The sequence below is a fragment of the Humulus lupulus genome, chromosome 3, assembly GCF_963169125.1.
Source record: "Humulus lupulus chromosome 3, drHumLupu1.1, whole genome shotgun sequence".
NCBI lineage: Eukaryota > Viridiplantae > Streptophyta > Magnoliopsida > Rosales > Cannabaceae > Humulus > Humulus lupulus.
In genome coordinates this window covers 62,200,587-62,272,675 of record NC_084795.1, presented here as the reverse complement: position 1 = coordinate 62,272,675, position 72,089 = coordinate 62,200,587, and the positions used below count along the sequence as shown (strand labels likewise).

General features: G+C 38.1%; 1 long non-coding RNA gene and 1 pseudogene across 1 annotated transcript; one reads left to right on the top strand and one right to left on the bottom strand.

Moving 5' to 3' along the window:
• Positions 1-36,285: 36,285 nt before the first annotated feature.
• LOC133824236 (casein kinase 1-like protein 11) lies at positions 36,286-40,089 on the bottom strand (annotated as a pseudogene).
• Positions 40,090-41,155: 1,066 nt separating this feature from the next.
• On the top strand, positions 41,156-43,917 carry LOC133821160 (uncharacterized). Its single transcript, XR_009887348.1, has 3 exons — positions 41,156-41,228; positions 42,984-43,024; positions 43,737-43,917. It is a non-coding gene; the product is annotated as an uncharacterized LOC133821160 (long non-coding RNA).
• Positions 43,918-72,089: the final 28,172 nt, after the last annotated feature.

Here is a 72,089-nt window from a genome sequence, read left to right as displayed (position 1 = left end):
ACTTTCTTTAACGCCTTCTTGAACTAGATGTTTTTCCTCTTTTCCACTTCATGATCTTCATCAACAACCTTCTTGAACCATTAGATTCATCCATCTACATAGAAGAATAAACATCGTTAGTGGACCCTGAGTTAAGAGCTTAGAATGACAAATCTCTTTCCACTTAGTTATAAGAACAAATAAATCATATTTACCTTTCTTATTCTTCATAAATTCAGTGATTATTTCACGCTTGTCCGATAGGATTTCATTCTCATGAAACTACTTATTATATATGTATCCATACGTAGCATGGATGGCCTCCCATATATCATATGCATATTTAAGGCTTTGTAGAGTATTTTTGGTCTCTATATTTACAGATTGGAGTAAATAATACCTAGCCATGTGATTTATTCTTAACCACTTGGCATACTCGAACTGATCAATCACTGAAGCATCTATTTGTGGTTCATCTATTGATGGTGTTTTAACAGTCTCCATCAAATTCTCTCTTAACGATAATATATCCATATCATGTCTCCAAAATACTATATTTTCATCATTAAGCTCAACCACTACATTGCAGTTGTTTTGAGACATTTTAAGTTTTAACTGAAATAAAATAAAATAATATTATCATTTGAAAAAATATCAATGTTTTTTAAAGTAAACAAGATGCATGAATGCAACAATTAAAACACATAAATTAACATTTAATTTTCCACGATAAAACTACCCAACAAATAAAGCGTCCCCTTAGGTCAGTCAAGTTAAATTTAGATAGCTTATAAGACAATCCTATCTTTATAATTTAAAATTTAAAATAACTCTTTATTTTATCTTTTAAATATAAAGTACCACTGGTTTGGTTAAGATGAAATATTCCACCGCAAAAGCTTAATTACATCTTTGTAAGTGTAACCCATTATTTCAGAATTCATGACTTAACTTAGATAGTGTCGCCTTAGGGTCGGTCAAGCCTAAAATACATCACTTCCTCCTATCTTCGTAAGAAGCCAACCTTGGTATTAATATGTATAGAAACCTTCCTTAGGGGGACGGAAACAAAGATGTCTCGAGGCCCTATTCATATCTCACGGTGTTGTACTAATAATGGAGACCATAGGTCACATTGAGATGTTCACTTGCTCCCACTTACTATTTTAGATTAAATGTGTTTTTATTAAACTAATCAATTAATTCCAAATTAATTACTAGTTTATTAATAACCCTATGAATGTAATTAATTACAAAATTCATAATTATAAAAGAGTCTGTTTCTATAATTAATGTGATCTAAATAATTACCCATTACATTCATCTAACTTTACTAAAACGATTTTTTACATAAAGTTGATTATCTTAAAGGCCTATAAAATCTATTGCCTTTATTATGGTGTGAGTTACCAAGTTTTAACTAATTTAATACTTAGTAGTTTACATGCAATTGGTTTTCTCCAAAAAAATTCATATAAACAAATAGGACAATCCTAGATAATCATGTTTCTAAGAGATGCATAATTAATGAGAAACTTTGTGGGGTTTCATGAATGGCATGTAATTGACTAATGCATTATCATGTTATCAATCAAACATCAATGAACATTTATTTAAATAAAGACAATAAATAAATAAATAATAAATGATGAACCGATTACTAATGTGTATTTCTAAGATTTACAACCCTTTGAAAAAATTAGAAATTAAATAGCAATCTAAGCCTATGTAGCTTTCAAGACTCTCCAAGAATGCTCATCCTCTTCTTTAGGCTTTCTTGCTAATCTTTAGGAACATTGTTTTACCCAACTTATTAATTAGAAACAAATTTTATAATTAATTAATTTATTTAAAACTAACTTTGAATTAAATAGTAATTTTATCATATTTTTAATTTAGTTGAATTAAAATAATTAAAGAATCAAATTCAAATAATTATTTGAACTTAAGATATTAAAATATCTTAAACAACTAAAAGATATTTTATTTTCTAATAAAATAAAATAAGATAATTAAACTTTTAAATTCAAATAATTTAAAAATTAATTAAATAAAGATATTTTTAAACAACTTAGGAATTAGGGTTTTGGGCACCAAGATGGTGCCCTAGGCTGGCGACACAAGGAGCCAAGGGCTCGGTGGGGTGACTGGTTGCTGTGCATGGGCTCAGCCAGGGGACTGGCGCACAGGCCTGGCAAGCGGGTGCGCGCATGCATGGGTGCGGGTGCACGATGGGAGCCACGGGGTTGCATGTAGGGAGCCACGGGGCTAGGGCTGCGTCTAGCGTGCGCGAGGGTGAGCAGAGGCTCGGGTCGTGTGCCTCTTAGGTCAATGGATCAGGTTTATCCTCATCTCTTGTGTATAGATTTTTTACAAAATATATTTCTCAAATAAGTTTACAAAAATCCTATGTCCTTTATGGCTTACACAAGATCTAGAAAAACAATAAAATCCCTAACCCAATAGCATCATATAATTAACGATCCATCATTCAACCATACATTAAAAAAAAAACATATCCATCCATTAAATATACATATCAACATATATATAACAAATGCAAGAAACCCACACAGTACTTAATATATATATATATGTGTATGTATAGACTACTCTGATACCAATTGTTGGTATTAAATGATCAAATCAAAGGTACGTAGTAAAATAAATGGACCCATTTTAAAAAATATTAATACCAGCCACGATCATACACATATATAAATATTAAATCACATGCAAATAGATCAGGGAGTACCTCTTGTAACCTATCAAGTGTCCTTGAGTCTTTTTGTATGAATTAACGATCTTCCTATCCAGTGTTTTGAGATCTCACACCCTGATCTTCCAAACCAATCCTCAAATAGACAAGGACGTGTGTGGACACGTAGGATTCAAAATGTTGATTTATGTGACTCCCTAGATGTACTCAACACATAAGATCTAGAGAGTTTTGACAGAGAAAATGTTTAGAATAGTTTTCAGGTTTAGGGAAAACTATCGCTTTAGAGAGAGAGTCTGTATTTTTATTATTCAAAATTATAATAAAGTATTTTTCTGAAAGTCACATACTATCAGATTTATAAAGATATTTAATCTAATTAAATAATATTTATTTAATTAAAATATAATTCAAATTAAAAACGGTTACACCCAGATTTCGAACACAAGAAGTTATGATCCTGAAAGCTAGGCTCGTTAGGTGTAAGCTCGAAATAAGCACGATCATCATATGATCCTTCAGCCAGACCGCTTTGTTGTAAATAACGACCTCAAAAAGCTCGAGGGTGTGCAGCCTCGAGTATGCTCTGAGCTCGCCATTGCCATGGTTTGACACATATATTTCCCTGATACATCTCTTGCCTTCAGATGAGATGGTTCGAGCTCAGGAAGTGTAAGCTCGAATGTGATGACTTCGTCAATGGTTACTTGTTCTAAGCATAGGCGAAGTTAGATGACGAGCTCGTGATTGATGGATAGCCTTGCAGATGTAATGAACTTTGTATCTGAGCTAATCAGTTACATATGAGTGTATTTATTGATGTAACATCCCAATATTTAAGGGATATTATTTAATTTGTTATCCAATCCCACATTTTATTGGATGTTTTTGTGTACGTAGGAAATAATGCAGTAAATAGCATTATATTATTTGATTTACATAATATTTTCTCGAATTATGTGGGAACGAATTATGAAACCTTCTCTATAAATAGAGAAGGAAACTCCATTTGTAAAGGACCAAAATTATGAGAACTTGAGGGAAAATTCTGGGCAACTATTCTCTTAAGAGTTTTCCAGAAAACTCCCAAGTGCTAATAACACAGACTCGTGGACTAGGCAGATTTAACTGCTGAACTACGTAAAAACCTCATGTTTTCATCTTCTTTGATTTCCTCTTATATATTCTAGTTTAATTGCTATCCTTTTCAAGTTGACGAAAAACGGCGTCAATAAAAACTGATTAGATATTTTTCATTTAATTATTTATTTAAATCATATTTAAAAAAACAATTAAATAATTGATTAAACAAACTTATTTAAAATTCAAAATTCAAATCCCAAGGATAAAAATCCCTGATGCTAGGCGCCACACACTGTACTGTACATCGTGTGTCGCCCAACCTTATTAGGGTTTCCCTATTTTTCTCATTTGTTTATTTAATCAACTTTTAAGACAATATATTTATCCCAACATAAATATCAGTTAATTCAAAATTAAATTTATCTTAAGATATTTATTATTCTCTCTTTATATTAATCTAAGCAATATTAATATTAATTTTAACCTATAGTTTTTCAAAATAAAAACTATATAGTTAAATAATTAATTAATTCTTAATTAATCAATCATCCATAATTATCACATTATTATTTCCTTGGCCTGGAAAATTAATTCCTTTGCAATTTAGTCCTTTCTCTTTACAAATCTTTCTTTTGACATCCTTACCCTTGCAGTGTAGGGTAGAGGTGATTTGGGGACCATGGACCCGGTGATCTCTCCCTGAAAAAGATAAAGAACCAATCTTAGGTCTATTATGTTGATCTCATGTGTTGAGTACATCAAGTAGAATAAGAAATTAACTATCCTTTATTCTCTAAGTGCCCACACACTTCTTGAGGTGTAGAGAGCGTTGTGGAAGATCTTGGTGTGAGTACCTGGGAGCATCTTGGATAGGAAGTTCGTTCAAATTAGGAAAAGATAGCAAGAGGTATATTTTATATTCTTTTCTTGCTTATGATTAATGTATGTATATTAATGGATCCGCATATTTAAAGGTAGTTTAAATATGTTACAAAATTTTTGTTGTACACTGGGCCAACCCACCACTATTCTGATGTGTATTAGGAAACTCGTTCCTAACAGTTCTGTCCTTAATTATTGGTTCGTTAATTAGAGCTGGTCAAAATTACCATTTTACCCTTCTAATTACCTTTTGATCCTTAAGTACCATTAAATCACTAGCGAATAATTAATCTATAATCCAATTATAGATTTTAGCTCAATAACTATAAAGTTCCAAAATACCCTTAAGGGAACCAATATTCGATCCGTTAGGAAAGCATGAATTCCAATATTGTAATGCATGTTCTCAGCCATCTATGATATTGAATCTCCAAAAAAAAAGTCATTAGCCTCATTATACTAAGAGAACTTAATGAGTAAATCAAAAGATCCAATAAACATTGTTATCCCCAAAAATGGAGATTGATGACGTGGTAATAGAGGTGACAAATGGCAGTACATGGTCCGTAAAAGACACATTAAATAGTCAATAAATACATTGACTCCTCAGAGTTGTGATAAAGTGACCCGGTAGACTGATGAAGAGTTTTGATTGCTTGAGAGTGTCACGTCCAAGCCAAGTACATCCGAGGAGCAGTCCAAGTGCCTGGTCGGACCTTGGTCCGATGAAAGGCCAAGGTGAGGTCGGACCACCTTGGTCCAAGGAGAACCCAAGGAGGGTGTGTTGAGACCTTAGTCCGAGGAGAGCTAAGGAGAGTGCATCCTAGGAGAGCTAAGGAGAGTGCATCCTAGGAGATCCCAAGGGTGTGGTCCGAGGAGACCCCAAGGGGGTGGTCCGAGGAGAGCTAAGGAAAGTGCATCCTAGGAGAGCTAAGGAGAGTGGTCCTAGGAGACCCCAAGGATGTGGTCCGAGGAGAGCCCAAGGGACTTTGGTCCGAGGAGAACCCAAGAGAGTGGTCCTAAGAGACCCCAAGAGAGTGGTCCTAGGAGACCCCAAGAGAGTGGTCCTAGGAGAGCCCAAGAATTTGGTCTTTATGCATATGTCCAACCAGTGCATGGTTGTCCAAATAAAGAAATGGCATGCTAGAGGAGAGTATCATGTTAGAGGAGAGAAGTGCATGTTCAGCACTTGCATGTCCTACCAGCAAGTGTATGTCTGACCAGCATGTGTATGATCGACCAGAGTGGAGGTGAGGTGGATTAACTAGCTAGAGGAGGACTAAGTCAAGATTCCCAGAAACGGCTTCAACAAGATACGCGGGAATCTCTCATCCTTCCCACAAATGGGGGGTTTTGTTACATTTTGAATGTTTTTTTTTGTAATTTAAATGTAATAAATATAAGAAAATATCCTGATTCTAGGGGATACCAGATGTATGACCCTAAGCCTATAAATAGAGGGCTTATGGGATTAGAGAAGGGCTTCTTCTTCTTCTTTCTAGACTTTTGGGAAAATTTGGGTCTGAGTATTCTAGAGAGAGAAAATTTGGGTCTGAGTATTCTAGAGAGAGAAAGTGCTGGTATTTGAAAGGATTCTTGTATTTTTGCAATCTGTACTGAAGAAACTCAGTTGGCTCAGTCCATCTGATCTTGAGTACAGATCTATAATCACAACTCTAAGTGGATTAGGCTATTACCGACTGATCGAGGCTGAACCACTATAAAAATCTTGTGTGTTATTTACTTTTCTTGATTAAACTGTCTGTGTTATTTAAATTCTCTTGAAAGTTTGTCGTATTTGACGTTCTCACGTCGTTGGCTAAAAACACAGTCAACAAACATAAATAGGAGTTCATGAATACTCAGGATTTAGACTGACCTACAAATGGTCATCTATTATGATAAGAATTAAATCTTTACGTCAAACGACAAGTTTATAAAGATAATTAATTCTCATTGTTCCTGTCATATATAATCTTTATTATATACATTACCTTTATTAAGATGTCTATCCACATCAGTAATTTGAATCTAGATTACTTGCATCTCGTATGCTTAGTGTTGACTGTGTTTTTAGGCAACGACGTGAGAACGTCAAATACGACAAACCTTCAAGAGAATTTAAATAACACAGACAGTTTAATCAAGAAAAGTAAATAACACACAAGATTTTTATAGTGGTTCAGCCCCGATCAGTCGGTAATAGCCTAATCCACTTAGAGTTGTAATTATAGATCTGTACTCAAGATCAGATGGACTGAGCCAACTGAGTTTCTTCAGTACAGATTGCAAAAATACAAGAATCCTTTCAAATACCAGCACTTTCTCTCTCTAGAATACTTAGACCCAAATTTTCTCTCTCTAGAATACTTAGACCCAAATTTTCCCAAAAGTCTAGAAAGAAGAAGCAGAATCCTCTCTCTAATCCCATAAGCCCTCTATTTATAGGCTTAGGGTCATACATCTGATATCCCCTAGAATCGGGATATTTTATTATATTTATTACATTTAAATTACAAAAAACATTCAAAATGTAACAAAACCCCCCATTTGCGGGAAGAATGAGAGATTCCTGCGTATCCTGTTGAAGCTGTTTCTGGGAATCTTGACTTAGTCCTCCTCTAGCTAGTTGATCCACCTCACCTCTACTCTGGTCGATCATACACATGCTGGTCAGACATACACTTGCTGGTAGGACATGCAAGTGTTGGACATGAACTTCTCTCCTCTAGCATGCCATTTCTTTATTTGGACAACCATGCACTGGTTGGACATATGCATATAGACCAAATTCTTGGGCTCTCCTCGAACCACATCCTTGGGGTCTCCTAGGACCACTCTCTTGGGGTCTCCTAGGACCACTCTCTTGGGTTCTCCTCGGACCAAAATCCCTTGGGGTCTCCTAGGACCACTCTCTTGGGGTCTCCTAGGACCACTCTCTTGGGTTCTCCTCTGACCAAAGTCCCTTGGGCTCTCCTCAGACCACATCCTTGGGATCTCCTAGGACGCACTCTCCTTAGTTCTCCTAGGATGCACTCTCCTTAGCTCTCCTCGGACCACACCCTTGGGGTCTCCTTGGACCACACCCTTGGGATCTTCTAGGATGCACTCTCCTTAGCTCTCCTAGGATGCACTTGGCTTGGTTATGACATCTTTAAAGCAGTCCAAACTCTTCACCAGTCTACCGGGTCACTTTATCACAACTCTGAGGAGTCAATGTATTTATTGACTATTAATATGTCTTTTACTGACCATGCACTGCCACTTGTCACCTTTATTGCCGCGTCATTGATCTCCAATTTTTGGGGATAACACTTAGCAAACCATACTAGTAACCATTCATTAAAGATTCCTTACTTTAATATGTTAGTGACTATTTTATTCATTATTTATGATCTTAATATCTCGTATAATACAATATCATATTCTCATGAATGAATAGGGAATTTTCTTGATATTAATATATAATTAATTCAAACAATAATTATAACATTCAAATATAATAAAATTGTACTTTTCTTTAAAACCAATAAAATTTCTTTACATGTTTTTAGGGCATTAATCCTAACAGAACAATTAATAATCCTTACTACCTTTTAGTAATTCCAATGAACATCCACTCCAAAGCAGCCTTTTGAATACTCATACCAAGATCTTCCAAGATGTGTCTCTACACCCCAAGACATGTGTGGGCATGTAGAGTAATTGTGAGAAAATTTCAGATTCACAAGATGTACTCAACTCATGAGATCTCGCAATATTAGGTATGAGAAAGTTTTCATGGATAGGAAAAATATTATGTTATATTTTTCTCTCTCTGTAAAGCTTAGAATTTTCTCTCTAGAATATTCTCTCTCTTAAGCGTATTTTGAAACAATTTCTTTCTGATAGATTTATAAAATAATTAATTAAATTCAAAAATCAAATTATAAACCAATTATTAGATAAATAAAATAAATACAAGAAATATCAAGATCCATTCTTTGACCTTGTTACACGCTGTTTACCCAAAAATAGACTACCTGATGACGTGGCAGGATTGGCCTACATGTGCGATGCACGTGGCAGTTTAAGTGAGTATAATCTGTTCGATCATTGACCCAAAGATCATTGGCTCATCAGACATCATAGTTATGGGCGACGAGCTTGGTCGCATATTTTTATTTATTTCCTTCGTATATGTAATCTTGTAATTACGAATTGATTGTAATTTCCATTATTATTTAGATACGTATGTATTAAGTATAATTAAGTCCAATTGGCCCATGGAGAACTCCTTGAGCCTATAAATAAGAATCAAAGGCTCAAGAGAGGGGACCTTTTTCTTTTGGAACTTCATAATTCTAAGAGAGAAATAGAGTGTTTTTATCCACCATAATTGTATTCATCCGAAAGCCTATGAAACTCGTGAACCCTAGTTCATTGATCATAGTTCTTGGAATTATATATCATTAAGAACACTAAGTGGACGTAGGTTGTTACCATTTTATTGGGGCCAAACCACTATAAATCTTTTGTGTCGTTTATCTTTTCGTCTTGATTTCATCTCATTTTCTATCATTTTACTTGACTCCGTGTCGTTAACCAATTCAAGGGTCAACATTTTGGTGCTTTCATTGAGAGCTGAACTCAAGACTTTCAAAAAGATCAAATGGCAAAAACGACTAAAAAGACTGGACAAACCTCTGGTGCTACACCATCTCAGCCTCCTCCACAAAATGTGGCTGAGGATGAGCCACAAGTGGAGTTCAAAGAGGAGGAAATGGATTCTGAGACCTTGAGGACGACACTGATTGTGTTCCAGGAAGAGTTAGCCAATTTGAGGGCTAATTAGGAAAATGTGGCTGAAACGATGGCGTTGCAGCAGAGAGAAATTGATAGGCAACGCCAAGAGCTGAATGAGAGGTAGGCCGACATGGATCGCTGACAGAGGGACGCCACTGCCACCCTGGAGGCAACCATTCAGTTGGCTCGAGGACAGCCCGCGCCAGCTTTTCATTCGAATCAGCCACCCAGTGTACTGCCACAACAAGATCCACATTCAAATTGTCCACAACATCACCACACTCCGCCTCTACCAGCAAGCCCTCAGAGGCCGGAGTAGCCTTCTGCAGGTCAACAGGATTTTCCAATTTAACATCGTGAGAAGCAACCTCCTTCTCGCACTGGTCGAGATAATCCCTAGCAGCAAAGGTAGAATAGGGCCAGGTAGCCTCCCCGAAGCCCTAGACGCCAAATTGCTGAGGAGCTAAATCCACCGAGCAGAGGACAACGTCCTTCTGCTGGCAGGAGATAGGTCGAGTCAGGCTTTGCGGTCAGGGGCCCCCCATGACATAATAATGCCCGGGGACCCACCGACCAACGCATGCCTCCACCTGATGGATGAGACGTGCTAGCGAGGGGAGGGGAAAATAAGGCGATCAGCAAATCGCACCATAGTCGGTCACATTTTAGGGTTGGCCATGATTATAATGAGGCAGATTCCGACAGAGGAAATGCTGGTTAAGGGCAAGGAGATAGGGGTGGGGAACGTAATCCCCAACCAACAGAAAATCGGTCGACGAGCCAGAATGCTGAGAGGCAGCCTAGGCAACCTAACGTCTTTGATCGACTAGTCGCTAGAGAGCAAAGGCATAGGGATGATGATTTGAGGGACGTACTCAATGACAGGCGGGAAATGCATGAAGAGTATGCCCCTCCAGTACCAGTCGCCCCAATAGTACCAGATGTTGTACAGGCCCAACTTGATGCACTGAATCAGGCCGTCCAACAGTTAGTGGAGAGCCGGACATCCCACATTAAGTATGATCGGAGAAGAGGCACTCCGTTCATACAAAGAATAACAATGGCTGAAACCCCAAGCAAATTTAAGATGCTGGTCTTACCCAACTTCAATGGATTTGGAGACCCGGTATCTTATGTGAATAAATTCGAGATACAAATGGACATCAAGAAGGTGTCAGATGATGCTCGATGCAGAATCTTTCTGGCCACCTTATCTGATACTGATCAAGAGTGGTTTTTCAAGTTTCCTCATAGTGTCTTGGGAAATGTTCATGAAAGAGTTTTACGGGCAGTTTTACGCTAGTCGAGTACATCCGACTGAAGCCAACCAACTGGTCGAGATACGCAAGAAGGAGGGCGAATCCTTGAAGGAGTATGTCCAACATTTTATGCAAGCCACTGCTGGGGCTAAGACAGTTGGTGATGAGGAGAAGATGATGGCACTTACTGCTGGAGTACGGTGCCATTCGTCCCTCTAGAACAATCTGAGGAAGAATGGGGTAAAGAGCACCCAAGAGTTTCTGGACCGAGCGGATCGGTACATCAAGCTTGAAGAGGCCATCACCAATGAAGGGAAAATGCCTGCAGACGACCAGGGTCTGAAAGAAGAACCCACCAAAGCTGCTAGTGGGTTTGGGAAACCCAATGGCAACGACAAAAATAATGGGAAAAAAGGAGGGAGAAGGGCGAACCACGAGCCGACAACGTCTGAAAATAAGCGCCCTAAAAGTAATAGATATGAGCCAAGGTTCACCAATTACACGACCCTAGTCAAAAGCAGAGCAGAAGTGTACCAGGCTACTAGCACCACTATTCCTTTCAAGTGACCAGCCCCGATCAGGAAAGATATCTCCAAAAGAGATACAACCAAGTTTTGTCGTTTTCATAACGACTATGGTCATGACACCGACGAGTGCAACCAACTTAATGATGAGATTGAGTTCCTTATCAGGCAAGGAAATCTGAGAAGATATGTATGAACCACTGGAGGTTCCCAGCGAGAGGCTCAAGGAGGCAACGAGCAGGCACCTGTACGCAAGCGTTCGCCCCCTTTACAGCCATCTCCAGTGGCGGGTACATTGCTGACCATCTATGGCAGCCCACACTTGGCAGAGGATAGTGGGAAAGCAAGGGAGCGATATGCCCAAACCTTACGTCATGACTAGGACATTGAAATGTCGAACGTAGAGGAGAGAACTCCCAAAAAAGCTCGAACAGAGGAAGAAATGTTAACTTTCTCTGAGCTTGACACCCAGCATGTCCGGTTTCCCCATTCAGATCCTCTGGTCGTGGACGTCCAGATCGCCAATATGATGGTTAAGTGGGTGTTAGTGGATACAGGAAGCTTAGTAAACATTCTGTAAAAGTCTTTGCTGGAGAGGATGAAGTTGTCAGTGAAGGATTTGGAGCCATGCAACCAAACCATTTATTGTTTTTCTGGCGAGGGGCTCGCGCCAATGGGGTCGATCAGGCTTCCAGTCATAGCAGGAACTGCACCTGCAAACAGAAGATTACTCACTACTTTTATAGTAGTTGATTGTGCTTCTGCATATAATGTTGTGATTGGAAGGTCTATTTTAGTCAACCTACGAGCCGTGACCTCGGTCTGGCACCTATCCATGAAGTTTCCGACCGACGCAGGGGTAGGATGCGTGTTGGGAAACCAACGAGAAGTGCAGGAATGCTATAATTCCTCAATTACCAAGGCGAAAAGGGGTGGATCGAGAGAAAGAGCCAAGAAAGGGTTGCTATTGGCCAATGAAGTACAAGTCCAATCAGGTGAATAGGTCACCAAATAGGGTGTTGCCCAAAGTGAGGATAGAGATTTAGATCCTCGATTTGAGGATTTTGAAGAAGACGTAGGACTAGTCGAGGACCTCGAGAAGGTCTAACTTGATGAGGCAGATCCGACCAGGGTTGTGAAAGTCAATAAAAACTTAGAGACAACAACAAAGTAAAAACTGGTGGAATTTTTAAAGGAGAACCAGGAGGTGTTTGCCTGGTCGCATAAGGATATGTTTGGGATTGACCCAGCAGTTATCAACCATGTCTTAAATATAGATAAAAGTTTTCCACCAGTACAACAAAAAAGGAGGCTGCTCGACCAAGATAGATCAAAAGCGTTAAAAGAAGAGGTCGAGAAGATAAAGGAGAACATATTCATCAGGGTAGCGTTTAATCCATCTTGGGTCTCTAATCTTGTGTTGGTTCCCAAGTCGAATGGCAAGTGGAGGACGTGCATGGATTTCACAGACCTCAATAAAACCTGCCCAAAGGATTGTTTCCCACTCCCAAGGATCGACCAGCTGGTCGATGCCACTTCAGGGCATGAGATCCTATCATTCATGGATGAGTACTCTAGATACAATCAGATCAGTATGCACCCACCTGATGAGGATCACACTAGCTTTTGAACTGATACAGGGCTTTACTATTACAAAGTAATGCCCTTCAGTTTGAAAAATGCTGGTGCGACTTACCAATGACTAGTCAATCACATGTTCAAAAAGTTGATCGATGTCATTATGGAGGTCTATGTTGATGACATGCTGGTTAAGTTGAAGAAGGAAGAAGAACACATTGAGGACCTACAAGAGTGCTTCAACGTCTTGAACAAATATCAGATGAAGTTGAATCCCCTTAAGTGTTCCTTCGGAGTTGGATCGGGGAAATTTTTGGGATTCATAGTGAACTCGCGAGGTATCGAAGCTAATCTCGAAAAGATCAAGGCCTTGATCGAGATGAAGTCTCCAGCTAAAATTAAAGATGTTCAAAGTCTAACTGGGAGGATTGCCACTTTGAGTAAATTCATTTCCAAATCAACGGACAAATGCGTTCCATTTTTTAATTTTCTTAGGGGCAATAAGAATTTCGAGTGGAAAAAAGAGTGCGAGTAGGCTTTCCAAGCTCTAAAGTCTCATATGTCGCAACCACCAATTTTGTCCAAACCGGTCGAGAAAGAAACTTTGTTCATCTATTTGGCAGTCACCGAGTATGCTGCTAGCGCTGTCCTGATTAGAGAGGAGGAATATGTTCAAAAAGCTATGTATTATATAAGTAAGAGGCTAATAAGAGCAGAACTGCGATATCCGCCCATTGAGAAATTAGCCTATTGCTTGATTTTAGCCTCTAGAAAGCTGCGACCATACTTCCAAGATCACCCCATCGTAGTACTCACCGACCAGCCACTACAACAAGTCCTGCAGAAACAAGAAGTCGCCGGTAGATTGTTAAAATGAGCAGTAGAACTTGGACAGTTCGATATTTCTTACTCGCCACGAGCAGCTGTGAAGGGACATGCTCTAGCCAATTTTGTCACAGAATTTACCGGGCTCCAGGATGCCGAGCCGATAGAAGAGTCTGAACTCCAAAGCCAAACTCCTTCCTGGAAGTTGTTCATAGATGGCTCTTCCAACGAGCATAATGCTGGAGCAGGTTTGATCTTAGTCACTCCCGAAGGACATCGATTCCACAGTGCAATCAGATTTGACTTCACAACGTCCAATAACAAAGCCGAATACAAAGCTTTGCTCGTAGGATTGAGATTAGCCAAAGATATGGATATAAAGTCACTTGAAATCTACAGTGACTCCTAGTTAGTGGTTAATCAAATTATGGGAGAATATCAATCCCGGGGTCTGAAGATGGTTGCTTATTTGAACAAGGCAAAGGACTTATTGGCACAGTTTGAAAAATATACTCTCCACCAAGTACCTCGCAACTAGAACTCAAATGCTGATGCTTTGGCTAAGTTGGTGAGCGCGAAGGATGCTGACACCTTAAACATAGTACCTGTTGAACATTTGTTTGCACTGAGAATTCAAGCAGAAGAGTCTTCCCTGGTAATCCCAGCAACAAACACATGGATCACGCCCTTCATTGAATACATAGGGCATGGAGTGCTGCTGGCGGACAGAAACAAAGCAAGAACCCTCCAGAGACAATCGGCTTGATTCATTCTAGTAAATGGAATTTTTTACAGGAGAGGGTACTCAATGCCACTTCTAAGGTATGTTTCAAAGGAAAAGGCCAAAGAATTAATGCGAGAAGTCCATGAAGGTTTCTGCGGAGATCATGCTGAGGGGCAGAGTTTATAAAAAAAGATCCTAAGGCAAGGATACTTTTAGCCAATGATGAATGAAGAATCTGTGGATTTTGTTCGGAAGTGTGACAAGTGCCAAAGGTTCTCCAAGATACCGCGAGCAACCCCTAATGAGCTAAACCAGATGCAAAGCCTGTGGCCATTCGCAGTATGGGGAATAGATTTGATCGAGTCTTTACCCATGGGAAAAGGCAACATCAAGTATGTTGCAGTTATTGTTGACTACTTCACAAAGTGGGCCGAAGCTGAGCCACTTGCAACAATAATGACCAAGAAGGTGCTGGATTTCGTGGTCAAGAACATCGTGTGTCGCTATGGGTTGCCAAGAAATATTGTCTTAGATAACGGCACACAATTTGACAGCGATTGGTTCACAGAATTTTGCGAAAGGCACAAGATTATCAAAAAAAATTCTTCAGTAGCTCATCCGCAAGCAAACGACCATGTTGAAGCTGTCAACAAAACACTGAAGGATACCCTGAATAAAGGGCTTGAAGAAGCAAAGGCGCATGGCTAGAAAAATGACCTAAAGTCCTTTGTTTGTATAGAACGCCCCATCGAACAACAACATGCCATACTCCATTTTCCTTGGCCTATGGATATGAAGCCATGTTGCCTGTTGAATTAGAACCACCATCGCATAGAAGGTTGGCATACGATCAAAGTGTGAATAGTCAGCTATTAATGGAATCTTTGGATTTGGTCGATGAAAGGCGCGAGCAAGCTCAACTCCGAGTAGCAGCTTACCAGCAAAAGGTCGCTCGATATTTCAACTCTAAAGTACGTGAAAAAAAAATTTAACATGGGAGATTTGGTACTTAGAAGATTTTTTCTTAACACCCGCGATCAAGCTGCAAGAGTGCTTGGACCTAACTGGGAAGGTCCGTATCAAATTGAAGAAGTCCTCCAACCAGGCACCTATAAACTTGCTCGCTTAAATGGAGATCTCATTCCTCGCTATTGGAATGGAGAATACCTACGCAAGTATTATCAATAAATAGTTATTTTTAAAGAATTGGCTTGTATTAATTTCACTTTTACAAGTTTATGAACAAGGGTTCGTTAGTTATATGACTAATCGCTTATAAGTGTAAGATCAGATTTTTGATCACTCATACAGACACGATTGTCCATTTATTACGAGAAATAAAAGAAATTGTGCGCAACTAGTTATTCTTGCAAATTATTATATTTATTACAAGTATTTGCTCATTACGTGTGTTGTTTTGCTATATAATTACTTCTTATAAGTATTTTTACGAGCAATAATGTTCGAACAGGTCTTGGTCTTGGCAAGTGACCGAGGACCTTAAGATCCTCAATCACTTGGGGGGCATATAAGGTACTTAGCAAGCAAAGCATATCAACAAGTATATGTAAACACACGAGCAAAATAAGGGAAATCATACTACGGTACTTAGAGTATTTTTCAAAATTTTGTTTAAATTTTGTCAAATCAAGTCAAAGTGCTATGCTAAGTTTGGTCATGTGAACAAATGTTATAATAAATTTCAAATATTATAATATTAAAGTAAAATGTTTTACACCGCGAGCAATTGCTGCTCGGATGTAATTGTTAATGAAAAGGAAAGCTGCCTACGCAGAAAAAAATTGTCTTGACATCACGAACTGTGGTTCGTGTGTCCTAGTTACAAATTAAAATAAAATAGATAAAGTTATGGAGCAGCTGGAGGATCTTGTTGGGGCTGTTGGTCGATTGAGGTCCCAGCGTCCTCCTCGATGTAGTCAATACTTGTCGCCAAAGAGATCTCGGGGGATGCCTGAACTTTCTCCTCCTCTTCAAGGCGAGCAACGCATTTTTCCAGCTCAGCCTGCTTCATACGCTCTGGTAAATAATCAAAGTTTGCCTCGCGGTTGTTTTTCCAGGACATATAAAAGCAGTTGAAGGTTGCTCCCTTGAACCGCTCCAGATCACTAGCGTTAGTTTCTTCAAGCAATTTAATTTGCTCCTCCAGTTCAGGAGTTTCTTTCCTGCTGATCGCCAGTTCATCTTGAAGTTTGGAGGCCTCTTTAAAATTAATCAATGAAGACTCCTTATACCTCTCTTTGGACTCCGTGACTTTGGCCAAGGTGCTTCAACTCCTCGCCCAACTTGGTAATTTTCTCCTCAGCAGCTCTTAGCTGTTAGACATTTTTCTCCTCGGCGTGTTTGGCCTCAGCCATTTTAAGCTGCTCGCCAAGTCTCTCCTCAACAACCTTAGAGTCTTTAGCATATTCGGCAGTCATCACCTTCGAGCGGTGCCAGCCAGTACTCACGGTTAGAACTCCCTGCGATCAGAGAAAAGATAAAGCTATTAGTGGAAATAAAAGGACAAGGCAAACAATTAAATCATAACAAAAATGGCAACTTACACTGAGTACTTCGTTTAGCCTACGGATGTAAATTTGGTCGACCTTCATGGAGCCAGTGTTACTGATGGCTTCTCGGCTGCGCCGATGCCTTGATAGCTTCTTCAGCGTCGTTGGATGAGTTGAAGGCTATGTTCATGATAGCCTCTGCTTGAGCATTTTCTGACTGATCAGGAGGATTTGGGTCGACAGGAGCTGGTGGAGGAGTCTGGTCGATGGGAGCTGGTGGAAGATTCTGGTCGACGGAAGCTGGTGGAGGAGTAGTTTCTTTGGAAGGAACAGGTGCAGGAGGATCCTCAGTCCTGGCCCTTTTCTTTGAGGGATCGCTACTGCTTTCCCCAGGATGCCTTCTGCTTTCCTTCTTCCTGCTCGCAGGAGCAGTGGCTTTGGGTAAGCTGTACAGGTCAAATGTGTCGTCAGAAGGCATGGCTGCAGGATGCAAACAAATGATCAGGCAATATAAATTGAGATACTAAAGCAATGAAATAAGAGTAAGAAAAATTCTAATTAATATACCTGAGCTATTATTACTTGTCGATACATTATTTATGGTACTACTGCTACACTCACTCTCTGCCTTGAAGAAGTTTGAATTTAAACTAGTCGCATATTTAAAGTTGTCGTCCCTGTCAAATAAATGACAGCGAATGGGCAAACTATCTAAGAGTGAGAAGTTAGCACCGTTCTCATCAGAGGACTCGAGTATGGGCTCGGGGTGTTCTAGAAGTTTCTGCTTGCCCTTCCCATGTCAAGTAGGGACAGTAGCAACTCATGGGGTGCTGGAAGGTTCCCTGATGGTAACTCCTGTAGCCTGCCTCCTCGGGGGCTGTGACACATCCTGGTACTGCTTGGGGATCTCTCCTCTAGTAGTACTCCCTGTTGTGGACTCCATCACATCCTGGATAGGTGCTAGAAGGCCGACCAACCTTAAGTTGCTCTTCGTGACCAGCTCTTTGACACTTTTTTCGATGTCCGTCATGCTGGCTAAGGCTGCTGCCCTTATCTTCATCTCTGGAGTAGGGACTGGTTGGTACCATGGACCTAAACAACACCAAAGTTCTAAAGAATGTATAGGGAAGCTAGAAGAAATTAAATGACCAGTGAGTAAAAGATTACCTCCTCGGGTGAAGGCCAGGTTATCAACGACCAGTTTTGTTGTAAGAAAGTACTCCTGGAAGTACTTCCCTACATTGGATTTGTGGGTGATGTCGCTCAGGAAGGTGCGAGCAGACTCCTGGTGTAGAAGTGGAAGAACCCCGTGTTGATGTGGTTGGGGTTGGATTTGAGATTGAACAGGTAGTTGATCTTATGTGGTGTTGGTACAGACCACTTCTTATGGTTATAAAGGATATAGACTGCAGATAGTACTCTATATCCATTGGGGGTAATTTTAAAGGGGGCGACCTCAAAATAATTGGCCACCCCTTGGAAGAATTCATGCAGAGGCAAGATTGCCCCTGCCTTGACATGGTACCTCGACTAGGCGCTGAAGGCGCCCCCAGGCACGTTTGCCTGCTGGTCGGGTGAAGGTTTGATGAGGGTTATCCCAGGAAGACCATACTTCTTGAGATAGTTAGTTACCATCCTAGTAGATATGATGCTAGGAGGTGCAACATACCATTCAACCTATGGCCTAAGGCTGTCGCGAGGTCGGGCTTTAGGTTGAATTTCTAGTGGTGAAGTGTTTATGGGTTGAGGGTTTGTAGAAGGAGTCTTAGTACGAGGGGCAGCCTGATTAGAAGAAAGGTTGGCTGTTTTCTTCTTTCTTTGAGTAATAGATTTTACGCGACCCATATTCGTTGAACTGGTCGGAGGTTTGTTTGTTGAGTTGTGTTGAGAAAAAGGAACTTCTGAAAATGGCAGTGACGGTTGTTCTTGATCCTCGAACAGTAGCGCGAGAAAGTCGTCGTCAATCGGCCTCTCACCTCCCCAAGGATCGTGCATGAAAACCTGGGAACAGAAAATGGGAGATGAGAATCTACGGCCAACAGACAGAAGAAGTAGAAACGACCAGCGGGCAAACGAGCAACGTGTATAAAAGATAAGTTTTTATACGACCAGCAACATTATAACGTAAACATTGAAAACATGCAAACAATTTGGAAAAACGTATTAAAAAGCAGAAGTGAAATTTTTTTTCAGGAAAACTTTTCGACTCCGAAAATAGGCGGGAAAAACCCATATTTTTCCGAGTGCATAAAAATCGAATTTTTACTTCGATTTCGCGCCCTAAATTAGAAATCCTACTTCCAAAGCCAATTCCTAAGCCTCGTTTAGTGTTTTTTTTTTCAAATTTAAACTCCTTTCCTATCATGCTACTACCTACGAGCCCGATTACCCCAAAATAATTTTTTCTCAACAACTTTCAAAATCTTAGAGCTCGAATATCAGAAAGCAAGAGAAATGAATGTTGCACGATATAGCAGAGATGAATCGATCAAGAAACTTGGATGGAAGATAGAAGTGAAATCACGAGCGTTGATGCGTGAGCTGAATAGACACACCTCGAATCAACAAGTTTTTCTGAGTTTGTCTTGCTTTGTTCTTCAGAGTTCTTGAGGAAAATAAGAGTGGTAAAAAGTGAAAAGTGAAAAGAATGGGTTATTTGTATTAATCGGGGCACGGATAAAAAGGTAATGATGGGGGATGAGTTTTTGAAATGAGGGGAAACGTGTTAGCCATCAAAACTCTTTTGGGAAACTGCAACGGCCATAATTAGCTACCATTTTCGAAAAGGTGCTAACAAATGTGACAGGTCAGACGGAAGGTCGGTCGATTTAGTTTACTTTATGCTGGTTGCAGTAAAATAAACTTAGGGGGGGGGGGAATGTTTACCAAAAATGGACTACCTGATGATGTGGCAGGATTGGCCTACACGTGCGATGCACGTGGCAGTTTAAGTGAGTATAATCTGTTCGACCATCAACCTGAAGATCATTGGCTCATTAGACATCAAAGTTATGGGCGACCAACTTGGTCGCATATTTTCATTTATTTCCTTCAGATATGTAATATTGTAATTACGTATTGATTGTAATTTCCATTATTATATAGATACGTCTGTATTAAATGTAATTAAGGCCCATTGGCCCATGTAGAACTCCTTGAGCCTATAAATAAGAATCAAAGGGCTTAAGAAAGGGGACCCTTTTCTTTTGGAACTTCAGAATTCTAAGAGAGAAATAAAGTGTTTTTATCCACCATAATTGTATTCATCCGAAAGCCTGTGAAACTTGTGAACCCTAGTTCATTGATCACAGTTCTTTGAATTATATATCAATAAGAACACTAAGTGGACGTAGGTTGTTACCATTTTATTGGGGCCAAACCACTATAAATCTTTTGTGTCATTTATCTTTTCATCTTGATTTCATCTCATTTTCTATCGTTTTACCTGATTCTGTGTCGTTGACCAATTTGAGGGTCAACACACGCCAACTACAGGGCATGCACTGTAGTTGGCGTGTAACACATCCCTGATTTCAGGGATGTGTTCAAACCACTTTCTTTTAATAATTATTTATTCAAAAATATCTAAACATGATAACTTATCTTATCAGATTAATTAAATAATAAATATAATTTCAAATTCAAATCCAATTTGAATTATCAGAATTATATTTTCACATTATTTAAATAAATAAAACTAATTAATTCAAAATTAATTATATTAATTATTTAAACGCCATTTTTTAAATTCATTTTTAATTAAAATACCAATTTAAAAAATTTCTATATTAATTAAATAATTTGTCCCAATTGCATATTTGACCATGAAGAACAAATTTCTTTCAAATATGTCATTTCCCTAATTTTTCCCAATTTCAATTCTTACCTTGAATAGTGTTGATAGAACCATCTCCGGGACCTATGAACCTATAATTTCAAGTTCCAATAAATTTAGATTATTAATTAAAACTCTTCAATATAATATCCTTAATTTATTAATCTCATTATTATTCTACTAAAAATATGAGACTACACTTTTGTAATTATAGAAATTTATTTATTGAGTACTGTTACACCCAAATTTCGAAGATATGAAAAGAATCCTCGACATGTAGGCTCACAATTGTGAAGATTAAATATGTAAAGAGTAGTCAGCATGGCTACTTACGCTAATAGCTAGTCGCGTTAAGGCACCACGTCATTCGTACCCGAGCCTGTAAGGTGAGCTCGAAGGCAAAGTCTTCTTCCGAAAGGTAGTCTCGGAAGTCTGACAGTTTACATTGGAGTCACGTTGAGCTCGACACATAAAGTAGGCTCAAAGCGCGTATGCAGCTATAAAATCCCTACAATTATGGGATTTAATTTAAACCATGTAATCAAACCTATTGTTTAGGGATATTTATTTATAATTAATGCAATTAATTGTATTTTAATGTACATATTTGTATTTCAAATTCAAATTTGATATATTGTAACTTCTCTAAGATTAAGGGAGGATATTTTGGTGCACTAGGCCTATAAATAGTCTGGTCGATGGTCTTTAGAAGGTAGGCTCAATTCTCTTTTGCAAAAACTTTGTGAAATTGCTCTGAATGCTTTAACATAGAAATATAAATAAAAGTGACTCGTGGACTAGACAGACTTATAGTTAATGTAATTAATTGTATGTTAATGTAGAGATTTATATTTCAAATTCAAATATGATATATTGTAACTTTCCTAAAATTAAGGGAGGATATTTTGGTGTACCAGACTTATAAATAGTCTGGAGGATGGTCTTTAGAGGGCAGACTCAATTCTTTTATTAAAAAACTATGTGAAATTGCTCTGAATGCTTTAACACACACATATATATATATATATAAATAAAAGTGACTCGTGAACTAGATAGACTTAACTATCGAAGCACATAAAAATCTATGTTCTTCTTTTCTTTCTGAATTATACATTTCCTTAATTTCTCTTGTTTTCAGTTGATGAAAAACTTTGTCAACAGTTTGGTGCTTTCTTTGAGAGCAATAAGCATTCTTGTTCTTTCAAACCTTCCATTGAACAAACAATGGTTGTGCCCACTGGCAACATCCCTAGATCTTGATATGGTCAATCATTGCCCAAAATCCCTGAGGAAAATACTCCCCAAATGGAAGAACATCCCCAAAGACCTGGAAAACAGCCAATGAATGAAGAAAATCCTGCTGAAGGGACTGCATCTTCGACCCCGCGAGAACCTATTCAGGGGTCTAGGGCACCTAACAAGGGTTATTACTATTATATTATTTCATATAATATAATGTTAGATTAAATAATGTGATAAAATGTGATTTGTCACACCTTGTAACATATTATTGAGAGTCACAAAAATTGGACACATGTGTGTGCCAAAATGTGACATATTTTGGAGTGATAAAATCATGTGGGAAAGGATTTGGGATGTTTTGGAAAAATGACATTTTGTGCTGAAAATGGCCTGTGGCCGCGACCACTGAATTTCACTGGCCATGGCCTGGGAGACAGAGGCCAGTGAGGTTGATAGCCAAATTGTTTTTTTTTTTCTTCAGTTTTTTCCAATTTGAACGGTTCTAACATCCCAAGTAACTCTCAAATATCCATTCTAATTCCAAAACATACAATTAAACATTGGTAACAACCATGGGGGTTGGTGAAATTTGAAATTCAAAGGGTATCTCAAAACTCTATATATAGGAGCCTAATGCTCACTTGTAAGTCAACTCTATTTCTATCCACTGGAGAACTTGGCTAGAAATACACCAAAATGCTCGATTATTCCAAAGAGCTATTTCCAATATTAAGAGAATCCCTTAGTACTTGAGATAGGGGAAATAAACTTTTGGGCAAATGTTTTAAACCTTGTTCAAGTTGGTGATCCCCAATGCTCTTCACTTTGGTTGTGTGAGTGAGAGTGTTTTACTTTTGTTCTTGTTATTTCTTCTACCATTGCTTTTATCTTCTATTCTTCTATTTTATCTTTACATATTTATTTGTATCTTTTGTTTTAGAGTTGTAGTCCTTATCATTCTCTTCATCTATTTCTTTTCTATATTTATTTGTATTTTGAGTATTGAGTTGTAATTTATTTAATCAATCATTGTGTCTTTGTATTTTTTTTCATAAAGTTGTAATAGTATTTATTATTTTCCATTGAGACAATACAAATATCTCTAACAATTACTATAATCCCGAGAGATATGTGCCAATGGTGGAGTTAGAGAACCGGAGGCTGGGAGAGAGTCTAGCTGAAGCCACGTGACTAAATGAGGAGGTGATGAGGAAGGTAGCAGAATTACAGGCACCCCCACGACAAACTAGGGGATGCCCTTGAGGTAGTACTGTGGCAAGGGTAGCCGAATAAAGAGTCCAACAAAGTCAAGTAACAAGAGCTGGAGTGAGTACTGGAATCAACCAGTTTGAGGTATCATCTCGAAACCCTTTGCAAACCTACTAGCCAAGAGAGGTTATGATCACTATTGGGAATAATGGAGCTGCTCCACAAGCAGCCCAGAATGATAACCTAGAATAATGAGGCCAACCACAGACAATGAGAGGCCACCTCCATCTCCAATCAGGCATCCTCCATTTCCTATTAGACATCCATCACCCATTCAGACGATACCGCCACAGGCCCCTGGTAGACCACGAACTGACTGGGGAGCTCCACAAAGGCCAGCCCAAAGTGTTAGGAGTGATACCTGAGCGGGAACCATCGAGCTGGGCCCAAGCGTAAAGATGGTCGTGAAGCCCCCGCAGGGGGAAGCCAAAGACAACCCCAGCTGTCTACCCGAGCGGGAACCATCGAGCTGGGCCCAAGCATAAAGATGGTCGTGAAGCCCTCGCAGGGGGAAGCCAAAGACAACCCCAGCTGTCTGGATGTTATGTTTCAAGGTCATATGCTATAGAATCAGGGAACATGTGGGCAATCCACCTCGAAACTAGGCCCCACGCTAGCAAAGGACTGTTAGCTTCCGGAGTGACAGTCAAGATTATAGTAGGCCAGTGAGTATCTACAACACCAAGCCTAGGTATTATGAGGATTATTCTAATCATAATCTAGATTTCCAAGATCACTTGAATCAGAACCGGGGGCAATACAACCCCTAGAACCAGGATCTAAGGGTACACTTAAACGCCTAAAGGGAGCCCTTACAGCCTGTGTATGGGAATAACTATAACCCAATACTACAACAAGGACTTGGAGTTCCTATGAACAATAACCAGCCCCTAATAGTACAAGCTCCGTTCGTGATAGACCAGGTTCAAGACAAGATAATACAACTCGACGAACAATTCAGGCTTTTCCGAGATGGAAGGATAAAGAAAAAGCGAACAAATCGGATGAGGAACTCGAGCCTTTTGCTCCTCATATTTCGAGCACACCTTTTCCCCAAGAGTTTAAGATACCACACATAGTGCCATATGATGGAAATACGGACTCGAGCAGTCATATGAGCACATTTAACACCGTCATGAGAGCCAGTAATATTGGCCTCGAGCTTAGGTGCATGCTTTTCCCAACAAAATTGTCAGGGGTGGAAAAGAGCTGGTTTGATAAGTTCCAATGACACTCAATCTAATCATGGGAACAGTTATCGAAAGATTTCAAGAAGCAGTTATGGGCTACAAAAAGCGTTAAACCCGAAGCATCCTCTTTGGCAAACATAAAGCAACATCTAGGCGAATCACTGAAAAATTATTTGGCTATATTCAACATTGAGGCAGCAAGGGCTTAAGATGTCAATGACAACAAATACTTAATGGTTGTTCAAGCTGGAATATTACCAGTGAGCTCCCTTTGGACGACTTACAAAGAAAACTAGTGCGGAGTATCACTGATTTTACTCTTCGAGCACAAAGGTTTATCAATGTAGAGGAGGTCAGATCGGTGCTATAGTTAACACCTCTTGCCCTAATAACTACAACGACAAACATCAACTCTGCGACAACCTTGGCAGCACTAGCCATGAATTATCCTTCAAACGATAACTCTTCCAAGAGAAAGAAGAATGAAGGTAGTGTTCCCGAGACTGAAGGGAGTAAGAAGAAAAAATGAGATAAATATGTCTCTATCTACACTGTATACACCGAGTTAAATGATACTCAAGAAAACATATATGTAGCCAATGAAACACGAGTCCCATTTCGATGACCTGAAGCGATGCGCAACCAACGCACTAAGCGAGATCAAAGAAAATACTTCTGATTACACAGGGTCATTGGTCACCTAACTAAGGAATGCATGCCATTAAAGGATGATATTGAAGGATTGATCTCGAGGGGTTAACTTAACAATACGTCTGAAATAGAAACAACATTGGGCAAGCCTAGCTAGATCAGAGGGTAGCCCTGGCTCAGCCGTCACAGCGAGCTCAAGCTGCGACTCCACCTGCCAGGGAAGAAATCGACCCCCTCCAATAGATGGAGAAGATGTGATAACCATATATGGGGGACCTTACATTGCTGGAATGACTAGAAATGCCCAAAAGAGATATGTTTGGGAGCTGAAGACTAATGAAAAATCTCCCCATGTACCGGAATCTCGAGCTCCAAAACAAAAGAGAGTTGAATCCCAACCTATAACATTTACAGAAGAATATGCTTCACATGTACAATTTACCCACAATGCCCCATTGGTCATAGCCATGCGGCTCGCTAACAAAAGAGCCTACCGTGTATTGATCGATAACGAGAGCTTGGTGAATATCCTTTACAAAGCGACATTAGAAAAAATGGGCCTTTCCGTACGAGACCTAAAGGCATGTGTGACAACCCTTTACTTATTTTTGGGAGAAGAGATAGCCAGTACCGGAGCAATCAAACTTCTGGTAACCTTAAGCGAATACCCAATCTCAGTTACAAGAATGTTTGAATTCAGAGTAGTAGACACTTCTTTTGCCTACAATGTCTTGCTCAAGAAACCAACTTTGATTGGGCTGGGGGCAGTGACATCGGTAAGGCACTTAGCATTAAAATTCCCAACATCTAGTGGAATTGGGCACTAAAGGGAGATCAGTTGGCATCCCGAGAATGATATAGTATTTCTATGAGGGGAAAAAGTCAATCTAGTGCCCAAACACTAATAATAATAAGGGAAATTGAAGGAAGGATTTTTGAAGTAGAAGATGAGATCGATCTTAGAGTGGGGGAAGATCGGGCAGATATCGACCCAATAGAGGAGCTCAAAGACATCCAACTCGATAACAAGGATGCCACCAAAGTGGTAAAGATGGGGAAAAATATCACAAAGGAAGTGATATACCAATTAATACGCTTCTAGAGGGAGAATCAAGATGTTTTTGCATGGTCTCATTTGGATATGGTCGGGATTGATCCCAACATATTAAGCCATGCATTAAACAAGCTTTATGATGGATAAAGGGCTTTATTGATACAATGTAATGTAATTCGGCCTAAAAAATGCGGGAGCTACATATCAGAGGTTGGTAAACCAGATGTTCGCTGAGCAAATTGGGAATAACATGGAAGTATACGTGGATGATATGCTGGTAAAATCCAAACATAGTAATAACCATGTCAATGACCTCATCGAGTGTTTTACTATACTTCGAAAGTATAACATGAAACTTTACCCACAAAAATGCTAATTCGGGGTATCATCGGTAAGTTTTTTAGGGTTCATAGTGAATGCTCAAGGAATTGAAGCAAATCCAGAAAAGATTAAGGCTATAATTGAAATGCGTTCACCTCAAAAGCATAAAGATGTTCAGAGTTTGACTAAGCATATGGCCTCTCAAAACATGTTCATCTCAAAGTCCACCGATAAGTGTTTACCCTCTTAAGAAAGGGCAATAAATTTCAGTGGATGGAGGAGTGTGAGCTGGCCTTTCAAGCTTTAAAAAGTACCTTGCTAAACCACCTATCTTGTCTAAACCAGTGCTGGGAGAAATAATGTACTTATACCTCGCTACAACTAAGCAAGCCATCAGTGTGGCACTAGTTCCGGAGGATAAAGAGGTACAAAAGCCAGTTTACTATATCAGTAAACGACTCTTAGGACCCGAGTCTCGGTACCTCGTTATGGAGAAGCTCGCGCTATGCCTAGTGCACTCATCTCAAAAGTTGCGGCCTTACTTCCAGGCGCACCCAATACATGTGTTAACTGATTAGCCATTGAGGAAAATATTGTCGAAACCCAGGGCATCTGATCGACTATTAAAGTGGGCAGTTAAGCTTGGGCAATTCAAAATTACATACCACCTGAAGAAAACTATAAATGGATAGGCGCTGTTCGATTTCATAGTAGAATACGCAAGACTATCCAACTAGTAAGTCATAACCTTAACTCGGTAGCTGTGGAGACTTTACGTCGATGGATCCTCCAATGAGAATGGATCGGGGGCAGGTATTATACTGATCACCCCATCAGAACATAGATTTCATTCAGCGTTGAGATTTAGATTCAATGCATCCAATAACAAGGCTAAATATAAATCACTACTAGCTAGACTCCGACTGCCTACTGAGTTAAAAGCTAAAGTGATACATTGTTATGGTAATTTGCAACTTCTGGTAAACCAAGTTTTAGGAGAGTACCAAGCTCAAGGAATGAAAATGGTGACATACCTGGATAAGGTAAAAACAACATTTGACCAATTCGAATTTTGTACAATCAAACAAGTCCCAAGAGAACGAAATTCAAATGTAGATTCCTTGGCTTGACTTGCAACAATCAGGGAGGCCGACACACTCAATGTAGTCCCAATAGAGTTTTACCACCACCAAGTATCATCGAGCTAGAAGCCAACGAGGTTGACATGATTGATGCACAACCAAAATGGATGACACCTATAATCGGCTATCTCCAAATCAACAATCTCCCAGATGACTGGGATAAAGCTCAAAAGTCGATGTATCAAATACCAAGATACACTATCTTGGAAGGAAATCTGTATTGAAGAGGATATTCCATGCCTTTATTGCGATGTGTAACTCTGCCTGAAGCAAAAAGAATCCTTGAAGAAATTCATGAAGGGTTATGCGGGGATCACGATGGGGGGCATAGCCTCTCCAAAATGCGGATGTGTTCGAGTATGTAAAATGTTGCGACAAGTGTCAATAGTTTGCATCGATACCACTAGCTTTACCAACCGAGCTCACCATATGAGCTCCCCATGGCCTATCACATTATTGGGGATAGACCTCATAGGATCATTACCAATGAGAAAAGGTGGAGTTAAGTATGTAGTTGTGGCAGTGGACTATTTCACCAAATGGACTAAGGCCGAACCTCTAGCCACTATCACTTCGAGAAAAGTCCTTGATTTCATGGTAAGAAACATAATATGTCGATATGGGGTACCAAGGAAGATAGTTTTGGATAACGAGACCCAGTTTGATAGTGAACTGTTCACTCAGTTCTGTGAAAGAAAAATGATAATAAAAAGCTTCTCCTCAGTATCATCCACAGACAAATAGTCAGGTCAAAGCTGTAAACAAGACCCTAAAGAGTTCGATAAAGAAACGAATCGATGAGGCAAAGGGAAGGTGGCAGAAGAATTTCCACAAGTGTTATGGGCTTATCGAACGAAAACTCAAACTTCGAATGGACACACACCCTTCTCCTTAGCTTACGATTGAGGGCCATGTTGCCAATCAAGGTCAAGGTTCCAAGACTAAGACACGAGGCATATGCACAAGACTCAAACCAATCCCAGCTCGAAGAATTGTTAGATATTATAGAGGAAAAGCGACATCAAGCTTAGCTTAAGAATGTCGTGTATCAGCAACGCACTATAAGATACTTTAACAAGAGGGTTCAAGATAGAAGCTTTAAATTGGGAGACTTGGTGGTCATAAGAGTATTTTTTGCCACACGAGATACATCAGCAGGCATGCTCAGGCCTAATTAGGGGGGACCATACCGAATTGAATCCATCATTCAACTTGGAGTCTATAAACTAGCTTGACTAAATGGAGAATCGGTCCCACGAGCTTGGAACATTGAACATCTATGACCATATTATCAATAAATTATTGAACGATGTTTATTTAGTTGTAACCAAGCTTCTATTTTCCCACAGGCACTCTTTTTCCTTCTTGATATTTTCCCACCGGGTTTGCTCTTGAAGGTTTTAACGAGGCCTTTTATCAATAAAATAATATTATTTCTATTATTTTCATTATTTTCATTTTTTATTTTTTGCTTGCTCTCGAGTATTCAATAATCTAAGATTTTACAATCATGGGATTTTAAGGGGGCATATGTGGTATACGATGATGATACCACATGCTCGAAAAAATATAATAAAATAAAAGTAACTAATGCAAGGATAACAAACCAAGCACGATCTCGATCCATTGCCTAGTCAAGCACGAACTCGATCATTGCCTAGTCCAAAAACGTTTTTCACAACATATGATTTCAACCTCAAAACTACGAAATGATCATCATGGTTAAGGATAAGGAATCATTACTACACAAGACACAACTAGGAAAATATCTCTACACACCATCAAGTATTTGTAAAAAAGAAGATACATGGTGCAAGTAGAAATCGACCTAGATTAAAACGAGATCGAACCAAGAGCAAACGAATAAACCATGTATGATTTACAGAAAATTGAGATAAGCTCCAAATCTATTTGTATGAATATACAAGTAAGTCAAAAGCCACATAATAAATGTGCAAAATGCTTCGACAAGTAAACATGGTGCGTAACATGATGGAAAAAGTACAGTAGACATCACGCATAAAAATTTTGAGACTAAGAATTAAGTGTCAAACTACTTTAAAAGTTAGAAAAATAACTAAACAAATAAAGGATAATGAAATAGCCTGCTAATTCGAGCTATAAATTGTCTGAACCGAAAAGAATTTAGTTAAATACATGTCAAGAAATAATAAGGGACACAACCCTTGTAACAAGGACATAAAATTAACTACTCCTTTAGTGCAGGGGTAAACTCGGCATCCTCACCCTTCTCTGCTTCACCCCCATCCTCAACTGCGGTCACCTCACCCACTTCCTCCTATGCCAATCAAGCTCACCATTTTTCTAAGAAGGCCTCCTCTTTTTCCATAAAAAAGGAGGTGTTATTCTGCAGGTTCAGGGACCATATGCTATACATGGCCATGTCCGTAGACCACTCCTTCTTTGCCTTGAACTCCTCCAGAAGATGAGCCTTTTCTTCTTTGAGAACATCGTATGTGGACTTCTTCTCCTCCTCGAGTTTGACTATCAGAGCCTGAAGGCATTCGATCTCGGCAATTTTCATATCAAGCTCGGTCTTGGTAGCATCGAAGTCAGTAGTCTTCGTATCAATCTCGACCTTGAATATGTCTAAATTGATCTACAGACGACTGGCCTCGGCTTTGGAAGAGGCGATCTTGTCGTTAGCCTCTTTCAAGGCATACTCGGCCCTGATCTAAGCTGCCTTGGTGTCGAAGGCAAGCCTCACATTGGTGGTCACCTTTGTTGATAAAAGGGACCATTGGCGTACGAACCCAAGGAATGCCTAAAGTAAAAAAAGAGTTAGATAGAAAACAAGGCAAGAAAATGGTATATTTGAGTATGAAAAAAATCTTACCGAAAACCCAAGCTCAAGGCTCTGGTTGAATTAGGCGTTGGTGTCGTTACCTCTCAAAAACCTCCAAATAGGAGCTTCTAGATTACTAAAAACTGGCCTGCTTAGGAAAGTAGTTTATAGCTCAGGTCGGCTCCTAAGGCACTAACCTCATTGTCTAAGAAAAATTCCCGATTGTGAGTCGAGACTGAGAATTTTCGAGACATGGTGGGAGCGGGAGCGCCAACTGGCCTTGTTATATCGAGGCCAACAACATTTTTTCCTTTATCCTCAGTAGGAGTCCGGCTGAGGGAAGGGGAGCTGGTGGAGTCTTCAACTTTGTAGGTGGCGGAGGAGTCTTTATCTTTGGAGCAGAAGAAGGAACCTCCAAGACGGCCATAGAAGGACCCTCAGAGATCTTACTAAACTTAAAAGGAGGACTTGGAGCATCCTTCTTCGAGGATACTCGGCCTCGCTTTTCGCCCCGAACCTTGGGGGGCATCCCGAGGATGTTGTCAAGATTTGAATCCATCTCACCTTTAAATGGAAAGAAAATTATCAATATTTATTTACAGTTAGTTGAAAAGTAAGTACAATATTAAAAAAGAAGCCTAACTGGAGGGTTTGCCTTAGTTAGAACTTGAGGTCCAAGAAATTTCTATGTCCTCTGTGTTAGGAATGAGTTTCCAAATACACAGCGAAATGGTGGTGGGTTGGCCCAGTGTACATAAAAAATTTTGTAACATATTTAAACTACCTTTAAATATGTGGATCCATTAACATACATACATTAATCATAAGCAAGAAAATAGAAAACATACCTTCCGATGCCTATCAAGTGTCCTTGCTATCTTTTCGTAATTTGAACGAACTTCCTATCCAAGTTTCTCTCGGGTATTCACACCAAGATCGTCCACAACGTTCTCTACACCTCTAGAAGTGTGTGGGCACTTAGAGAATAAATGATGGTTAATTTCTGATTCTACTTGATGTACTCAACACATGAGATCAAGAGAATAATGCCTGAAATTGGTTCTGTTTCTTTTCAGAGAGAGGTTGAAAAGTATCGTTCTTTTTCATAGAGCGAATGACTGTCTTGAATATTTTCTGATAAGTCTAACTTAAATAGAAAATATTTAAATTTAAAAAATAAATCTGTAACTAATTTACAATTTATCTTTTAATTAATTAATTATCTTATTAATGAAAATATCCAAAAACTAATTTTTGAATTATCCATTAATTGATTAATTAAATAAAATTGAAAAATCTATCCCTAAAAATTATGCAGTACACGCCACACACAATCCATGGATTGTGTGTGGTCGTGTACCACCCTATATTTTAGGGATATTTGATTTTTCTATTTCTATTTAATTATTTATTCAAACTACATTGTCAGATAAAAATCTAACAACCTCATAATTAATTCAAATTTAAATTAAATATCTTTTTAACTAATTATCAAATATAATTAATTATTTGAATAAATATCAATATTTTAAATTCAAATCCAATTTGAACTTATCAGATTATTATCTCCCACTCAAATAAAGATATTTAATTAATTCTACTAATTAATTAAAACTAATATAAATTTCAAAATCAAATATTTAATTTATTATAATTTCAAAAATTATAATTAATTAATTTTGTTAATTACAACTAATTTGTAATGAATTAATTAATCACTATTGTCATATAATTGCATATTTGGCCTGAAGAACAAATTTCTTCTTAAATATGTCTTTTAACAATTTTTCCCTTTATATAAACACTTGCCTTGAATAATGTTGATTGAGCCGCTGTGAGGACCTATGGACCTATAATTCCAAGCTCCAATAAATTTGAGATTATTAATTAAAATCTTTAATTAAATAATCTTAATTTATTAATCTCATGATTATTCCACTATAAATATGAGACTGCACTTTTGTAATTATAGACATTTCATTTACTGAGTACTTCATAAAATAAAGTGTCCATTGATATAATCATTACATACAAATTAACCCTCTAATAATAATTCATAATTAGTCGGGAATAAAATTACTGTTTTACCCTTTTAATTATATCTTGTTTCCTTAAGTACCATTGACTTTACTAGTGAAGGTTAATTCATAACTAAATTATGAATTTGAGCTCAATAACCTTTCAGTCCCAAAAGTCAACCCTTAAGAGAACCATCATTCAATCTCTTACGAGAAGGTTTAGATTCCATATCTGTATACTATGTCCCTAGCCATTTACATTAATGAGTTCCCAAAACAAAATTTTCTAGTCTGATCATTCTGACATACCCTAATGAGTGAATCAAAGAAATTATATAACATAAATAGGAGTTCATAGTAACTTCAGGATTAAGATCTATTTGTATATGATCATCAGTTGATATATTTACTTAATACTTCGAAACGGTATTTAACTAAGTATCAATAAACATATCTGGTCCAGTTATATATATTCTCTAATATATAAAGTACCTCCACTAAAGTGTCCTACTACACTAGTGATCCAGATCTAGATCACATGTATTCATAATACTAGTGGACCGTACTTGCAGTAATTAATCTAAAGATTCCATAACTTTATTTTGCCGCGAACTATTCAAGTTCATTTATCTCAAACACAATCCTCTTGTACCAATACGTGTTTGAGATCACATATATAAACTTAGGAATTTTTTTGATATTTACATAATATTATCACAGAATAATATAGTCCATAAAATATATGCACAACAAATTCAATTTATTTATTTATTTCTTAAAACAATGTCTACTACATATGCTTTCAGGGCACAATTCCCAACACTCTGAGGAAATTTCGATAGTATTTGAACTGGGTTCGTTGCCTCTGAAAGTGGGGAAAAATTAAGAGAAATATCTCCACTCATTCGAGCTATATTATAGCTCTATACCTTCCCATACCTCATTAATGTTATACATTTTTTTGGATTTTACGAGCCAACTATCATTCTTATGTACCTTAAAATCTACTCTTGACCTGGTCATAAAATTATACTCGAGGTTTTTAAAGGAAATTAAAACATTGGGTTCTCGCTCAAGGAGGGTAAGGGACCATTTAGACATATCAAGGTCTACTTTACCTCCATCAGATGGGTTATGAAAATTCTCGTCCTTGGCTTCATTCCCCGATCCCGAGGGTTCAGCGGGAGAATGAGCAGAAGCCCTCGAGCTCGAATCTAATTTCCTTATCTTTTGTAGTGCACAAATTTTTTTTTTTAGTTATTAAAATTTTTGTGTTTTATTTTATTTAATTGTTAAGTTTTGTGAATTATTTTATTTAAATGTTTGTTTAGTTTATTTAATTGTTTGTTTGTTTAAATTAATTGTTAGAATTGTTTGGTAGAATTTTTGTGAAATTATTTGTTAAATGATATTTACTTATTTTATTTTAAAATGTGATTATTTGAGTTTTGGTTGAATGCACTAAGGTGCATGGTAGGTAGTGATGCACCCTAGCGATTTAGTGTGTGCAAGTGCATGGTAGCATGGTGCACATGTGTAGAATTTTGTACACACTTTGAAGTTGCCTTTTATTGGATTTATTGGAATTATTAGAAAAAAATAAATAAAAGGAAGAGGAAACAAGGCTTGGACGTGTGTGTGTAGTGGGAAAGGAAATGGTTTTATTCCATTTATTTTCTTGGTCAAATAAATTAAAATTAGAAGACAATGACTATTTTGGGAAAGGAAGTGATCATCTTTTATCTTCTACCAATTATGATAAAAAAACAAATAAATGAAAATTAAAAGAAAATAAATAAAAAATAGGAAACTTACCATTTTATGCATTGGGTTATTTGGGGCCACTTTAGAATAAAAAGGGAAGAATGAAATAGAGAGCATTATGCTCATGTTGGCTGCCGTGTGCTAGAGAGAGGAAGCGAGAGAGAGAGAGTGGCATGATAGAGAGAGAAGGAGAAGAAGAAAGAAAAGAAGGAGGAGAAGAAGAAGAGAAGGAAGGATTCAATACTAGGGTATGTATCTTTTGTATTTGTGGTTTTAAAATCCTCTCTTCTTTTTCTTTCTTGAATTTTGATAAGTTATGGTTGTGCACTACAAGAAAAAACAGTATTCATAACACTTCAAAACTGTTAACCGGGAGTATTGATAACGCTTCTGAAAACGCTAACATAACCCCTGTTATTAAAAGTCCTGTCTTTTCTATAACAGTATTCAAATGTTATGTTCAATGTTATCTTAAACTATTCAATAACACATTTTTAGTTGCTATAATATTCAAATAATAACATTTAGTTAGAGTATTTGGTTATAAATTTGAAGTTTAATCTTATACTTTATGCATAACACTTTCCAACTATTATGAAAATTGTTATATTTGATCATTTTATAACGTTTTTAGTTCATTCTATTATATAAATCATAACTTTTTGTCCCAATTATAATATATTATACAAAACAACCATAATTATTGTAAATTCTCCCAGTAATAACATTTTGTTTTTTTTTGTAGTATGCATTTTTAATTGTTGTAAAAAGTTTTTTATTATTGTATTTTGATAAAAAAAAATCACAATTGATCACAAGTGTAATATTAAATAGATCAAAAAATCTAAAATATTCAATATATATGATAAACCATGAGTATTTTTACATTTGAAGATGAACTACTTCAAACCATGACACTGTCCACTTCAAAAGTTCTTAGTTCTAACTTGAGTTTGAAAGCATACATAATAAAATTCTATAGTCTTGCACATCTTTTACTTCAAAAGTAAAAAACAGAAACATAACAAGATACACAAAAAGTAAACCATGAAGCTTGCTCCACCCTCCAATTCATCCATTTCATTGTGCACTTGTCTTTGTTGTGAGGTTGATTTGCTTAGCTACACAAGAGTTTAAATAATTAATGCTTAAACTTAGAGTTAATAGTAAACTAAGAGAGTACGAAAATAAAGAAAGTTAATAACCTCATTACGACTTTATAAGTTGGTCGTGCAATTACACTAATTACACTAACTAAGCTGGCCATGCAATTACAATAATTACACTAACTAAGCTGGCCATGCAATTACACTAACTACAGCACATAGGCATGAAAGATTGAAGATTTATGCTTGGTAAAATATTCATTAGAAAAGTTAGCTCAAACACTTTATGATTATGAAATGAAAATGCAAATGATACACCAACCAAACATATAAATATATATATATATATACAATACAACAAAAGAGTACAAAGCATAAACTAAGCACAACGATAGAAGTAAAAGATAAATGTATTTCTAAGAATGAGAAAAATTAAAAGCATTTAACAACATGGTATTTAATAGAAAAGGAAAGAGACTTGACAAGATGCTCATCCAAATAAGCATAGATTCTTTACACTTAGCTAAGAAATACACATAAACTTGAGATCACTACCATCCCAAGTCCTCGAATTCCCAAGTATCAAACATTCTTTCTTTGGTTGACTTAAGCAGTTGCTGAAATAAAGTTACAAATCTCATCTTTTGGCTCTTTCTAAAAAACAAACTCTGTTGCCTTAGCAAAATACTTGGCAGTACTATAGTCATATTTCATAATGTACAACCACTTTGTAGATAAGAATTCATATAGGAAAACCTCACTTATTAGTTTTATTTGTGTAGAAAGAGGCTGTGACTTTTGTGGCAAGTCAAATGATATTGGTATTGAAAAATATCTCTCTACATTTTGTTGACAAAAAACAGCTTGTAAATAATGAAAAAAGCCTTCAATAAGCAGATAATGAGATAAGTAAGTAACCCTTGGTATAGCAGATAATGACATGTTCTATTATGCATCAATAAGATTGGAAGAGAAGATAATGATTTTAAATGGTTATGGCTACTCTAATTTGGATATGAAAATGTGTCCCTTCAGATATTAGACATGCCTAAGACATCTTAAAATCTGCATAAATCAAATCTGTAAAATCTCATTGCAGTGCTTGCAAAACACTTACCACATCTTTTGAAGTTGGTGCATCATCTAAAGTTCTGTGTCTGGAATGGTTTCCATGCAAACCATGCCCAAAGTTATTCCTTCTCGCAAAAGCCTCAGCTGCACCAAATAATCTTTCTCGAATCTCCTGTCCCACTAATGGAACATTCCAACATAAAACAATGAGCAATTAGTTTAACTTCAACATTAAATATGGAGAAAAAGGCTCAAAAATTCCCTGACCACATAATAGAGCTTCTAAACACGTGCAAACAATGTCTAATAGGGCAGCGAGGTTGGATGTTTCCAAGAAAAAAAAAGAACAAACCTGAAGGTCTCTCTATTCTCTCTGCAGCTGGCCTAGGATTTAGAACCGGTTTTCCACTTGGTTGCTACAAAAGGGGGAAAACAGAATAAACATGGATAAGAGAGAGTATACAGAATGCATGGATGCAAGTTCCAATCGGTAATTTTGCAAGTGTATTGCAGATGTAATAAATAATGTACACACCCGAGCTCTTGAACTGGATCCAATTTGTGGATATTTCAGTATAGTCCAATCAAATACATAATCGAAGTGATACCCTGAAAAAAATAAATTCTCACTCAGATAAGATTAACTCTCAAAAGATCCATCATCTTAAAAGTCCAATGCATCACTAACATAATGGTGACAAACACTTTGAAATTGAAGCCTCAAGAATCTTTTAATGATTAACCTTCTTGAATAAATAAGTCTTGAAAAAGCCTCTTCAGATATGAGTAGTCTGGTTTGTCTTCAAACCGTAATGACCAAAAATAATGGAAGTACGATGTAAATTCTGATGGATATGATTTACAAAGAACCTGCCAAATTAGTAGGCATATCAGTATCTCCCATGCCTTTACTTTAAAAAATAACAGTACATGGTATCAATTTAAATGAGCTGAAAAATTCACCACCAACCATCTATAATGAGCTAATAATACCATATTCTCATATGAGAGTTATAAATGCTAACTTCACCCTACACTACTTGCAAGAGCTTAAGATCATACCTCTATGGGAGTAAGCATCTTCTTTTCACTGATCTTGTCGTATTTCTATTTTTTCGTACCTGCTTTTAATCCCTGCCAGGGAAGACTAGTAAAGAAAATAAAATAAGTAAATAATATGGTGAAACAAAGCAATGAAACAAAGGAAAATGGATTTCAGCATATCACATAAGTATCCAACCTTGCCCTCAAAAAATACATAAGCACATAACCAAGAGACTCCAAATCATCTCTTCTACTTTGCTCTGCATAAAGATTACATTCACAATTAGATAAAGCCCAAAAGTCTCAAGCATTAGAGGGAGAAACAAATAACATATTCTCTAATTATGAATTATAAATGGCTCACCAACTCCAAGGTGAGTGTTAACACTTGCATAACAAGTTGTTCCTGTGAGATTCTTGTTTTCCCTGAAGCAATAAATTAACATAATGAGCAGAAATTTGAAGGTTGAAGCGAATTTGGATCAAAGAACACAAAATTGATAATGAGAAACACATAAGTATCACCCTAATGTTTGCCCAAACCAATCTAAAAACTTGTTATTTAATATTAACATTTATAAGTTAAAACTCAACACAGTGATAATCATTACACATGATATAAACACCTTCCACTTTACTTAAGACCATAATATTTCTCAAATATCTGTTACCTGTATGGAATGTGCTTGTGCGTCTGAAGATCCCTATACTTTTTTGCAAGACCATAGTCTATGATATATACCTGAAATAAAGATTAAAAATAAAATTAAAAAATAGAGTGTTAGGCTGTCCCAACATCAAACTGTGAATTAATTATTCTAGCTTTGATAGATAGCATAACCAAGGTCAGGTGAACTTAACGAAAGCGACTCATAAAAGGATAAAGCCGTCCCTACTCCAATTCATAAAGGTTCATAAGTTTAGGAAGTTTAGTGTCCAATATCACAATCAATGAAAATATGAATTCAAATTTAAGGTGTTATAACACAAGAGCCAAGGTTCCAACTATCCTAGTTTATCTTTATATGAAATTCTGTTCTTAGAAACTATAACTCACAAAAGTTAAATAACAACTAAAGTTTAAAACACAAAGGCCAGAAGTTGGGAAAGTAGCTAGCAAACTGAAAAAAAATAATATTAAAGACCAACAACAACACAACAAATGTATCAAAAGTAGTTTCCAGATGTATCAAAAGTCCAAATGGAATATTGAAAGCACGAGGTCTATTGATTTTTCCAAAAAAAATAGATCTACTAGAACTCATAAACAACCCAGAAAGTTATTAAAGTCTAAACCATTCTATTCAATTTAATTTTTTAGCATACAAAACAGTTGGAGAAAAATCGCACACCAATACAAATATTAACAAGAATAAACCTGAACTAAAGGGGAAAGGGCTTACCTTCATCAACTGCAGCAAAAGAAATTATTAAAAACAAAAGCAATGGCACAAACCAAAGAAATAATATTTAAGCAAAACCAACAAATTAAAGCCCACTTAAAGGATCTTGACACAACCATAATGTGAAAATATAAGGTTTATTTATAAAAGTTCTAGCAACAAAAAACAAACATGTTACAAAGCTGAAAATATAAATAACCAGTATGCAAGAAAACATAAAATTATGTCAAATAATAAAACATAACCAGTCATGTAATGAAAATTTGTTGCATAATGATTAAAAATAAATCAAAGATCACTTTAACATACATTTTAAATCAAGTTAATGGTACTTTAGCACTTTAGAAAACACAATCAAAACTATGGTTCTTTTAACTATACTTTAGAAGAAAAACGGTTAAAACAACACTACATCTGTATGAAAAGAAGAAAGACTTAAAATTTTTATATTACCAAAACAAGCTAAAGCAGCAGCAGAGGAAGCTAATCCAGCAGTGGTGGGGAAGTTACTAGCTAGCCACAGAAACGCTCAATGGATTCTTTCCCTCCTTGTTATTAATATAAATTAAATTATAAAATAAAGTTGCTGAATACCTACTCATCTCTCTTAGTTCAAAAACAACTTCAGAATAGAGGAAAAGCTGGAAGGAATCAAAGAACTCAAGAAAATAAAAGGTTAGGCAAGAAACAAGAATAAACTGAAGCCATATATTATATTAACTCAATGACTAAGAAACAAAATAAAAAACTAGTTGAGTACATACCATGTTGAATAATTGGAGCTAAGCACTTGGTCATTATCAAATAAGAACAGCAGGTTTCAATAATTTCATAAATTGCTTGCATATGGAAGCAAATTTTCAATTATCAAATGGCCAAAATCTCACAATCCAATTTGGTTGTATCCTCAATTAGACAAGTGCCAATGATCTCCATTTCATCATTACAAAAAAATACATAAAGGTAGTGTGCAAAACATAGTATTTCAGGCAAAAAGATAACTAATAAAATAGAAGAACAAATTTACTAAACATGAAAAATTTAAATGTCTTTTCACTTCTGTGATCAAGAACCTAAAACATGCAAATGAAATACAATTGTAAAAAAAAGATATGCAAATAATAATAATTTAACTTTAAGAGAGTAGAGCTTCAGTTCACACTTATAACAAAAGCTTAATAAAATCAGATAATACAACATGCATAAATCAAATTTGTACAATCCTAACTTCATACAAAAAAATACAGCAAAAAGGACTAAAGGAGAGGTAACTACAAAAATACCAACACAAGCAATTCTAACCATTGTAGAGACTAGCTACAATTAGTTACAGGAAGAGTCTATATTAACAGTAATACTAACAGAACTAAAGACACTAACAAATAAAAATAGTAAGGTATTGACTAAGTGTTGTCGTCAAGAGAATACTGTAGTGCACCAAATATTTTTTTTTTAGATTATTTAAATTTTGTGCTTTATTTGATTTAAATGTTAAGTGTGATGAATTGTTTTATTTAAGTGTTGTTATTTTATTTAATTGTTTATTTGTTTTATTTGATTGTTTGTTATTTTATTTAATTGTTAGAAATGTTTTGGTTAATTAATTTAATAAGTGATTAATTGTGTAACATGTTATCTTACTATTAGTGTTACATTTTATTTAAGTGTGACAAATGAGGTATTTATGTGAGCTATGGTGGAATGCACTAAGGTGCATGATAGATAGTAATGCACCCTAGTAATTTAGTGTGTGTTAGTGCATGGTAGCATGGTGCACATGTGTAGATTTTCTACACATTTTAGGTTTCCTTATTTTAGATTTAATTGAGTAATTTATTTATAAAAAAAAAAAGAAAAGAAAAGGGAAATAAGGAGTTGGGCGTGTGACCTAGTGTGAAAGGAATAATTTCCTTAAGATGGTAAAAATAAAAAAATTGAAGACCATAATCATTTGGGGATAGGCATGATCATATTTTTACTCCTTTGTATCTTTTTGAAATAAAGAGAAATCAAAGAAAATAAGAGAGAAATGGAAACTTACCTTAATATTGTTTGGGGAGACTTTATGAGAGGATTTGTGATAAAGGGGCTAAGAAAGGAGAGAAGAGCCATTGCTCTTGTGTGTGTGTGTGTGGCTGCCGTGACCTAGAGAGAGAGAGAAAGAGAGTGGCGTGTAGAGAGAGAGAGAGAGAGAGAGGAAGAAAGAAAGAAAGGAAGAAGGAAGAAGAAAGTGAAGAGGAACCCCCTAGAGTATGTCTTCTTGTTTTCTCTTTGTTTAATCTCTTTATTTGATAATATGATATTGATTTGTGTTATGTTTTGTGTGTGTTTGGATTCTTTCCTTCTCCTCATGGTGGCTTTCCCATAAAAACCCTAGAGCTTGAACAAGGGTGTGGAGTTTGTGGTATTGATCTTTTGTGTTCTTGATTCTACAATCAAGAGAGGTAATGGTCTTTTCCTTAGCCTTATATTGTTTTTGGTGGGTTGTATATGAGGTTTTGCTAATGGTGCTAATGATTGATTTTGGGTAGGATTGATGTATAGGATTTGGATTTTTGTGAGGGCATGATTTGTGTTTAAGGGTTGTGATGTTGATTTTGCTATGCATAAAAATTGTTATAATCTATGAACACTTGTAAGGTGATTTCGGCCTAGGTACACCCAAGGGTGTTCTTGATATGTTGTGTGATTTACAATATGTTTGATCCATGTTTTAGGATCTATGATATATGGGTAAGAGAATAAGTGGTAATCTTGATATTTTGATCATGAAATCTTGTTAGATGCATGTTATATTTTGAATGATTAAATTATAAGATGCATGAAAATGATGATAGAAATATGCTAGGTTAATATAAGGCATATGTGAATATGGTGCTTATAAATTTACTATATGCTATTTTTATTGTTAATGTTTTGTTGGTTTTCATAGAATTGCAACAAATGATTTTAAAAGGATTCATGTGATTATGTTAGTAGAATCATGCATATTATAAGAGCATAATGAGATTTTAGGCATGAATGATTTTATGTAATTTTTGAGACAAAAGTTGAGTTTTACAAAGAATTAAGCTTGCTGTTTCTTTTTTCAAATAATTGGGTAAAAGTTGATAAAAAGATGAGTTGCATGCATAAATAATGTTCTTGATGAATATGTTAATTTTTATGAAATTAAAAGAGGATTTTAAGTCTCATGTTATGATATTTTACTCAATTAATATCCTACAGAATTTTTATAGAATTTTGAGAAAATATGAGTTTATAAAATTGAATATGGTGATTTTAATGATAAAAAAATGGTTGCTGGAATTTTGTAATAAAATGTGAAGTAAGCTTCACTAAAAATGAATTTGATTAATTTTTGGAATAAATTATTTTTCCTAAGTTATGGTAATATTGAAAAATGATATTTTAATGGTATGAAATGCATATTTTGATAAATAATGATTTTTCTTTATTTTGATTGAGAAAAATATTTAGACTCTATTTATTTGTGATTTTTGAATACAATAAATAGTGGCTGAAAGTTTGTTTTAAAAAGGTTAACAATTGTTATTAAATTGTCACATATGAGTTTTTACTACTTAAAAACTAAGTCTTAAATAAATTAAATCAAAATGTATTTTTCCACACTTAAAATATATTTTTCACATCATTTTTGTAACACAATAATAAAATATATTTTTCTAAAGAAACATGTTAAAATAGGTATTTTAATTAAATCCAAGCTTGTTGGTTAATTCTTGGTAAATTAATATTTATTTAATGAAAATGTCACATATTTTATTTTGAGCTAAAATAAAATAAATTTATAAAATAAAATAAAGTTTTTGAGAAATTTAATCAACTTAGAAATTTTAAGAAAAATAAAGCATGTAATATGGCCATTGATTTTCAAACAATAGAAGCAAGAAATGTAGAGTTATCGTTTTTGAAAACGTCTTTATTACGCAACGTTCCCACGTATGCATGTTACATGCAAATCAACTTTTACGTCCAAAATCATGATTATTATTCAACTATGTAATTTTTATAAAGCAATCATGTTAGTAAAATGGGTAGAACGGACATTATTCTTTTGGCGATAATTGCATGTTTTAGTGTAACTGTATTCATGAGCCCATGCACACATGAGTTGCATGGAAGGGAAAAATAGTAATTTTATGAACCTAAGAAACGTTATTTTGATTATGATATAGGCTCGTTGAAAAGATTGTGAAATTCTTAGCTTGGACCTGAGGTAAGGAAGTTAGATAGATTTTTATGATTTTATGCTATGAATGGTAAGGCTGTTATATGAATGAACTGTTATGAAATTATGAATGCCTTAATATGATGATCTGTTGAATGTGATATGTGTATGGATGTTAGATACATCAAACAGAATGCGATGTTAGATACATCAAACAGATTTCGATGTCAGATACATCGAACGAGTTACTAAGGACATTGAGACGTGACTCCTAGGGCGGACGCGCCGAGGTTATTCAAGGACCAGTGATCTCCTGTTTACCTCATAGGGTGACATGGACAACTAGCGTTCCATGCTCATCATGTATGCTGTATGAATGTGATATGATGATATGTCACATTTATGTTATGATATGTTGATATGTCACATTTATGTTATGATATGTTGATATGTCACATTTATGTTATGATATTTTGATATGTCACATTTATGTTATGATATGATGATATGTCACATTTATGTTATGATATGTTGATATGTCACATTTATGTTATGATATGTTGATATGTCACATTTATGTTATGATATGTTGATATGTCACATTTATGTTATGATATGATGAAATGTTACGATTATGTTATGATAGACCATGATGTTTTAGATGAACGCTAGTGTTTGGTTGTTTGTTGTTTTTCTTACTTGCTTATTTGCTTGTACTTCCTTACTGGGCTTTTAGCTCACCCCCTTACTTTCCTTCCAGGTAGCAAATAGGATTTCTCTATGGCACGCGTGGTGACGTGAGGAGTTCTTCATCATGGGGTGTATGGCGTGGGGCAATCCTATGGACGATAAAACGATCAACGTAGAACGCCATTTAAATTATGTTTTGTTTTAAGGGACTTTTTCCTAAATTATCAGTGGGACTCTGTTATTTAACTTAATTGGTTTTTCTTTGAACTTTGCATAAAAACCTATGTTTTATTTTAAACTTATGGCGCCAACTTGCATGATTTTAAATAAGTCCCCTTGAGACTTTAATAATGGATGGTATTCTTTTATAAGCTATGTTATGCGAATATTTTGTAAGTATTAGTCTAGGGTGTTCTTTACAAATACTCAATAGTTATATGGTTAATTAATTTATTTTAAAATCACTCTTAATTTACCTAAAAGTTCCATTTACTTTGGGTGAATTAATTCCAATGAGTCCAGAATCTCAATCTATCCAGTAGTTTGAATAAGTATATACCTTACTTAACCCTTCATATTAGTTGTGCATGGAGGCATTCAAACTAAGGAAAATCAACTAAACAAATAGCTACTGTGCACAGAAATGAAATAAGAAAGGGAACCCTTCAAACATGTTCTTCAACACTCACAAAAACCAACATAATCACAACCAAATAGAAATACAAAATGAAAAGGTGACTCTTATTTATAGACCTCCAACCAAATAGAAATAAGATAATCATATGCTGAAAAAATTCCAAGGCAGTATCCAAATATATTCATCAAAATAAGAAAATATAACAATACAAAGTCTGTCATAGAAGAAATAAGACCAACAAGCCAAAAATGCCACAAAAGATAATGACATACAGAACATGACAAATTTCCCATAGGCCCAAACAACCAAACTCTAAGGCACACTGAGGATTAACTACTCCAAATCCATGATTTAAAACACTTAGATTTAACACAAAAGAAGTAGCATGAAAGCAGAAATGAAAAATAACTGAGAAATTAAGAGAAGAAACACAACTAAAATTACTTGGTTCCAGTCACACAAAGCAATAGTACATACTCAAAAATTACAACTCGAAGATTGAGTTTTTCAACACCTTTCTCTCTGACAAAACTAGTTCTCACAAACACAAGCTCTGAGAAAATTACGCTCAATCTAAAAAATGAGAGACAAACGAGCCTATACATATGAAAGTCAGGATTTTAGAAATAATTCTAACACAAGCACACACACACACACATACATATATATATATATATACTGATAATATTCAAAATGTTTTCTTGATATTGAAATTTGAAGAAAAAAAACACAAACTATACCTCTCACAGAGATAAACAGAGGTCTTCTGTTCTTGCTCATAGCCAGCAGGAGAGATAAACAGAGGGCGAGGGACGAGAGACCCAACGACTTCAACACGGGTGTGGTCGTGGTGTGCTTCAGCTACGTGAGGGAGGCTTCAGCAAGGGTGTGGTCGTGGTTTGCTTCAACGATTTGCTTTTGGTCCGTAAATGGCAACATGAACACAATCAATATTAAAATAAACTGAAAAAAAACCATCAAAGACCATGATCGAGTGTTACATATATAATGGCAAGAAAAAAATATAAAAATTTGAGAAAATTCGGACCATTAAATGTTTGAGGTTTAGGATTTTAAACTTTCAAATACATAAATCAACACCAAAAAAAAAAAAATCAAAATTAACAGGCTCAGTTACCTTAGTTTACATATAAATCATACTTCATATATCATAAATTAAAAAAATGGGTTAAAGTTACCTTACTTCACATAATGGACAGACTCGGTTGCCCATCGCCCATGGAGGAAAGGCCTCTAGTTCGCGCTAGGGAGAAGAAAGGGTCAAAGCACTTTGGGGAGCATCTGCTTCACCCCTTATTGCGTCTTTTCATCATCGTCCCAAAGCCCTTTCCTGGGACCCTTCATCATTGATCCTTAGCATCCACATTTGAAAGAGAATGAGAGAGAGAGGTCGGTGAACGATGGTTCCAAACTAGAGAGAGTCATTGTGAGTGGGATGAACGAGAGATTGAGAGAAGGCAAGAGATTAGAGTGTGTGTTTGCTATTTTTAGAGGGAGAGAAAAAGAGACAGAGAGGGGAACGCGATTAGGGTTGATCTGTGAAGAAGAAGATACAAGAGAGAGAGAGAGAGAGAGAGAGAGAGAGAGAGAGATACTTTAGGGCTAATAGAATATTAGAGGGGGAGATGGAAAAGCTAGTGGCGGGCTTTAAAATTTACTGTAACAAGAGCGCGCCTAATTTTTCATATTTAACCATAGCGTTTTTTGAAAATTGTGATTTTTAGGTGTTATATTATGCTAAAATTCTTGTAGTGGTGGTTTGTTGGTGTTCTTCTTTTCTCATGGTGGATTTAAAAAAAAACCTAGGGCTTGAACAAGTGGTGGCTATAATTTTTGGGTTGGTCACTTTTGTGTTCTTGATTTTTACAATCAAGTGAGGTAATTAGATTTCTAACCCTTTTGTTGTTATGATTTTGGGTTGTATTGGTTAATTGATATTTTGGCTTTGATACATGAAGGGTTGGCCTAGGCGTGTGACTCTATGATTTCATGTGGTTTTGGTGTTAGGCATCATATTATTATTGGTCATGGGAAAATTGTGTTATGGTTAAACTATGAAAAAGTTTTGTTTCTATTTATATAAGATGAGATTGGGTGAAAGATAAGGGTTAGAAGTTTTACTATTTTATGTGTATTGGTTTCGGTTATGTGTATGTTTAGGTTTATGGTTGTTTGTGATTTTGAATATGAATTTATATTGGCTATGAAACTATGTTGATCTCTTGCTATATGAATTGTTTGATCTTAGGATCTTGAGTATGATGATATTGATGTTATGATATCTATGTGAAAGCATGCAAGGGTTTGGTTTTGATCCACTAAATATGATGATCTTGGTATTTTATGTATATGGGAATGAGGGTTTCGGCCTTTAGGGCATTGGTGCATGATTGTGATGTTTTTATTTTTGTATCACTTATACATGTTAGGAACATGCTAGGTTAATATGAATAAGAAAGGATTCCCTTGAATTTTTTTATAAATTGATATGTTAGTGATTTCATGAAGATTATGGATTGGGTTTTGAGAAACATCAATTAAATATGAATTTCATGATGAATTATGCTTATTGATTTTGTGAATAAATGGTGAATAAGTTTGGTGAAATAATGATATGCATGCATAGGAAATGTCTCTAATGATATGTTGTATTTGTGAAAATAAAATGGTCTTTTAATTCACACTTAACATGATATTTTTGTACAAATTATTACCTACAGATTTTTTCTTTATTTTTGAGAAAATATTGAGTTTTAAACATAAAAAATGGTGATTTTGAGAATAAAGATAGTTGCTGGAATTTTTGTAAAAAAAGTGGAGTTGTATTTTTTTTTTTATAAAAGAAATTTGGTGAGTATCTTGAAATAAATTAATACCCTAAACTATGGTAATATTAAAAGTGGTATTTTAAATATAATATGAGTGTTTATTTTAATAGTTATGATTTTTCTTTATTTTGATTTAGAAAAATGTTGAATTTAGTTCACTTGTGATTTTTAAATAAATTAAATGGTGGCTGAAAGTTTAGTTTAATGAGTTTAAAATAATGATTCGATTATCACATATGAATTTATATTACATAAAATAAAGTCTTAAAATAATTCAAGAAAAATAAACTTTTCCCACACCTAAAATTTATATTTTTCTCACATCAATTATGTAATTCTATTAATTTAAATTAAATTGTTATTTTCTAAGGAAACATGATAATTATAAGTATTTTAAATAATTTCAAGCCTTTGTTATTTGAAAATAATAAATGAGTTTATTATATATTTTTAATGGCTAAATAAAATTATTTTTATGAAATAAAAATAATGTCTTGGGAGATTTAATCAACCTAGTAATTTTAAGAAGATAAATAATGGTAAACAAAACATGCTACAAGTTTATTATTTTGAATACGATAGAAGTAAGACGCGTAAAATTATCGTTTTAAACGCCGCATTTACGCAACGTTCCCACGTATGCATGTCGCATGCAAATTCATTTTTACGTCCAAAATTATGTCTATTATGCAACCATGTAGTTTTTATAGAAAGATCATGGATGCAATATAAGTAGAACGTGCATTATTCTTTTATGACCTTATGTGTAACTATGCATACTTGTATGTTGTGAATAACTCTCACCATGTGTGCATGGCCCATGCACACACGAGTTATATGAGTGGGCAAAATAATATTTATGTGACGCTAAGGAATGTTATTTTGATTATGGTATATGTTCGTTGAAAAGTTGTCGTTTTACTTAGCTTGGACCTGAGGTAAGGAAGTTAGATAGAATTTTGCTTGTTATGCTATGAATGGTAAGATTGTTTGTATGAATGAAAATGTTATGATGCTTTGCGCTATGAATTATGAAATGCGTTGATATGATGATATGTTTGGATTGTATGTTGTATGCTATGAATGGATGTTAGCGTGATAAACGCAACACATCAAAAAAAAGGGTTGCTAAGGATACGAAGACGTAACCCAAGTTACTAAGGATATGAAGACGTAACTCCAAGGGCAGACGCGCCGAGGTTATTCAAGGACCAGAGATCCTGTTTACCTCAAAGGGTGACATGGACAAGTTAGCGGGCCATGTTCACAAGGAAATGTTTATGATGATGTTATGATGTTTTGTTATGTTATGATGATGTTATGATGTTTTGTTATGTTAAGATGATGTTATGAGGTTTTGTTATGTTATGATGTTTATGATATAATGGTGATGTCATGTTGACATGAATATGTTTATGTTTATGATATTGATGCCATTTTGACGATGATGCTATGATGTATAAAGATGAATGAAGGTTGTTGACGCCGCTTTTCGTCAACAGATAAAAGAAGAGAGCACGCAAACAATTAAAGACAATGGCTAAAACAAACAAACGAATCAGACACGCGGTTTTTACGTGGTTCAGCAGTTAAATCTGCCTAGTCCACGAGTCTCTGTTATTAATCTCAAGATTATCTCTGAACAATCCTTTAGCATGAATTCTCCAGAGTTTTCTCTCAAGAATCAGAAATTCGATCCTTTACAATGGTGCATGCCTTCTCTATTTATAGAGAAGGATGCAGAATACTATCCCACATATCTTGGGTAGTTACTCTTTTGTGAATAAAATAAATGGCTTTAAATGCCTATAATCAGATATAAAAGGAAATGTCCCTGAAGACCAGGAAACGCATAACTGACCAAATAATATCCCACGATTCTTGGGGATTTACATTAACAAATGAGGATCATATCCCATATCTACAACACTTGTAGATATTCAAGGTAGTCATTGCGTATCTCCAAGGCTTCACGTCATTGTGCGAGCCGCTGACACTTCCCGAGCTTACATTTCTTTCGAGATGGCATATCGAGCTCGAGATCCCTGCTCCGAAGTTACTTCTGAAGATGAGGGGCTCACAGAGCTATCCTTCGAGATCGAGATCATTTCGAGGTCACCATATTCGAGATCTGTACCATACTTTGCAGGCTCCGATTTACAATCGTAGAGCATACCCTTAACCCTCACGAGACCATTTAATGCGAACTCAGCTTTCGAGGTCATATTTGCTACGGCTCGAAATCTGGGTATAACATTTTGCCCCCTCAAAAGTATTTGTTCGAATCCTAAGAGAAGGAGACTTTTGAACTACTCTTTTCGGGAACCATACTGTCACTCTCTTAAAAATGGACACGTGCCAGATGGGTATTGCTCACTTTAGGTACTTGAGTACCTTGGGAACATGCCCACGATCGTTCATCTGACAGCTTTTCGGCGCTATCTCATCATCGACTCCCCTCCATTCGATCTGATGAGGATTTCAATCAACGTTCCTGATTAATTCAGTTTTCCCACCTATTTATGCAAGACTCCCTCTTCGTCTTCTTCACATTTTCTCATCACAGACCAGAAAAAAGAAACACTCCCTAAACCTCTTACCACAGTTCATGCTCATTGCATGTTTTCCAGGCCGAAGAAACAAAAGAATCCTGGTTTGTACGACTCAGTGAGTTCTTTCCTGCAACCTCTTCTCCACTCGACGATTTCGCTGCACTCCCCATTACTGTGTAAGTACGCCATTTTTGTTGTTCCTTTTATATTGTGCTGGCTGTGTATGTTAGTTCACGTTATTAGCATGATGCGATATGAGGGTTTGAACCGATAGGTTTTTAGGCTTTCTGGATTTTCACTCTGGAAGTTCGTCTCTGGTTTATATTCGGATTCAATCGTTTGAATGTGGTTTCAACTTTCTGGGTTTTGAAGATTTTAGGCTATGATTCTTGTACACCAAGTTTTCGGGTAAAAACCCTTATTCTTGACAATTACACGAAACCCGAAAAAGCCCTTTCCTGGCTAACCGCCACCTTTCTTTCCCTTGAACTTCGGGATTTTCAAAAAATCATCCACGTTCTTTTTCTTCCCTGTGGAACACGCGCTCGGGTCTTAATATTTAGTTTCTTGCCCTTAGTTATCCGAGCTTATCTTATCGAGTTCGTGATCCTTGCATGCATGGCCCTCACCATTTTTTCTTTCTCGTTAGATGTCACAGAATCTGGAAAGACGGTGGGGGTCATTACGAGCAATCCCTTACGAGCCCAAATCTCCGAGCCCGGAATCGGTCTTTGTCCGGAACCAGTGTCGGATTAAAGAGTACGAGATCGCACGCGAGCAAGAAGACATCCGAGCCCACTATCGCCGCCAGATTGACGAGGTCATCGAAAAGAAGAGAAGGGTCCTTCGGGAAGCCATCTATCCGGAGCCGAACCCCGGACCTAGGCCAGTTCCCCTTGACCCCGCGTTAAAAGTCACGGTAGCATACTATCCGGGGGAACTTCAGTTTTCCTTAATGGCGGAGCCTTCGTCTTCGCAGCCTAGGAGGGAGATGTTTGAAGCCGAGTTCTACCAGAGCTCGGTTACCACCTCCGACCAGATAACTGACATCCTGGCCCTTCATGGCCTTAGCTCGTTGGACACACTGAACTGCCGAGCTCCGACAAGACATGAACGGAGCTGCTTCGCTCCTGGGGGCCGTGATTCCAGTGTGAAGTACGCGGCCTGGAGCCAGGAACACCTAAAGGCAGGAGCTTTGCTGCCCCTGAAGTCCTTTTTCAGAGATTTCACCGATTTCGTTGGGTTGGCTCCATTCCAACTCAACACCAACTCATACAGGGTGCTGTCTGCCCTGAGGTCCTTATTCCACGAGCTGGGGTGGATAGGACCTTCACCCCAAGAGATTTTATACCTCTTTTGTTTAAAGAGTAATCCCTCCCGAGCTCGGGGAGGAGATGGTTTTTACTACCTTTCGAGCTATCCCAAAGAGACAAAAATCTTTGAAGACCTTCCGAACCGTCTCGACATCGTTCGTTTAGGCGAATTTGTAAGTATTCTCGTTATTTTCTATTTTTGAGCTCGAATCTTTAGTCCTTGTATCCATGTTTAGTTGAAGTGTATCTCGCCTTTCAGCTAACTTTCAGCGTCCCACCCCCGACGAGACAATGAAGGAGCACAGAGGGAGCCTGCTCCGACTCCCTTATGGCAGGAGGTCTCTTTCATTTCTGTTACATGAGGACAAGCTTCGAGCTTGTGGCTTGTTGGGACAGGGCCAGTCAACCTCTGACTGGTCCAGTAAAAAATACGAACGCTGGGAGGAAGTGCCTCTGCCTACAGGCATCCTTCCTCCGAGGAGGAAAAGGAAAGCACCTCTCCCAATTCGCTCGAGAAGTCCGCGGTCAGGGAACGAGGCAAATGATGAAGCCTCGGGTTCAGACTCCGATGGAGGTAAAACCCTTCCCACTTCACGAATGTGGTCTCCCACTTTATTAAAACACAGGCCCAATAGACTAGTCTCGTGCCCACAGGATAGATATCACTTCTATATATGGAGTTGGGTATATGACTGTGTCCATAGGTTTGATAGTGGGCTCGGGAAATACGACACTATGTATACCACAGACGAGATGTGGAATGGGATAGCTGTGCAGTATGGGACCAATGACTATAGGGACCTTTCGAGGTTATCACCAACTTATAGGGAAGGCCCTCCCCCCGCCTCTTCTGAAGATGGGGGAATTTCATGGTCCCCAAGCTCGATCTCGGGGGAAAGTTCCAGTTAGGTTTCTTCTTTCACCACTCTATATAGTGTTGGAGTAACTTGTATTTCTTTCACTGACTCACTGTGATGACTTGTGCAGGCAACATGGACTCCGACCTCGACGCCCTCATCGACAATGCGGGTGCCAAGAGGAGCAAGCGCCCCAGGGCAAGGGGACTGACAACCAGTCAGCCTGGGAAAAGCTCCAAGAGATCCAGGAAAACGCCTCCTCCTCCCCCGCCGGCTTCGAGCTCTGCTGCTGCGTCGACTGGCCAGACTAACGTCCCCACGACGATACCGCCCTCGCAGGCCGTCGTCCCTGGGGTGGCGCCGGCCTCGCAGACTGATATCGCTGCCGTGGTTGAATCCCAACCTCCTGTGGCGGGTCAAATGCCTTCTACCCAGCTCGTCAAAAGACCTTCTGCTTCCCGAGCCCAGAAGCTAACTGTTTCCACCCATATGGATTCGTATGTGGTGGACAATGCTGCCGGTCCTCACGGGTCTACGCTGATCTCGGATGTAATGTCCCGGATTGGCCAGAGCTACGGAAATTTTGAGGCTCCTCAGTGGCAGTGTCTAACTGGCACTCGGGACCGCACTGTCCTGTACGAGAAGAGTATCGAGCACACTGCCGCGGTAAGTATCCTATATATTCCTTTTGCTTACATTCATGTTGTCCCGAGGCTAATGATGGTTTCTTCCTTTTTTCAGGCTCTTGCTTTCACTGCCCAGCTTAATTACGAGTTGAACAACGAGGTCCATACGAGCAGGACCCTCGCCCAAGAGGAGAGGGACCTCCACCTTAAAGCGAATGACGACCTGAAGGCAGTGAATAATAAGCTCGAGGCAGTGGTTAAGGAGCGTGAGGAAATGGCCAAGGAGCTCGGAAAGCTGAAAAACGAACTCGAGGAGCAGAAGAAAGACAACATCCAGCTTCGGGAGACCAATAAGAAGCTCGAGGAAGACAAGGCCATCACCCTCGACCTCATGGAGGATATCAAAACCCGCCTTACTGCTGAGTTCAAAGAAAAGAAGGAAACGGCGGTCGATTCAGCCATGTACCGGATGTGGGCCTATAACGAAGAACTGGACACCAGTTTTTTGGGTCCCCTCGAGGCGTCCTTCCTCGAACGATGGAATGCCCGGCTCGAGAAGGAAGAGGCTGACCAGCTCGAGAAGGATAAAGCTACTCCGAGTACTATTTCGGAGGGAGTTCAGGAGGATAGTCATGCTATTCGTCCTGAGGGGTCCGGTGCCACTGATGCTGAGAAGGCCAAGGAGACTCCTCTTCTTTGAATCTGACCTCGGGGAGATCAGTTTTCGGGGCTGCGTCCCATTATTTCTGTAATTATTTCAACTTGTGCCCACGGGGCTGATACAATTTCCTTTATTATTCTTTTATGTACTTACATTTCTTGGTTCGAAATATTTTGCATATTTTTATAATTGATGGACCGGTTATGTTCATTTATGCATACAAACATAGTTTGGATTTAGGCTCGAAATTCGATGCATTCATGCATAGTTTATTCGATTTATCCGTTTCCAACCTCGTTATTTATCAAGGTCGGACATTACTGTAACCATGAACTGAAAAGTACTTATATGGCATGTAATATGAATGATTTGGTTAATCTTTTTAGTCACTTTTCCTCATCCTTAGTATCTTAGCTCCGAGGTTATGAGTTCGAAACTATTTTAAGATGTTCCAGCCTCAATCTCGACATATTTTGTGACGGGTTTAGGCTCCCATTCATCATTGATCGATAATTTGGCTGGTTTGTTCCAAACCTGTTGTGCTTGCACATCTGGTTAATTCCAAACGTTTTTTGTTTTTGGTAGCTCGGTAATGTCCGAACTATCTAAGCCCGCGTACTTGGTTATTTCCAAACACTTAATGTTTTTTATAATTCGGTTAAGTCCGAACTATCTATGCTCGCTCGGTTAAGTCCGAACTATCTAAACTCGCGTATTTGGTTATATCCAAATACTTTTTTGTTTTTGATAACTCGGTTAAGTCCGAACTATCTTAGCTCGCGTATTTGGTTGTATCCAAATACTTTTTGTATTGTATTTTTTTTTTAAAGCTAGAGGTATGTATACCAATGTTGCCCCCTTAATATCCTATGAGTGTGACCATAGGTTATTAAATTAAGAGAGATTGCAAAAATAAAAATAAGTTACATGTGAAACAAAGTAGACCCTTTATTTGAAATTCAAAAACAAATTAAGTACAGAAAATCATGGTTACGGGCGACACTTCCTACACTATTGATAATATGGTCTAAGGTGTTCGCCATTCCATGCTCGTGGTATGAGGTTCCCATCTAATCTCGCAAGTTTGTATACGCCAGGGCGGATGACTGATTCTATCTGGTATGGTCCTTCCCAGTTTGGCCCGAGTACTCCTGCTGCTGGATCTCGGGTTGCTAAGAATACTCGTCTCAAAATCAGGTCTCCTACTCCGAACTTTCGACTTCGGACCCTTTTATTGAAATATCTTGTTGTTCGTTGCTGGTAAGCAGCATTTCTCAGCTGAGCCTCCTCCCTTTTTTCTTCGATCAAGTCTAGGGTTTCTTCGAGCTGAGTATGATTGGAACTTTGGTCGTAAATCTGAGTTCGAATTGTCGGAATTTCGACCTCAATGGGCAACATTGCCTCGCAGCCGTATGCTAGAGAAAATGGGGTATGCCCAGTTGATGTCCGAGCTGTAGTTCTATATCCCCAAAGGACTTGGGGTAATTCCTCAGGCCATCGTCCCTTTGCTTCTTCCAACTTTTTCTTCAAGGAACTCTTGAGAGTTTTATTAACGGCTTCGACCTGACCGTTCGCCTGAGGGTGAGCCACTGACGAAAAGCTCTTTATTATACCGTTCTTGTTACAAAAGTTGGAAAATAAGTCGCAATCAAACTGGGTTCCGTTGTCAGACACAATCTTTCTTGGCACTCCATATCGGCATACGATGTTCTTTACCACGAAATCCAGGATCTTCTTCGAAGTTATGGTCGCCAATGGTTCAGCCTCCGTCCATTTTGTGAAGTAATCAACCGCGACCACAGCATACTTTACTCCTCCTTTGCCAGTTGGGAGTGAGCCTATGAGGTCGATGCCCCATACCGCAAAAGGCCATGGGGACGTCAACATGGTTAGTTCGGAAGGCGGAGCTCGGGGTATCGTGGCGAATCTCTGGCACTTGTCGCATTTTTTCACGAACTCGAAAGAATCCGTCTTAATGGTTGGCCAGAAATATCCTTGGCGTATAACTTTCTTGGATAGGCTGTGCCCCCCGGTATGATCTCCGCAAAACCCCTCATGAACTTCTCTAATAATCTTCTTTGCCTCGGGGGGAGTCACGCATCTGAGCAATGGCATGGAATACCCTCTTCTGTATAGCCTTCCATCCAGGATGGTGTAACGAGGAAGTTGATACATTAGTTTCCGAGCCTGACTTCGATCTTTGGGAAGAATTCCATTTTCGAGGTATTCAACGATCGGGCTCATCCAGGTCGGTTCTGTCTCGATCATGAACACATCTTCCTTGTCTGACTCAGTAATGCTGGGTGCTGACAGATGTTCTATGGGTACAACATTCAGCTCCTCATTTTCAGTGGAAGTGGCGAGCCGAGCTAAGGCATCTGCATTTGAGTTTTGTTCTCGGGGAACTTGTTCGATTGCATAAAACTCAAAAAACTCCAATGCGTACTTTGCCTTCTCCAGATAAGCTGCCATTTTTGTGCCACGAGCCTGATATTCTCCCAAGATTTGATTAACTACGAGCTGGGAGTCGCTGTAGCAATGTATAGCTCTGGCCTTGAGTTCCTTTGCTATTCGTAGTCCCGCCAGTAAAGCCTCGTACTCAGCTTCATTATTAGATGCTTTAAAGCCGAATCTTAATGCAGAGTGAAATTTGCTCCCTGCAGGGGTGATCAGAATAACTCCTGCCCCCGCTCCATTTTCATTTGACGACCCGTCGACGTAAAGTTTCCACAGCTCGTGGGCCGTGGTTGTTACTTCGTCGTCGGCTGTACCGGTGCACTCTACTATAAAATCTGCCAACGCTTGTGCCTTAATGGTTGTTCTCGGATGGTAGGTGATCTCGAATTTTCCGAGCTCAACAACCCACTTAAGGAGTTGACCAGATGCCTCTGGTTTGGACAAGACTTGCCTTAATGGTTGATCTGTCAGTACATGGATAGGATGTGCCTGAAAGTAAGGGCGGAGCTTTCGAGATGAGTGGATCAGACTGAAGGCAAGTTTCTCCATCAGTGGATACCTTGACTCTGCCCCCAGTAATCTTTTACTGATGTAGTAGACGGGTTTCTGTATTCTCTCTTCCTCTCGGACGAGCACCGCGCTTATCGCGTGTTCAGTTGTTGAGAGATATAAGAACAGTACTTCTCCCGTCTCAGGTTTCGATAGGACAGGTGGTTCGGCTAAGTGCCTTTTTAGCTCTTGAAAGGCTAGCTCGCACTCGTCTGTCCATTCGAACTTTTTACTTCCTTTCAATAAGTTGAAGAACGGGAGACCGCGGTCCGTTGACTTCGAAATGAACCTGCCCAGAGCTGCCATCCTGCCAGTCAAGCTTTGAACATCTTTATGCTTCCGAGGTGACGGCATATCAATCAGGGCCTTTATTTTATCGGGATTAGCCTCGATTCCACGAGAGTTGACAATGAAACCCAGAAATTTCCCTGAAGACACCCCAAAAGTGCACTTCTGAGGATTCAACTTCATGTTGTACTTTCTGAGCACGCCAAAGCACTCTTCGAGGTCATCAACATGGTTCTTGTTAAGTTGAGACTTTACGAGCATGTCGTCAACATAAACTTCCATGTTGTTCCCTATTTGCTCTGAGAACATCATGTTTACGAGCCGCTGGTACGTTGCTCCGGCATTCTTGAGTCCGAATGGCATGACATTGTAGCAGTAGAGCCCTTTATCCGTAATGAAGCTTGTATGCTCTTGGTCGGGGGCATGCATGGGAATCTGGTTATATCCAGAATAGGCATCCATGAATGACATCAGACCATGCCCCGCCGTGGCATCCACGAGCTGATCAATTCTCGGTAGGGGAAAACAGTCTTTCGGGCAGGCCTTGTTGAGGTCTGAGTAGTCAATGCACGTCCTCCATGTCCCATTGGGTTTCGGGACCAATACTGGATTGGCCACCCAATCAGGGTAAAAAGCGTCCCTTATAAAATTATTTGCTTTCAGCCTGTCCACCTCCTCCTTTAGTGCTTTCTTTCTGTCTTCATCCAGCTGCCTTCGCTTTTGCTGCTTCGGAGGAAAGCTTTTGTCTATATTCAATGCGTGGCTCGCTATATTAGGGCTTATTCCCACCATGTCAGAGTGGGACCACGCGAAGTCATCCTGGTTTTTCTTCAGAAAGCAAATTAATTGCTATTTTGATTCGTCTAGGAGGTGTTTCCCGACCTTCACCTTTTTCGAGGGACTAGACTCATCGAGCTGAACCTCTTCGAGCTCCTCCAAAGGTTGGAGGTCAATCTTCTCTTCGATCCTTGGATCGATCTCCTCGTCAATTTTTAGAACTGTCCCGTCTTTATACTGTATGACAACAAGTGCTTGCGCGCTTGTTTGTTTCTTTCCCCTTAAGGAAATGCTGTAGCACTCCCTTCCTGCCAGTTGATCTCCTTTCAATGTTCCGACCCCGCTTGGGGTTGGGAACTTAAGGGCTAGATGCCTTACAGATGAAACTGCCCCCAGCCCGACCAGGGCGGGTCTCCCGAGCAATACATTGTAGGCAGATGGTAACTCTACTACCACGAACTCCATCATCTTGGTCACCGAGACTGGATAGTCTCCCAAGGTCACAGGGAGTTCAATGGACCCCATACAAGCAGTTCCTTCTCCAGAAAAGCCGTACAAAGTGGTTGCACAAGCCCTCAGGTCGCGAAGGGAGAGCCCCATTTTCTCTAGGGTTGCTTTATAAAGAATGTTAACTGAGCTCCCATTGTCTATGAGAACTCGGCGCACTCTTTTGTTGGCAAGATGTAGGGTGATGACGAGTGGATCATGATGAGGGAACTGGACGTGAGAGGCATCCTCCTCGGTGAAGGTTATAGGCTGAGTCTCAACCCTTTGGCTTTTTGGTGCCCTTGGTTCGGGTTCATATGGAGACCCGTCCCCTGTTTTCAGCTCATTCACATATCGTTTTTGAGCATTTCTGCCCCCTCCTGCGAGATGAGGACCTCCCGAGATGGTTATTACGTCCTCTCCATCTATCGGTGGAGGCCTATCCTCATCCCGAGATCGGGAGTTATTATTCTGTGTCGCCGGAAGTGCGGCTACTCTCTGGCTGGCAGTAGTCTGTCCAGTATTCTGGTTTTTGACATACTGCCGGAAATAACCTCTCGAGATCAATCCTTCGATCTCGTCCTTCAGCTGTCGGCACTCATCAGTTGTGTGGCCGGTGTCCCTATGAAATCGACAATACTTGCTGGAGTCCCTCTTGGACTTTTGATTCCTCATAGGATCCGGTCGCCTGAAGGGGACCTGGTTTTCATTAGCCAGGTATATGTTTTCCCGGGACTCGTTGAGCTCGGTATGCACTTTATATACGGAGAAATATCTTTCTCCTTTTTTCTTCTTTCCTCCATCAGCCTCGGGATTATTTCCCTCGCTTTTTTTTCTCTTGGAAGGATTCTCCGAGGCAGGCTGTGTAACTAGAGGATCAACCGAGGTTGAGGCGGAGTTAATGTTTATCGTTGTAGTTTCGGTCTGCGAGGTCGCTTTGAGTGTTGACCTCGCTTCCTCTACATTAACAAATTTCTGCGCCCGTCTGTTAAACTCGGTTATCGACCTCACCGGTTTCCCTTGTATGTCATCCCAAAGTGCACTCCCGGGTAAAACACCAGCTCGGATGGCCATCAAGTGCCCGCTGTCATCCACGTCACGAGCTCGGGCGACCTCTAGATTAAATCTTGTCAGGTAGCTCTTTAGTGTTTCGCCTGGTTGTTGTCGGACGTTAGTCAAAGTGGATGCTTCGGGTCTGACTCCCACCATAGCCCGGAACTGTTTCTTGAAGTCTCTAGACAATTGATCCCACGAAGTTATAGAATGTCTCTTGTACTTCTCGAACCAACTCTTGGCAGGCCCGGCCAATGATGTTGGAAACAACATACATCTGAGCTCGTAACCTACGTTACTAGCTCTCATAATAGTGTTGAATGTACTCAGATGGCTGCATGGGTCGGTTTTTCCCTCAAACGCTGGGACATGAGGAATCCGGAACCCTTGGGGGAACTGAGTGCTAGAAATATTGGGAGCAAACGGCTCGAGCTCCTCATCAGAGTCCTCATATCGACCGTTTCCTCGCTCATTCTTCAAAAGCCTAAAGGCTTTTTCGAGCTGATCGATCCTTTCTTGTACTGGGTCCTTAGGCGGTGTTTGGAATTGATAGTCATTAATCGCGATCCCAGGCTCGCGTCTCCGTGAGGGATCTCTACGCCCATTCAGATGATTCCTAAGATCCGGGTTTGTCTGATCTCCCTTTCCCCTGCTCTGATTCAGGTGATTGCGCAGGTCGGGATGGCTCTTGTGATTCCCAGTATTTTTACGACCCCGGTCGTGTTTACTGACAGACCTTGTTTCTCCGGACTCATCGCTAGTGAAACTCATCGATCGGTCATTTCGTGGTGGATCCTTTCTACGTCGCCTCGTCACTGCAGTACGAGATCGGGACGTCTGACTTCTCTCGGATGGCGCGCCTTTCCGCCCCTGTAACGTCTCCCCGTTTCCTTGTCTCTCCCCTGTACGCCCTTGATCCTGATCTCGACCAGGTTGAGCGTTCCTGCGGGGAGGTGAAGGATATCTTACGGGAGACGGAGGAAACCGTATAGGTGACGGTGGTTGCCGTCCTTGCCTCGGCCTGGAAGGTCCAGAATTTGCCCGAGATGGGCCGGTTGCGTTTGGTGCGCTACCAGGAACCTGAGTCCGAGCCTCGACAGGAGCTTGGTTGTTCTCAGTTCCTGTAGGCACTTCCACGGGTGGATTAGGCGGGACCCGAGCTCGGGTACTCCTCTGAGGCCTAGAAGGAGCAGATGGCTCTGTTGGTGCTGGAGGCTGAGCTGGCCTCCTTGTGTTAGCATTTTTTCGTGGACGTCCACGGGGCTTCTGGGGAGGAACGTGCACGTCCCTTGGAGGAGGGGCTCGGTCTTCGCGCGGAGGTGGGGGCTGAGCCACCTGCGTCTCCGCGGCTATCCTAGTCAACTCCTCGTTACGTTTGTTGGCATCTGCCAGCAGTTGTTTCAGCTGCCGATTCTCCAATTCTACAATAGGGACATAACGCTCAGGGTTATAGTACATGTCCTCATCCCTTGGTTGTGGAGGTGGTCCCCGGGAATCAGAGGACCCACTCCTTTCATCAGCGTCCGGGTTCTCCATTGGCTGTTTTCCAGGACGCCTTGGGTAAGTTTCTTCAGGAGTGTTCTGATTGTTTGTAGCCATGAATCTCTCAGGGATGGATGCTTGAGGCTCTCAATGAAAGCACCAAACTGTTGACGCCGCTTTTCGTCAACAGATAAAAGAAGAGAGCACGCAAACAATTAAAGACAATGGCTAAAACAAACAAACGAATCAGACACGCGGTTTTTACGTGGTTCAGCAGTTAAATCTGCCTAGTCCACGAGTCTCTGTTATTAATCTCAAGATTATCTCTGAACAATCCTTTAGCATGAATTCTCCAGAGTTTTCTCTCAAGAATCAGAAATTCGATCCTTTACAATGGTGCATGCCTTCTCTATTTATAGAGAAGGATGCAGAATACTATCCCACATATCTTGGGTAGTTACTCTTTTGTGAATAAAATAAATGGCTTTAAATGCCTATAATCAGATATAAAAGGAAATGTCCCTGAAGACCAGGAAACGCATAACTGACCAAATAATATCCCACGATTCTTGGGGATTTACATTAACAAATGAGGATCATATCCCATATCTACAACACTTGTAGATATTCAAGGTAGTCATTGCGTATCTCCAAGGCTTCACGTCATTGTGCGAGCCGCTGACACTTCCCGAGCTTACATTTCTTTCGAGATGGCATATCGAGCTCGAGATCCCTGCTCCGGAGTTACTTCTGAAGATGAGGGGCTCACAGAGCTATCCTTCGAGATCGAGATCATTTCGAGGTCACCATATTCGAGATCTGTACCATACTTTGTAGGCTCCGATTTACAATCGTAGAGCATACCCTTAACCCTCACGAGACCATTTAATGCGAACTCAGCTTTCGAGGTCATATTTGCTACGGCTCGAAATCTGGGTATAACAAAGGTGTTTGTGATTTGTTGTATCTTACTTGTCTGTTGTTTGTACTTCCTTATTGGGCTTATAGCTCACCCTGTTACTTTCCCTTCCAGGTAGCAAATATGTTTTCTTTATGGCATGCGTGGTGATGTGGGGAGTTCTGTCGTCCTAGTGTGTATGGCGTGGGGGCATCCTATGGACGAGAAAATAATCAATTTAAAGCACCATTTTCTTTTAATAATGTTATGTTTAATGGGACTTTTTAAAACTTATCAGTGGGATTTGAACGTTTTGATTGTTTTAGAACTTTGCATGAAAACTGATATTTTATTTTAAACTATTGGGCCCAACTTGCATGTTTTAAGCAAGACCCCACTGAAATCTTTATAATAAGTGGCTTTATCTTATAAACCAAAAGAATATGTGAATGTTTTCAAAGCACTAGACTAGGGCGTTTTACATCTTTGAAGGAGGCTTGGGAATGGGGATCGGGACATCCTCCCACCTCGCATATTTATGAGTCCCATAATCATCAGTAGACTCGCCCTCACCAAGAAGATCACACAAGCAGAGCTTATCTTCGTGAAGAAGGTAGAGGAGATACCTTCTTTTGTATGGAAGCCCCATGATCGTTTTTCTGTGATCCACCATGTCTTTGGTGGGCTTCGGGCAATCAAAGTTGGTTGCACAAACAATTAGGATGAATATTCGAGCTAAAAAAATGAAAATATTGAAGTTGGAAAACACGAGATAAAAACTTATGGATTCTTTCAAAAGAGTAGAACTTTGATGGATCTAGTCTGTTAGTCCAAAAGAACTGTGTCTTAAAATTCGGAGGATGATTCGGTATATCCTCGAACAATCTTCTTTCTTTGGGGTAGCTTGACAAGTAATAGGATCCATCCCCACCTTGAGCTCGAGTAGGGTTGCTTTTAAGGCAAAAGAGATATAAGATCTCATAAGCCGACGGTCCCTCCCATGACATTTTGTGGTATAGTGACCTCAATGTTGCTAGTTCTTGATATGAGTTGGACTGGAGTTAAAAAAGGCCATTCCGATCCAATCAGTAAAATTTCTGAAGTAAACCTTCAAAGGGAGGAGTGCTCCAGCTTGCATATGCTTGCGACTCCAAGCTCAGAGCTTGTACTTTCTCTCCTGGTTGTCTTCACCCGAAGCAAAGCAGCCCTTTTCCTCAGAATAGAGAGGTTAGCACACAAGCTTGGTAGTTAGCCTCAAGTCGTGGCGAGACAAGATGTTTGAAACCTTCCTCATAGAAGTAACGGTGCTTTTTATAATGTTCAGCCTCGAAAATAGGCTCGGAGTATCTAGATGGTATCCACAAGAAGTGAATAGTTAATTTCCAATTTGGGCTATCCCAATTTTTTAGGAAAATGGACAGTTACCCAAAAAGGGGTTAGTATTGAATTTTTTTCGTTAAAACCCTATTCCTAAAAGCCTATTTCTTGTTCTACAAGATACTTGTGTTTAACCTGCTTAAAACTTAGAAAAGATACCATTTTTAACCATATTTACCCTATACAAACTTATTTCCATCCCTAATTATCTCAGAGAAGCATACCAAAATACCCAATTTCCCCATAAATCCCCAAGAATAGAATCATGAATGCCTAAAAAAACATGCATAACAAAGAGAAATCAGAGACTTACACGTTGGAAGTTAATGAGGAAACTAGAGTATCGACTGGTAATATTTGTGCAAGGAAATCCTTGGGAACTCATTTTTTAATGGAGATAGAGTGGGAAATTGAGGGATTTCAGATATATCTTTCTTTTTCTTCGAAGAGAACATGCAAGGAAGCTTAAACGCTATGGTTGGTTTTAGAAAAAAGAGTGAAATTGATGAGGAATGAGAGAAAAGGGGGTTAAATAGGCTTAAAATGGAAGTTTCTGAGTGAATCTAGGCCCTTCAAATAAAATTAAACTGTGATCCAAAGGACCACATTCAATCTCGAAGAGTGGCGGCAAAAATATGGCAAGTGAAAGGACATGGGTAGAAATGAGTACTTGACTACTCTTAACTTCCACTCCTCTGATGACACGTGTGCATACTCGAGTGTGGTAGGTGGGCACGTTTCCCAAAAGAGAAGTTCAAAAATTTCCTTCTCACGGAGCTCGAGATGACACTTTTGAGGGGGAAAAATGTTACGCCCAAATTTTGAAGATATGAAAAGCATCCTCGAAATGTAGGCTCGCAGTTGTGAAGATTAAATATGTAAAGGTATGACTACTTACGCTAATAGGCAATCACGTTAAGGCGCCACATCATTCGTACCCGATCCTGTAAGGAGAACTCGAAGGCAAAGGCTTCTTTTGAAAAGTAGTCTCAGAAGCCTGGAAGTTTACGTTGGAGTCACGTTGAGCTTGATACATGAAGTAGGCTTGAAAGCAAGTATGCAGCTATAAAATCCATACAATCATGAGATTTAATTTAAACCGTGTAATCAACCCTATTATTTAGGGATATTAATTTATAATTAATGCAATTAATTGTATTTTAATGTCCAGATTTGTATTTCAAATTCAAATCTGATATATTGTAACTTCCCTAAAATTAAGGGAGGATATTTTGGTGTACTAGGCATGTAAATACTCTGGACGATGGTCTTTAGAGGGCATAATCAATTCTTTTATGCAAAAACTCTGTGAAATTGCTCTGAAAGCTTTAACACAGAAATACAAATAAAAGTTACTCATGGACTAGATATATTTAATTATCGAACCACGTAAAAATCTCTGTTTGTATTTTCTTTCTAAATTATACATTTGCTTAATTGCTCTTGTTTTTAGTTGACGAAAAACATCGTCAACAAGTACTTTTAAGTATAAGAAGTGTCCATCTATTTAAGCACTACATACAATTCAATCCTCTATTAATGGTTCATAATTAAAGTAGGAATTAATTACCATTTAACCTCTTTAATTATATCTTGTTTCCTTAAGTACTGTTAACTTTACGAGTGAAGGTTAATTAATAAATTGATTTATGAATTTGAGCTCAATAACCTTTCAGTTCCAAAAGCCAACCCTTAAGAGAATCATTATTCAATTCCTCTCGGAAAGGTATAGATTCCATATTTGTATATTATGTCCCCAACCATTTACATCAATGAGTTCCCGAAACAAAAGTTTTTAGCCTGATCATTTTGACAAGCCATAACGAGTGAATCAAATAACTCATACGACATAAACAGGAGTTCATAATAACTTCAGGATTAAGATCAATACACACAAACATGCATAAGCAATCATATTATAATAAAACTCATGTAATTCACATATTCACATATTCACATATATATTCAATAAAAACCACAAAATTATGAGATAATTCCAACTATGCCCTCTTGGCACACTAACCAAGGTACTAAACCTCATTAGGAGTTTTGGGACACTACAAGGCTCATCAATGTTTTGTTCAAAACCATATGTTTTGATTGTATCATTAAATCTAAGATTCTAAGAACTAGAAGCTTGTTTGAGTCCATAAATGGACCTAAGAAGCTTGCAAACCTTTTTCTCTTGACCTTTTATTTCGAACCCTTCTAGCTGAGACATATAAATGGTCTCGTCAAGTTAGCCATTTAGAAATGTTGTCTTAATGTCCATTTTCCATATCTCATAATCCATGCAAGAAGCTTTGGACAATAGTATGCATATGGATTTAAGCACGGCCACAGGAGAAATTTTTTCTTCATAATGAACCCCTTCTCGCTAAGTATAGCCCTTGGCTACAAGCCTAGCTTTGAAAGTTTCCACTTTCCCATCTGCTCCTCTTTTCTTCTTGAATATCCATTTGCAACCAATAGGTTTAAAATTTTCAGGAAGATCTTCAAGAGTCCAGAATGAATTGGAATACATCGATTTAATTTCTAGGTTTATGGCGTCTTGCCATTTTTCTTTGTCAAAATCTTTCATTGCATCTCTATATGTGAATGGATCATCTTTGTTTGTGTCAGACACAAGCATTTGAACTTCGTGTTCATAGCGACTTGGCTGCCTGACAACCCTCCCACTATGACGAAGCTCTACTATTCTGGCTAGAACTTGTGGCTTATTCTAGTCCTTGTTCATTGTGAACAGTTGGTGATCTATTTACTTGATCTGACACCACCTCCTCCAGTACAACCCTACTGCGAGACTTGTGATTGTTAATATAGTCATATTCAAGAAAAGTAGCATTTTCCGATACAAATGTTTTATTTTCTTTAGGACTATAGAATATACCACCTCTAGTCTCTTTGGAATATACCATAAACATGCACAGTTCAGTGCGAGATTCCAACTTTCCAATGTTTCCTTTTAGCACGTGTGCTGGACACCCCCAAATACAAAAATGGTGTAAACTAGGTTTAGTACCATTCCATAATTATAATGGTGTCTTCTTGATAGACTTGGATGGAACAACATTCAATATGTACATTGCACATTGAATGGAATAGCCCTAGAATGACAGTGGCAATGATGAATAACTCATCATTGATCTAACCATGTCTAATAACGTCATATTCCTTCTTTTTGAAACACCGTTTTGTTGTGGCGTTCCAGGTGTAGTGAGTTGGGATTGAATTCCATGCTCACACAAGACGTCCTCGAATTCATAATCCAACTATTTACCTAATTGCTTTTCAGATTCAACTTGGAATTCTTTAAACTTTCCAAAAGTTTCAGAATTATTTTGCATCAAATATAGGTAACCATATCTTGAATAATCTTCAATGAAGGTGACAAAATATTCAAACCCTCATCTCGCTTGCACATTAAGTGGTCCACACATATCAGTGTGTACGAGTTGGAGTGGTTCTATGGCTCTTGAACCTTTTGTAGAGAAAGGTCTTTTGATCATCTTGCCTTCCACACAAGATTCACAGACTGGAAGAGAACCAACATTTAATTCTCTTAAGGTCCCTCCTTTGCTACTCTGTTAATTCTATCCAAATCGATAATCCCCAATCTCAAATGCTATAGATATGTTTCACTGTCAGAACCAGTCTTTTGACATTTAATAGATATTGGGTTTGCAACTTTAAACATTTCAAAGCTGTATATGTTGGTATTAAATGTGAAAATTAGAAAGTTCAACGGAATGGATCTTTTTTAAAAATATTAATACTAGCCAGGATCATACATACATATAGATATATTGTAACATCCCGTGTTTTGAACACCCGTTAGTAGCTGGTTGGAGCCGGTGAAGAATTATGTGAAATGTTATTTTGATAAATGATATTATATGAGTTTGCGATGATTAGTGAATTTTATAGCCGCTGTAATGATCCAGTAATGGATTTAGCTTTATCCAAAGAAAGATTGGTCTCGGACCAAGGAACAAACCCTAATGGGAGAAAAATCTCGAATTAAATAAAATAGGAAACACTATGGCATAAAAATTTTAATTGTGTCTAGCAATTGAGACTTTATAGTCGAGCCAATAAGTTTAAGAAAAATTGATTGAGGTTTGAATTCCAATTAACCGGGCTTAAGAATGAGAATTTCTTACTCGGGCCACTAAGGGCATTTTGGTCCATTTGATAAAATTACCAAAATTATGTGATATGTGACAATTTTTTTTTGGGTCACATTTAATTTCATTATTTAAGCTTGGAGAGATTTAAAAACTATAGGTTAAAAGTTAAGGGAAATTTAGAGCACAAAATTCCCAAAGGGATCTTGGATCCCTTAAATGTGAGATAAAATAAGCAAGGGCATAAAAGTAATTTCCAAGGGTAGAGAGAGAAAGGAGTGGGCAGCAAGGCTAGGTCCTAGGGATCTCAAGATCTAGGACACATACTCCAAAGAGAATAGGAAGAGGCTTACCCATTCACAAGCTAAGAGTGTAATCATTGTTTTTTTTTTCTCAAAACAATTTTCCATAATTCCCCCAAAACCGAGACACCCTCTTCCCCTTCTCTTTTTATTTTTTTTCTAACTATGAAAAAAAAAGAGGTTCTCTCACTCCATCTCATTTTGTTCCTCTCTCTTTCTCTATCAAGGAGAGACTCCATTGAAGCGAGTGTTCAACCCTAAGCAAACCGAGTTCAAGGTAAGTGAAATCCTCTCTTGTGATTCATTCTTCTCCTTCTTATTCAAACCTAAAACCCTAGGGTTCCTTGTGCATCCATGTGATCTAAAATTCATGCATGGCCTTGTTCTTATGTTCTAGGGTTCAAGAGAAGCCTTACTAGTCGGATCTTCAAGTTGAGCACCATTGGGATCAAATAAAGCAAGGTAAGAGGTTTTTGTGAGCTTGCATGTTATTGCCCCTCATCTAAGTTTATTTCTATTATAATCCTTTTCTTAAAATCTGAATGTGGGACTTGAGGCTCAGTTTTGAGAGTTTAGATTACCAAAGGAAGGTTTTGAAGAGCTAAGGAACACATCAAGTTAGGGCTTCGAAAGCTAGAATCTATGGTTGGGTTCTTTATGTTTTATGATGATTCTTGTATATCTAGTTGTATAGGGTGTTTCAATATTTTTTGAACATATTTTATGCTTAAGGTTGAGATTTATGTGTGGTATGGTGATTTTCATGCATGCATGTGGCTAGGGTTATGCTAGAAATGCTTATTGATGTTATGTTGTGTAAAAATGCATGCTGCCAAAATTTCGTGGTCTCACTTCCAACGGGTCAGATCGCACTCCACTGTCTCTTTTTGTAAAAAATATTTGTGTAGTTGTATATTTCTTTGTGATTACTTGATTTTAGGCCCTTAAAAACTGTAAAAAGGTATTTTCAAACCCAAGTTATGAACGTTTTGGCATTTTGATGTAAATTTGGAAAATTTCTGGGTAGCATGCACTACCGAGATTGTTTTGACTTTTAAACGAGTTTTAATAATAAAAAGGCTATGAAATTTGTTGGGTGTTAGTTTAAACATGTATAAGGGCCACTGTAAAATTTTAGAGGAAAATATGTTAAGGTGTAATAGATGTTATTTTTGAAAGTTTGTCCTAGAATCTGGAAATAAAACTTCTCAGCAGCAAGCTCTACCCAGATTGCTTTAAACAATTTTATGCGTTCTATTATTCTAAAAATTATGAAATTTTTAAGGAAGCTAATATAGACATGTATAAATATTCCTGTAAAATTTTAGAAATAACCGGGGTATGATGTAAGAGAAGTGAATTTTCCAAGTTACCTTAAAATCTGGGAAAAACTTCTGGGCAGCAGGCACTGTCCAGATTGCTTTACAAATTTGAATGAGTTTTACCTTCCCAAAAATTTTGAAATTTTGAGGGGAATCAGTTAAGATGTTTATAAGGACTTATGTAAATGTTTAGAGAAAAATGTGTCACAGTTTAAGAGAAATAATTTTCTAAGTTTTCCCTAAAAACTGAAAGGTAGTAATTTCGAACCTTAACGAAAAATGATTTTTGGGAGGTTAGTTTTCTTAACCTAAAAACAAGTTTTGACGCGAGGCTTTCATCTAGTTCATGTCTTTATGACACAGAACACATGAACGATAGTTTAAGGGTTTTTTTTCTTCCCAAAACTCAACTTAGGGAAAAAGTTTAAAAAGGAAATTTCACCCCTTAAATTAAATAGTAGAAGTAAAGTTTTAGAAATGAGAATGAATAATCCTTTGTAAAGATAACTAAGGATTTGGAGACTTAACCAATCCCAAATCAGCTTGAGTTAATTTAAAAGTTGATTTCTTTTACCATTTTTTAAGTTAAGGGTCCAATTGCCCTTCTTTTAAAAAATAATGTAAAAAGAGATCCTAGGTTCTGGATAAAAAATTGTAAGAATGGGAGTTGGGTTTTTGTAGAATCTTTAAGAGAATGGGATAACATTGTCATATATTATTTGTAAAAGTATCAAAAAGCGGTATTTTGGTAAATGATAGAAAACGGTAAACTTTTGTGAGAGGACGACAAGTTGATATTTTTCTAAGACAGGAGTTGAGTAGAACTCATTTTTCCAAAAACCAAAATACGAGTTATTCGATAAGAGAGTTCTCTAGTTAATGATTATTAAGATGCACGACACTGAGAGCATGTTGTAGTGAGGCTAATTTTCTCATAATACTGTAAAGACTGAAACGAAATCCGGCCTTATACACTGTAAGGTGTATAAGAGGCTATAGTATAGAGTCTTTAAGAGACCGTTATTACATGTAGCTATCATAGAATATTAGCTATACGAGCATGCCATAGTTTAATCCGAGTACATTTTTAATCGCGAAAAATGAAAACAAATAGCGGTGTTAAAGATCCAGTTGGGAGCTAAGGACACCAAGTGAGTTAGCCTTTCTCTTTCTTGGCTACAACATGAATATACTAGTGTGTGCTTGAAGTAGTAGATTACACTAGTTTTGCTTGGGTCATTAAGACTAGGGTATGCTTAATGCGTACTCTTGCAATGCCTTCTGCGGCTAAATGGTAAGTAGGTTCGGGTTGGAGTTAGAACCCTATCGTAAAATAGTCTGGGTTGGAGCCAGGACATGGTAAGTATATAGTTCGGGTTGGAGCTAGGAGATGGTAAGTATATAGTCCGGGTTGAAGCTAGGACAATGGTAATATAGTTTGGGATGGATTCAGAATCCTAATGTAAAATAGTCCGGGTTGAAGCCATGAAAATTGTAATATAGTCTGCGTTGGAGCAAGGGCAATGGTAATAAAGTCTGGGTTGGAGCCAGGACATTAACGGTGGAATCGGGTTGAGGCTCGGATCCCTTGCTGATGATTTAATTGCTTAGTCATGATGTGTGTTAATTATATCTTGAATATTTTGAGAATCTTATGAGTGCAGGATATTACGATATGAATGATATATTGTATGTTCTAGGAATATTCTAAGTGCAGGTTATTGTGTTATGTGTGAACTGGGATGTTAGAAACAACTAGAGTATTTATTTCAGATATGGTTATATATCTAATGTCTGGGATTTTCTGAATGCAGGTGGTTTTGATATGTATGAACATTGGTTGTTGGGCGCAACCAATGTGCTTGATTTTCTGTTAGGACTATTATTAAGAATTGTATGATAGGGTTGGAATTTATCTAATACCCTAGTGATTGGTAGTGATACCTACCTTAGGGTAACCCGTTATTGGGTTTAGTATATTTGTGTTCAAGGCTCTTCTTACTAAGTGTTTTCACTTACCTAGTTGTTTCGTGTTGTAGGTAAGTGCAAAAGTTAAGTGAAGTAGTAAGCGCCAGAGTCTGCTTGTGGATAAGTACATGTGGCTAACCTAGGGATATTTTTTATGGAACACCAATTTGAAAAGAAACGTTGGGAGCTTGTTATTTCTTTTGTGACATTTGTTTTGATTTAACTTTGTAAAATAGTAGTTGTAATTTCGTTTGCTAAACTAAAAGTGTGTGCACACGGTCTTTTAAAAGTTTTTTTTATATGGATTTTCGGTACAATGAGATAAAAGTAAAATTTTTTAGATTTCAACATAATTTGGTCTTGTATGTTTTGAGGGTTGTTACAAGTTGTATCAAAGCACGAGTTGAGCCGATTCTGTAGATAAACCCACATGTACATTCTGCAAGATAGACCGACATTCACTGTAAGTACTATCTTTTCATATATATTTCCTTTGCTTTTTTTTATTTACCTCAATTCTATAAATTGTAGGTTATGGTAGATATACCTGAGATATGTGACCTTGTGATAGGAAACCTACCCATGATCCCTACGCCTAGGATCGATTACTATAGATTCTTTAACAATGAGAATCCTCGACGCTTCGAGTACGATCAATGACATCGGCATGTCATTTGGAAATGTGTGCATTACAAGACAGAAGTCTTTGATAGGGTCAATACACCCAAGCAACGGAGAGTGTGATATGCCAGCACTTGTCTGGGAGGCTCGACACAGATATGGTTTCGTCACAGATGTTGGCGGCTGGTTCGCAACACATGGGTTGACTTCTGTATGAAGATCCATCTAGCATTTGAGCCATGGATTGGCCTATCTCTTTGGTTGATAGCATACCTTGAGGCAGGGCAGTAGATCCCTTGGAGGATCTCGAGCAGACTGACGAAGATACCGACATAGAACTGGATATACTGATGGATAGCCTAGATTAGGTTATGTCATGAGGGTCTTGTTGATACATTTTGTAAAGACTTGGAAAACCTAATAGGTTGTAGGGCTTTTGTGCAGTTGTAGCATGCGTATGTAGAAACCCCACGCATAGTTAGGGTTCTCTTTGGTATTTATAATTATGCTAACTAAAACCTTGTGGCATGATCTGTCATGATCATTTTGTATTGCTAGGCTATATCCCTGAATGTTATGACTACCTGGTTTGAGTTGAATCATTATGGTTCTTCTTTCTTGTGTATGGAAAAAAATTGTATGCTAATTTAATGCTAGGTTAGTATTCTTCCCAACTAAACATTGTTGTATAGAAATTCACGATGGTGCCTAACACCCAAGCCAGGGGAGGTCAAGCTATTAATCCACCAGATCCAGCCGAGAGAGCGGTCGTTGACCAAGAAGTAAGTCGTGGCTGAGGCAGAGGAAGGGGTCGAGGTCGAGGACAAGGGTACAACCAGAACCCACTCTGGAAACTCAGATAGAGGATTTGGGAAGGATTGTGCATAAGCAGAATGTGGAAAACACTCAGATATTCGAGGCATTGATGTGGAGATTCCCAAAAAATGCCACACAACTTTGCACCCCCAGAACCCCTGGAAGAAGTTCCCAAATAATGGGAAAACTCGGTGCAAGATGACCCACTAGTGGGAGCAAATCCACCAGCAGATGCTTCTAGAACAGAACAGCCGAAACCGATCTCAGAACGGTTTAGCATGCAAAACCCACCTGTGTTCGAAGGGACTTTAGACCCCTGATGGCAGAAGAGTGGGTCAGCATGTTGGAGAGAATATTTGACTTTATGGTGGCTACCGAAAGGGAAAATGTAATATGTACAGTGTA